Source organism: Harpia harpyja, chromosome 7 (assembly GCF_026419915.1).
Source record: "Harpia harpyja isolate bHarHar1 chromosome 7, bHarHar1 primary haplotype, whole genome shotgun sequence".
Classification (NCBI taxonomy): Eukaryota; Metazoa; Chordata; class Aves; order Accipitriformes; family Accipitridae; genus Harpia; species Harpia harpyja.
This window is the reverse complement of record NC_068946.1, coordinates 40,684,516-40,738,079: the sequence shown is the minus strand read 5'-3', so window position 1 is coordinate 40,738,079 and position 53,564 is coordinate 40,684,516. Positions and strand designations below refer to the sequence as shown.

At 43.6% G+C, this 53,564-nt stretch overlaps 2 protein-coding genes across 2 annotated transcripts; both read left to right on the top strand.

Moving 5' to 3' along the window:
• Window positions 1-3,051: 3,051 nt before the first annotated feature.
• On the top strand, window positions 3,052-44,458 carry SMARCAL1 (SWI/SNF related, matrix associated, actin dependent regulator of chromatin, subfamily a like 1). The gene is given in 20 exon segments (XM_052791454.1): window positions 3,052-3,149; window positions 4,122-5,082; window positions 5,773-5,823; window positions 8,561-8,821; window positions 10,033-10,083; window positions 13,949-14,129; window positions 15,101-15,251; window positions 18,060-18,218; window positions 20,007-20,072; window positions 28,615-28,755; window positions 34,350-34,568; window positions 35,384-35,454; window positions 37,617-37,719; window positions 38,852-39,034; window positions 39,544-39,644; window positions 42,844-42,940; window positions 43,331-43,489; window positions 43,666-43,711; window positions 43,714-43,886; window positions 43,888-44,458. Coding segments are annotated over 19 exon segments (3,114 nt in total). The 5' UTR covers window positions 3,052-3,149; window positions 4,122-4,211; the 3' UTR covers window positions 43,918-44,458.
• Window positions 44,459-48,367: 3,909 nt separating this feature from the next.
• Window positions 48,368-51,983, top strand: RPL37A (ribosomal protein L37a). The gene is made up of 4 exons (XM_052791455.1): window positions 48,368-48,473; window positions 49,169-49,297; window positions 50,503-50,585; window positions 51,835-51,983. The coding sequence occupies exons 1-4, from the start codon at window positions 48,471-48,473 to the stop codon at window positions 51,896-51,898; spliced, it is 279 nt and encodes a 92-aa protein (XP_052647415.1). The 5' UTR covers window positions 48,368-48,470; the 3' UTR covers window positions 51,899-51,983.
• The last annotated feature ends 1,581 nt before the right edge of the window (window positions 51,984-53,564 follow it).

Sequence of the window (53,564 nt, the reverse complement as noted above, 5' to 3'; positions counted from 1 at the left end):
CACACAGCAGCTCTGCGTGCAGTTCAGCCCCAGCACAGAGTGCAGGCTGGCACACATCCAGGATGAAGGCAGACAGCTCTGTCCATGTGGAGAACCACCAAGGTGTCTTGGCAAGGTGGTGGAGTGGGGCAAATACATTCAACATGACAGCAGTAGGACCTCCTAGGAGCAGCTCAAAGGACAATCCATGAGATTCCAGAACAGCTCTGGGGTCTTGGGTCACTTGTATTTTGGGTATTAGCTCCTGCTTATACAAGATGTACAATGCAGGCAGTTCTGTCCTCATTTGGGAGCCAGCAGTCGGGACCAGCCAGGCCAACCCAACCCATGAGAGGATGTTCAGAGCACGATCCAAGTGATGGAAAGATCCTGGCAAGAACAGCACTGAGAACTCCATTTCCTTACATTTTTTCACCGATGGGAGCGTTTCTTTGGAAGTGGGTGAACCATTTCCTCCACAGCAGAGCTGGGGCATGCTAACCCTCCCAGAATTTTCATACTGCATCTCTGCTCCCTGACCCAGTATGTGGAGGGTGAGTCCAAGCCACTGCTGGAAGCATGTTCTGACTGAAAGGACACCTGGAGTGCTACCAGCAAACTGCTCGCAAACAGCCTCTCATTTTGTAGGTCTGCTCTCTGCATGGCTGGGCTGTTCCTTGTGCCTCGCTGAAGTTGTGCCATATGGAGCAAATGCTTCAACGTCTGTCTGTGTGTCTGCCTGACCGTGCAACCCAAGAGCTCTCTGCAAACGATGCTCTGCTCTCATCATTTTCATGAGTTGGGGACAGTCCCAATAGGGGCTTTTCTCCACTTTTCCCAAGTTTATTTTTTTTTCCCCAGATCTCCCAAAGCATAAGGAGCCATCACCAGAGGCCTGGAACTAGATAGCTGCTGGGGGGAAGAAGGTGGCTGGAAACAGTTGCAGGGTTATTCCCTGCATGTTCTCTCTCTCTCTCCCATATGTGACACTGGGATCTGGTTTAGCTTTGGGCAGTTAGAAGTGTGACAAGAAGGAGAAAAAAAAGGTCTCTCATCCGTTCCTTTCTCTCTCTGCTGCGTAGCCAGCTGGAGTCTGCTGGCTTGCAGGGGAAGAAAGGGCAATGGCAGAGGATCTGAACAGAGACCAAGGGGTCTTTCCTAGCAAACCTGCTCTGCAGTGAGGGGACCTGGAATCTGGAAAAAGATTAGACTTTTACTCTTAAAAGAAGCTGAGACAAAACCCCGGACCGAGACCTCTCCTCAGCCCTGTGGCCGTCTTTAAAAGTGGTGTGTTTGTGAGCGCTTGTGTGCACGTGGCATGCTCATGTCTGTGTGTGTGCAATTCCTAGGTGAGTAACAGCACTCCCAGGGTTGTGCTGTGTGTTGAGTCGCACCTCGTTCTTGCTGCCTGCCTTGTTTTTCTCAGGCTGATGAGCTCCTGACTAATGGCAGTCACTGCTGCTTAATCAGGAAGCAATTTAAGGATAACCTTTTCTAATTAACCAGCAGAGAGAAGAATGAATAAACTGTGAAACAGCCAGCTGGCTTCAGTGTCCCTAGCCAAAGGGTCTGTCAGGTGGGAGAAAATGGCATCTGGGGACAGGGATGGCAGCTCCAGACCTGCCACTGGGCAGGGTGGTGAAAGTCAGAGATGGGAGGGGATTATGGTGCTCCACAGGGCCTTTTCTCTGCTTTCTCCCCAGGTATCACTCTGGTCACACACACGGGGATCACGACTGTCCAGGAAGGGTGGCTTGATGTGTATAATCAAGACCCATGTATAATTAAAACCCTGGGAGACCCTTTTATTTGGAACTTTGATGCAAATATGAGTAATTACCTTATTATGAAGGTGTTCACAGAATCATAGAACAGCCCAGGTTGGAAGGGACCTTGAAAGATCAGCTGGTCCAACCTTTTGTGGGAAAGAGAGCCTAGAGGAGATTATTTAGCACCCTGACAAATTGCATCTTGAAAACCTCCAGTGATGGGGACCCCACCATATCCCTGGGGAGGTTGTTCCAGTGATTAATTGTTCTCAATGTAAAAAAATTTCTTTCTTACATCAAGATGAAACCTCTTCCAGTGCAACTTGTTGAACAGCATGGGGCCCAGTATCGATCCCTGAGGGATCCCACTTGTGACAGGCTGCCAGCCTGAGTAAAACCCATTGATCACCACCTTCTGCATGTGGCCTGTAAGCCAATTTCCTACCCATCTCACAGACCACCCCTCCAGTCTGTATCTGGCCAGTTCATCCAGGAGGTGGCTGTGGGAAACAGGATTGAACTCTTTGCTTAAGTCCAGGTAAACAACATCCACTGCTCTCCCCACGTAAACAGAAAATGTTATTTTGTTGTAGAAGGTGACCAGGTTAGTCTGGCATGATTTGCCTTTGGTAAATCTGTGCTGGCTTTTCCCAATCACCTGCTTCATTTGGTTTGTGATCTTTTCTAGGAAGACTCGCTCTGCTACTTTCCCAGGGACTGGAGTAAGACTAATGGGCCTGCAGTTTCCTGGGTCCTCTTTCGGGCCCTTCTTGTGGATAGCTCTGATATTTGCCTCTTCCAGTCGCCAGGGTCATCCCCTCATCCCCACCACTTTTCAAAGATTACAGCCAGCTGCCTTGCACAAATGTCAGCCACTGCTCTTAACACCTTGGGGCGGATTCCCTCCTCACTGCTGACAACAGTGTTTTCACCCTTTCTCATGCATTACCTCCATTTTTTATTCCCCACTTATAGTCACCCATTTAAAAGCCACATGCCTTGGTGTTCCATGCCCCACACACCAGACGCAGCAAGTGAGGGAGCTCTGCTCCAGCCACGCAGCACTGGGTGCTGTCTGGGGCAAAGCCTCAGCCCGTGGCCAGCAGCAGAGTCCCCGCACCCCGTATGTGGGCCTGAGCCGAACGCTAGCGACGGGGCGGCAGGGACCGGCCTCCAGCCCCCCGACTTCTACAGCGAGACCGCGCACCTCTCAGCGCCCCTAAAATGGCGCCCTGAGGGGCAGACTACATTTCCCAGCGTGCCGAGCGCCCCGCGCGCCGTTTTTTAGTTCCCGGCATGCTACGTGCTGCCGGCCGCTCAGTGCCGCCGGGCGGACGAGCCGCTCTGCTGGGAGTTGTAGTCTGCGCGCCCTTTGGCGGCGTACCTGGCCTCTGCCAGCCGGTGGGTGTGCGGGCCTGGGGCGGGGGGGAAGCGGCTGGGCCGGGGCTGAGCCCAGGGCGGGCTGTAGTGGAGCCCCCGGGGCGCGGGGAGGGACCGCGGCCTGCGGCCTGGCCCCTGAGCCCCAGTGGGGTGCGGTAGTGCTGGGCCCCTGTGGGGTGGCGGGTGGTCCTTGAGGACGGCGGGGAACCCCAGCCTGCGGGGTGGGGGCCGGGACCTCAGTGGAGTTTGGGACGGGGCAGCCTGGTGCCTGGGAGAGGAGCGGGGCAAGGAGTGAACTTTTTACAGGGTGGTGAGGCAAGAAGGTCTCTGAGTGCTGCGTGAGGCAGGGCGTAGGTGGAGTGAGGCCAGCTCCTGGGAGATGTGGTGGGAGCCAGGTCCTCGCTTTTATCAGAAGGTCCTTGACCTGTGAGTGGACCTTTCTGAAAGCAGGAACTGTACTCGGCCCTTTGGGGTTCAGTATGTATCTGCTACATGCTATGAGATGCCCCAAAACAGGAAGGTCATCAGGAAAGATGGGGTGTTATCCCATCTTTGCTGTTAGGTACCAGAAGTATGAAACTCTTCCATACAAGACTGCAGAAATGTGTTGCTTTGCCTGCATTTGCCTTTGCAGGGCTGACTCTGCAGTGCAGGGTGTCCTTGTGCTTGGCTATTTTATCAGTTTTGCTGGGATTTGCAGAGAAGAGTGCTTAGAACTGTAGCGGAATAGGGGTTTTCTCCTTTTTCCTTATGTTTTATCTATGTGGGACTGGCATGCACAGCTCCAGCAGTGGTTGTCAGCATCTGCTTGCTGATAATGGCTCAGCATTAGTCTGACAGCTTTGCTCTACTACTAGGTTTTTGTGTAGGATCAGTTACAGTAATATTGAGTCACTAATAATACTGAGTTATCAATACCATAAGTATTTTTAGAGGGAACAGAGCTGAAACTTCCGGTCTTTTTTTGCTGTTTGGTTTTGGGTTTTTTTGTAGACTGGCTTCCATTCCTGTAAAGAAGCAAGTGCCTCCGTGTTTAATTCCCAATGCAGTTTTGATTCAGATTTATTGTTTGAATTGCTGAAGATGTCATCAGGCCTTACAGAGGAACAAAAGAGAAGAATTGAAGAGAACCGCCAGAAGGCTTTGGCTAGGAGAGCAGAGAGACTAGCAGCCCAGAGAGGTGGGCAAGTGGAGAGCGCTGGCCTTCAGGTGAAAGAACAGAGTCCAGGCCATCGGGGAGACTTGAAGGAAGAAAACAATCATGTCAGGTTCATTAGCCAGCAGCAGCGGAATCCAAACAGTCCTGTGGAGCAGAAGAGCTATCTTCAGAAAGATTATAATCATTACACTGCAAACCAACAGATGGTTGGTTCACATGGAGAGCAACAAAAGAATTGTTCAGAGGACTCTGGACAAGCAAGTGGCATTAAGCCGTTCCCTAGAACGATCCCAAATTCTCTGAGTTATTCCCATAAACATTACTTGGATGCTGCTGGTCAGAAACACGGACAACAAGCTTTAATTAATCTTGGTACATTCCAGCAGCCCAAATGCTACCCAGCTTTCAAAAACCCTACAGAACCATCTCATCCTACATTAATTGATAATGGGCGCCCTGATGGTAGTAAAGGTTTACAAAGTCAGAACAAATCTGCCATAAAATATGTTTCACCACTGAGCAGTGCCACCCCGAGTGATTCAGAAATGCTGATAAACATAAGCAGACCAACAGAAAGAGAAGGGGGAGGTGGTGCCTCTCAGGCCAGTGGTAGGATGCAGAAGCTGACCAGCTCTGCTGGTGCAGGCTCTGCCTTTGAAGCTGCTTCTTGCAAGAAAGCAAATAGTGTTACAAAAGGAAAATGCGTGAAATATGGGGAAGACCGATTCCAGGTCGAAACAGGGTATAATGCTGAACTCATTGCTGTGTTTAAGAAGATACCAAGCAAAAGCTATGGTAAGAATGGATTGTTTGCTGTTATCTCTGTTTTATGTTGGATTGAAGTTTCAGCATCTGCTGGAACTGTAGTTGCTATATGCTCTTAGCAGTGCAGCTATTGCTGGGGTGGAATATGTGGTATTAATGGGGGACTGGAAAAGTAAAGACAGCTGAAATTGGAAAGAAATTCTGGGCATAAATAGCTTAAGCTTGGATTTAGCCAAGAAATCAGAAGCCTTGCTTTATGAACAGTGCTCTAAGAAGTTTAGTGACAGCAGCTGGTCAGAGTCTTTTGGGAGTGAGGAAGAGAAGTTATTCATAAATTGGTATGGGAAAATGGGTCACTTCAGCTGTAGTTTGGAGTTGATGAGCTGATTCTGTTAACTGGGTTACTGAGAGCAGTGGAGCCTCCACCTTTTTGGCTTGCTTCTGATCTGTTCTCCCTGCCTTTATTTGTTATATTCTACTCTTTTTTTCCCCCCTATGTGTTGCTGCTCCCTGTGAATGGCTGCTGCATTCTTCTTGTCTTAGCATTGATATGCCCTATGGCTTTTTTGGTGTCATGTAGCTGTAAACTTGGGCATACTGTTTTTCAGATGTGTGTCAAAAAGTTTGCATTAGTAGATTGAATTTTCTCTTACCTCGCGTTAACATTTCACAGCACCACTTTTTTAAACCCCAAATGATTCATATTCTGTCCTATTTTAGATCCCGCTATTAAAAAATGGAATTTCAGTCTGGACGATTACAGCAGTTTCAGTAAGTAAATGGGTTGTTGAATGATAAAAAAGAATCCAAATCTTGACCCCCTTCCCCTGCCTTCCGTAATTATTATTTAGCTTTGTTATTGTCTGGAGTAATAAGATTAATGCTGCTCAAACATAACGCGCATCTTTTAGGCATCTAGCTCATAACTTTTTCCTGACACTTTGTAGTTGATTAGAAATAACTTAATTTTTCACATAATCTAAATACCAAGCATAGGTTTAACTTTTTCTGCCATTGCTGAATTTTTCAGCAACCAACAAGCCTGATCATAGGAAAAATACCTGCTGTGCAGGTACTTCATATGAATCTGAATTGACAACTGAGTGTGTTCCACTGGCTAATGCTTAATTTCTAGGTCCGTTCATGTATTTTCTTTTTAAACAGCTCTTTGTTTGTTTGTTTGTTTGTTTTTCCTTACATTTATTTCCTGTTAATTTTGCATGTCAGAAAAGGAAAAAGGTTAATTCTCTAGGGCTTTGAGTGAGACTGAAAATGGAATTGCCTTTTTTTGGCATAACAAGGGTGGTTTTATCTTTTTTTTTTTTTTTTTTCTCTCCTGTCATTTTGTTCTGGAAAGATTGAGAGATGATAGAGGCAAACATTTCAGGTAAGCTTTTCAAAAGCTCATTGTATTGAAGCAAGTGATAAATCACTATTGATTTCAGTGGGAACAGAATTAGGCCTGTGTTGAGCACTTTGAAAAACCCACAGTTGAGTGCTGGTATTTTAGCTTCCCATGTGGGTTGCCACACATTTATAATTTAAATGCTGCTGGTTTGCTTGAAGTGTATCAAGTACAGATGAGAGCAGAGTCTCTGCACCAAGGAGCTTGCAAATGAAGAAGACGGTTTTTAGAAATCAGGCTTTTTTCCTTAAAGCTTTCAAATATGTGAGTTCTTTGTGGAAAGTTCCTGTTGACAGGTGAAGACAATATGTGATCAACATTGGGCAATGATATCAAGGGAAAAAAATACCCTGAGAGAAGAGAACTGACTTAAAAGGGCCTTGGTTTGAAGTCTTGTAAGTGTAAAAACAACTATTTTAGAAATTCCCAGTGTTAATTTTGTTCGGATTAATGTTGTCCTGTATTACATTTTTCTCTTTGTACTATAAATGAAACATGCAGTCAAGCACAGAAACAGATGTTGAAATAAGAGTAAAATATGGGTTTTGTCCAATTTCTTTCAGTATTAGTTGTAGAGGTGAGATCTAACTATGCAACACTAAACAGTAGCATCTAAAATCTTGTGCTTGGTGCATTGGGAGAAGAAAGTCTAAATTGGTCATATTCTAGTCCTCTACATTAAAAATTACTTCCACTTGATGCTTTTAAACTTTTTCTTTGGAGTAGAAATCTCAAATGATTGGGTTTATTCTGGAAATCACTTATTTTAAAATAAAGTTGGATGAAATCCAAATGGGTTTGTTTATTAACTGGTTAGGAAGAAAATGTCTGAATTTCTTTCTCCCTTTTCTTCCCTTTTCAAATCTTAACTACTGAACTTAAATTTTGTACATTTTTGTTGCATCTCAGTAAGTTGGACTATTTAAAAAGAAGCAGAGTGGATCATGATGTTCAGCTCAACGCTCAAAGGACTGGAATCACCCACATTTACTCTAAACAGCTACTGGATAGGGGAGGTCGCCTCTCTCTACAAATACATGGAGGCAGGATGTGCTTAGTGGTCCCCTGCTCTTGAGCCTAATGGGCTCTGGAGATATTCATGAATCTTTGTGTTACTGTAGTACCTACGAGTTGGAGTCTTGGGGATGAACTTCACTATTTTGGTGTTCTAAAAATGCAAGAAAAAATGATTCTTGTTCCTTAACCATCACAGTTCAGCTATAATAATAAAGAGAACATATGGGTATAGATTGGCAGAGAGACACAGGGAAAAGTGGAACATTTATTAGTGTAGATAGCTGTGGTCTCAGGCTAACAGCTGTAAAATGCTGTGTCCCTTCTCTCCCCATGCCCTGGCATCATGACAGAGGTGGTTGCTAGTGATTAGTAAGATAGGAGTGCAGATGGCTGGTAGGAAATAGGAGACTAACTGTAAGATGCAGTAGAATAAAGGGTGATAGACTTAAATTGTAACAAAGGAGATTAAGGGGTTTGGACTAGATTGCTTCCTGATATCCTTCCTACCGTATTGTGAATATACAGCATTCCTCCTAGATGAGATTGCATATCAGACATTGACATGAGGCGGGAGGCAGATATTTTCAGATCCTTCTCCTTTGCTGTTTGCAGAAGCACCTTCCCATCTTTTCAGGCACATACTACTGATCACATGCCCCTGTCCCTGCAACTTTGTAAGTGAAAGTGCTGTGTGGCTGTGTGCAATTTACTGCTGAATGTGGTTCTGGAGATTGCTTGCCCTGGCCTAGTGAGCCACGTTTGGGGATTGCTAACAGAGAGGGAGCCTAATGCAGTGACACTGCTGGATAGTCCCTTGTTCACCTACTGTCACATGTTCCCTCTGCCCCTGCTGTATTCTCTGTGGGAAATCCCACCAACCTGCTCCTCCAGGCTATCACGCTCTCTATTCTTTGTCCCTGTGAGTGAAAGCAGTGAGAGGATCATAATTCCTTTTAAACTTGAAGGTGCATGGCTTGTTTGTCATCCTCTTGTCCCTTCTTTTCCCAAAGTATCCTGTGCATCTTTAGTTTATCTGTGTTCTTTGTTATTAATTCTTTTCTCTGTATCTTATGCTTTTCTCTCTAGTGGAAGCAGCAAGTCAACTTCCATCAGTAATTCTGGCACCACTGGAAGGAGAAAATGCAGTTGGCTTGGCATCAGGCTCTCATTTCGTTGGCAGTAGGGTTGATGTGAAATCCCTCTTGATGATGTGTAAGAACTGGAAGAAACCTTCAGCCCTTGTCAAAGGGAAGTGCGTGCTGATCTCTCGCTTGCGGTTTGAGGTTGATATTGGGTATTCTGCGGAAGTGATTGGAGTGTTCAAACAGATGGATTCCAGAAATTATGGTGAGTCTCTGGCTGTTTCTGCTTTATTCTAATGACATTTTTGGGGCTGCTGTTGGAGTGCTGTGAATGCTTCAGAGGAGAGAGATTGTGCGAGTACACCCCTCTGAAAGAGCATGAGAGGTTGTGGTTTGTTGAAGATCTTGAGAGCTCCTGTAGTTCTGGTATAGTACTGTATCTGTGTCCTGCACTTTATGCCAGAACATGTCCTATTCTGGGCCTGCTAGCCAAGGTGGTGTTTTAGGACTCAGCATGATTACATTTACTGTTGAGGTGGGTTGTGCTGATAATTTGCCAGCAGTACAGAGATCATGCATAAGTTCTTGTCTTTATTATCAAATGTAGTTGGACATTCTCATACTTCTCCTGCTTTACTGTGGTGTATAATAGCTGCAACTGCCTAAGCAGATTGAGTTTACCAGCAACTTTACTGATGTTTTGGAGGCAAGTGGAACTGTAGAGCACTGTTTATGCTGGCATTCAGATTTCAATGGTAACTATCAGTTTTTCCCACTTGTAATGTGGGAAATGAGGCACAGAGCGATGAGGTGACCTGCGCAGTGTCAGAGCAGGTCAGTGACAGCATGGGGAACAAATCCTGGAGCTCTTGTTCTTTGGGCAGGGCCCACCTGGCTCATTGTGTCTTCAGCTGACTCTGAATTCACTCTGTCTTCCCTGGAAGTTGTAGGCAGGTGCTACCCAGGGATAAACCTGCCAGACAAGTGTGGCATTCATGTTACATTTTGGGTATTGATGAATTGGTGAATTTCCTCTGTACTGGCCTGAGCACATCGTCTGTAGGGTATAGAGGTACAATTGAAAGTGATTGTGTTACTGACTGAAATCAGAGTTTGTTGGTTAACAAAGAGGAACCTTCACATATATTCTTCATCCCTTCTTGCAGTGAAGAGAAAGGGGTTGCCAAAATCCTTGGGCAGGTGGGTTCATTACAGTGGTTCATTAGGGGAGCTGACCTTGGCTTGCTTCAGTGATACCACTACTTCTAGATATGTGCTCATACTTTTAAGTTGTCTTCAAACTATTTGCTTAATGTGAAAGCACACAGAGGAGAATTGATTGTTGGACAAGGTAAGAATTCTTTTAAAGCAGTTCTGAAATGTGAAGGATATGGATGGATAGCCATGTTCTTATGCACAGAGAATTCAGTCTTTTAAAAAAGAGACTTATGATAGTGTTTGTTACAACAATTGCAGATATGAACACCAGAAAGTGGAATTTCCTGCTGGAGGACTATCCCAAACTAAGTAAGTAGCTGCATTTTCCTGGCTAGGGCTATTTTCTGGGTAGACGAATGAATCACAGCTTCATTTCTTGGGCTAAGCCTTTTCACTATGGGGAGATATGTTGCTAACGAACTGTGAAGCAGGTGTCTTCCTGTTTTGTCAGACATTTACACTGTTTGCCCAGACTCAAAACTTTATAAATGTGTGTTATTCATGGCAGCCCTTTAGGGGCCCGCTGGGAGAGTGGCTCTGTTTTGTCAGATTCTGCACTGGATTTCTGTGCCGTTTGTTAGAGCACATGGATGTATTTACTATCACAAAGTTATTTTTATTGCTTATAATGTACAGCAGCTCTACTTGAACTAAGGAGTTGCAGGAGAATGGATTCCTCTGTTTCCACTTGCCAAATTTGAAGAGGTTGGCATGGTGGTTGCCCAGCCTTCCTGTCCTTACAGAAATTCTGTCATACTGACTCTTTTTAGCTGTGCTACCCTTATCCTCAGTGCCAGCCTGCCTTGCTCCCTCTTGTGTGTAAATCAATTCATAAACTGGCACAGACCCCCCTTGCTTAGAAAACAAACAAGTATCAGGCTGTTTTACTTCCAGTTCTTTAAGTAGTGTGCATGGTGTTGTGCTATTTCATTTCACACCCAGCAAACTTTGTTTTTCAGCTCAGAGCACTAGGTTTTCAAGTCAACTGATGATTTCTGTAACAACCATCTTCCACAGTTACAGTCTGGGTGGTGTCTAGCTGACTTTGTTCAGCCTTGTATGTCACTACTGGTAATAATGGCTTTGCAGGCAGCACACAGCTGTTAAGTTTTCAATTGATGTACGAGGCAGGTTAGAATTCAGGTTGCTTCCATAGCTGAGTTGATTTTGAGGCAAAGAAGAAGAGCTGCTTGTTTCTCTTGCAGAAGTGTGCAGATCTGCTTGAAGCAGAGTCATTCTTCTTGAAGCAGAATTTCATACTCTTACTAAAATCCTTTCGTGCTGGCTGATGGATGCTTAAAAGAAAGCTTAGCAAAAAAATCTTCGTAAGAGAACATCGTATTTCCCCTTGCAAGTGGAATCTAAGGGCATAGTGTGCTACAGTGTTCATTTCTTGGTAGAAGTTAACCGGTAGACTCCTACCTTTAGGCATCTGTGTAATGCTGGTGAAACTCTGACTCACTGAACTGAAATGTAGAACTGTGGTTTGTTGTGGTTTGTTGTTTTTTTTTTTTTTTTTTTTTAAATGGATGCCACTTTGCAGAATAATCCAGTCTCAGCAGCATGCTCCTAGCACATCTGCTTCTTGGTTTTTTATGTTTACTTAAGTTTATAGAGTACTTTGAGATGAATAGCATTACACAAGTCCTAAATATTACTATTTATCATCCCAGTCAGCCTGCTGTGTTTGCCTTGGTACTTGTGTGAGGGTATGTGGCTGTGGAATTTGATTGGGGTAAGCTTCAGAAAGATAAGCCAGGTGCTCTAGACACGTCCTTAGAAAGTGTGAATGAGTGTTTCAGAACTGAAATGCTGTTGCTTAGAGTAGTTTTTCTCCGGCATGGGCTCCTGCTTCCATGGGATACCAAAGCACATTTGAGTATCTGCAAATTGAGTATCTGCATGTTCCTATGATGCATGTCTTAATAACATTAGTAATAGTTGTAGGGCTGAAAGCCATGTGGTGGGGCCTTGTAGGAATGCCTGATCTTGAAAACAAGTGAGTGTATCTTGGTGGAGACTTATGAAACTCGAGGATTGGGATGTTGACAGGCCCTGATTTCAGTAAGAGCTGGTGATCTCTCACAATTTGCTAAAAGGGCCTTTTGTACATGCAAAGGGCCTGATCCTGTAGGACGTGCTGGGCAGTCTGAGCAACACATCATCTCCCAGTCTGTTGCGCTCTCAGCCATGCTGACTGGCAGTTGTATACATTGCATGAAGTATTCAGAATTCCACAGGTTTGAGGAAAGCAAAAAAAATTTCCATAAATCTTCTTGCAGAGTGTAATTTGTGAGGGCATTTGAGGCTTCTAGCACGTGCCTTTTTTGAGGAACAGCATTTGCTTTGTGCCTGTTCATTTACCTATGTCAAAATAAAAAAAAAAGAAAAGAATTTTAAAAGGCTGGTTGCCATTTCCAGCAGAGTTATCTGTTAGCCGGGAACTGTTTGTAGAGGTTAATGTCTCTTTGCCTAGTTGCTCAGTCATCTTTATATAAAGGTCACTTCAGTAAAAAATGTCTGTTGGATGAATCATGCTGGTGGCAGATATATCTTAATCACTCTCCCAGCTCATGTACAGAACAATAGCAACAGAATTATCAGTGAGCAAATTGTAGCAATTATGCTAACACATAGCTCAGTCTGTGAGTGTAATAACAAGCTTGTGCTGTACTTTGGGTGGAGAGGGTTCCTGCTATTGAAGAAGTATGAATTAAACTGGAGAGTTTAAAAAGTTTGGTCATTGCCCAACCACAAATGGAAATCTTTTCATATGTATATTACTTGGAATTGTTTTCCCCCCTCATATGGCAGGGGTCCATCCTGCTGCTTTCCTCTTGGAGATAATTGAAATAAAAATACCTTACTGAATTCTGGAGGTGCATTTACTGCTGGTATGGTGAGTTCTTACTTTTGCAAACAGAGTTGTTTTATGTCTTCCTGACTTCATATACAAAGCAACCACTAAATAAAAAAAAAAAGTTGCTTCTGGCAATAAAGGATCTGTGCACATGCATTTGTGTTCCTTGTGTAGAGGTGTCTTTTTTGTTTCTCAGTCAGTGGTCAAAGATTGATTATTAAACATGTTTTCCTGGTCCCAACTCACCGCATGTTTTAAACTGGTATTTGTTTGTATAGAAATTTACTGTTGGATTAAAAAGAAATACCTTTATCTTTTTGGGATGGAATAGAGAGGCTGCTGGAGGGGACTGAAATAAGGTTGTCTAGGAGGAGGATTGCCCTGACACTTTGCTTGTTGTGATGCATGGGTTGAAAAGATGAAGGCCCTGAGGTCTTTGCATAATGGAGGCTGAGGATCCCTTTAGTTCGACTGGAAAGGTTTTATGCTGCAGGTAAAGTTCAGAGGCTTCATGGGTGAAACAACAATAGTGGTGAGGGACTCACGTGGCTGCCTGTGGGCTGGTTCTGGCCTGCAAGCTACTTCTGTCCAGGGGAACAGCAGTGGACACCAGCTGAGCAGGGAGTTGCTGTTGGTACCATGTCCTCGAAGGATAGCTGTCAGAGTGCTGCTGATGGTAGTACAGGAGCAGTTTCTCTGAGTCTTGAGGTGCTTCCTGTTTTCTTATCCAAACATGGTAAATGAGGGGTGATAAAGTGGAGACAGAGCCAAACCTGTGTGAATTTGGGGAACAAGAGGAGAAGAGTTTTCAAAGCCGAAGATGTATGATATTCTTTAGGTAACTGTGTCTCAGGTTACTCCTGATCCCTCAGGGATGGTGGAGACCTCAGAGGTGTTTAATGCAGAATCCCAAGGTCAAGATAAAGGTGCCCCTGCCTTCTAGGCTTCAGGAGCTCTTTTGTTCAAATCCATACTTTTATTTCTGAGTAAAGTGTGCCCTAAGCTGCCCTCAGTGTGAATAATCCAGCTCCAGCTGTATTAGTAGCAATCATCTCTGAATGATGGCATCAGACTTTCAGTTTTTTATAACCAAGTCTAAATATGAGGGGAGGAGATGTGATTCATCATGTGGTTCTGAAATAGACTTCAGGGAAGAGGCCAGGCTAACACCTGTGCATGATGCAGTGCTTTCTTGAGCTGTTTCAGGATATGAAATAACATTGTTGATGAGGTCAAGGGTTGTGCCCTGACATCCATAATGTAAGTTGTGTGTATGTTGCCCCTACTGATAATAAACTGCTCTGGTCTTTGCAGTGGAAGTGTTACAGAGCCTTGTGTCAGTAGAAGTGGAGCCACTGCCTGAGGCAGTAATACAAACCTTTGCTGCTCAAATACAGAGATCTACATCACAGACAGACGTTCCTGATGCTGACCTTTCAGTAGTGGACTCCAAAATTGTGACGAGCCTCATGCCCTTTCAGCGGGAAGGTGTGAAGTATGTCCTTTTTGCATACTGTTAAGAGCTAGTCCTTGCCTAGAATTGTGTACTTTATATTGGTGCCCAGGCTGCATTCTCTTCCATGGAGGGTTCCATGTTTCTCCAGAGTCTTGGGCTGTTACACTCTGGGCTCTTGGTTGTTTGGTATGGTATGGTTTGTTTTGTTGGGGTTTTTTTTGTGGATTTTTTTTTTGCTTTGAGTGACACATCTATTCTGTTTCTAGCTAGAATTCTTCATCATGAGTCAGGAGGAAAGTAGCATTTTGCTAGTCTCATAAGATTGTTCAAATGATACATCTCTGATCTCCCTCTTGTGATTCAGTATGTGCCTAATTGTCATATGATTTTTTTATTTCATAAGGTCATCTTTTTTCTTTTTTTTTTTTTTTTTTTCCCCCAAGTGCATTTCTTTTGTTGTTGTTTTTTAAATATTAACTACACATGGGAAAGTGCCAGGAAATGGGACCCGGTCCCTGAAAGACTTAAAATGACTAATTGTATGTAGAGATAAACTTTTAAATGTCCCTGTTCCCATTATATGGTCATTAGTTGTTGACTTCAAGATGCGATCCAGGAAAGTTTGTACTTACTGGTATTAAAGTGCCATTGTTATATAATATTTTCTTATCTCAGCCAGGATGAACTCTGGGACTGAATGTGAGTAATATCGTGGAAAGAATGTGCTTTAAATAATTGTAAGGTCTTGAGACTACTCCTCATGACATCAAGGTCTCTAAGGACTGGGCTGAACCACTCTGTTCAGGAGCTTCCAAGCTTTGAGAGATTTGTGAGAGTTGCTCACTTGTGTTGAGACTAAGGGAGAAGATGCAGGTTTACTGAAGAACCCAGATCACTTCCAGGTCATCCACATTATAGGTTTGGTGATGAGTTGTGCTAATCTTGGCTGCCAGGGCAGATAGTAACCCATTTCTTCACTCTGACTTATTTCCCCTCTCTAACTTCTCCAGTTTCGCAATTTTAAGAAATGGACGTTTACTTCTTGCGGATGACATGGGCTTGGGCAAGACCATCCAGGCGATCTGCATTGCTGCATATTACCGAAAGGAATGGCCCTTGCTGGTGGTGACTCCTTCTTCCGTGAGGTTTACATGGGCAGAGGTACTGTGAGCTTGAGTGTGTGCAGGTGGCCAGTAGAGGGCATGTGTGATGGTTATGCTGTGTTGCACTCTGTACAAGTTAAAATTTTAAAAAATATGTATATTAAGGAGAAGCTGCTAAAACTTGTACTCATTTAGAAAGTTGAGGGGGGAAAATTGCTTGGCACCGACTGTATTGTATATGCCTATTTTCTTTTATTGGCCGATTTTGTGGTCCTGCTGATCTATTGGAAAGAGGGAGATCAAGAGAAAGTGTCTCCTCTGACCCTCTGTTAACTTTGTGCAAGTCAGCTGGCTCCAAGGGAGCGTTTTACTCATCAGTGTCAAAGACAATAGTTGCATTCAAGCAGTTGCCTGTTGTTTTCAAGCCCTTCATAGCAGTATTTGCCAGTCCCTTGGCTGGAATAAAAGCCCAGATGCTGGGATTCTCTGGTCTGTTCAAGAGGCCCCATTATCATCATCATTAAGTGTCTGTTGTAATATGTCTTTTGGCCTGTCCACTGTATGCTGCTGGCTCCTCAGAGTCCTTTATTAATGTTGATCAGAAGCCCAAGAAAGCTTATATGGTTGGGAGAAATGTATCTTGAAATAAATGACTGTCATGGCTTGTACACTGAGGCTGTTGGGTTGCCATAGGCTAGTGAAATGTTCACTGTGGGAGAAAAAAGTGAGCCAGAGGTTTTAGGTCAGTAATTTCATGCCTGAGCAGGAGCAGGTGGGAGTTTAGTTTTCCCTGGAATGTTGCATTGACAAGAAGTGTATTGACTGGGATTTGCTGGTTTTGTGCTGTAACCGGGTTGTTAGAGCATCTTGGCTTGTGTTTTCACGTCCAGTAGTGCAACAAAATGTTGGGTGACAAGAAAAGAAAGTTGTTTACTGAACAGGGGAGTGATGCTCATCGTGTTTGATATTTCAAAGGCCTGTAGACCTCTGGGTCAACACCTAACCTGAATCTGTGGCTTCTGAGGGATACCTACTGGGAACAATTTGGGGCCTGGTTTCCTGAAGTACTGGGCACCTGCAGCTAAACTCCTACATCCTGCTTCAAGAGATTTAAGCAATATGAGGTGTTTTGTGGTTTTTCTTTTTTTTCCTTTGACTGCTTGATTTCCTCTTCCTTCCCCTTCTCCTGACTCCCCAGGAGGCTGTTGTGGGAGATGTTTTGTTAGGACATTTGCTTAAGAATGATCTGTGTTGCTTTGTGGGTATGTGAAGGATGCAGGTCTAAGAAAAATGTGTCACACAATGTAGAAGAAGGCGGAGTTCATTATGATCCGTAATCTACTCGGTTCATTCTTGTACAGATGTGTTTTACTGTATTGATAGAAGCTTTTGTGGTGTCTCTGGAGCTGAATTGCCAGAAGTTGTCTTCATCTCAGAATTGTCAGTGTTTTAGTTTGACTTTCTGGGCTGAGGCCACAGAGTGCCTTCATATTCAAGATGCTATAGGAAGCTAGTGGGAAGATGTGAGGTACTCTTGGGTGAGAAGTACTGCAGCCATGTGCATTTGGAGTTCAGCATTAAAACTTAAATAATTAACGGTCAGGGCAATTTCAAAGCACTTCTTGTGGACAAAGGTCAGCATCAAGTGAGAAATACAGGATGACTTTTATGGTGTGAATTAGTCATGTGCCCTTTATAAAAGGAGAGGGCAGTACAGCTAGGAGCTTCCAGATACTTTCTCATTGCTGCCACCTTTGTCTAAGTTTTGGCTTACCATCAGCCCCATATTTTTTGGTTGGGATCTAACCTTGCCTGCATGTTGGCCCATTTTGGTTGTGGTGCTTACCGTAAGTGGTGAAGGATAGTTAATTGTTAGTTTCTCACATACTGAGAAATGTGAGAAACTCACAGTTAACTCCTCTGGCTGCTGCATGTGGTTGCTGAACAGAGGAGAGGAATGATGCTTGAGGGATTTCCACAAGTGAAGGGCCTAGAGACAGAGGTGCCATTTCTCCTCACCACTTGGATACATTTCTCTAGGGACCAGATCCTGATTGCTAAAGCCCCAGCCAGCTCTCTGCAGAGCAACATCAGCAGAACTCATATGTTGCAGAGAGGTTGCTGTCATTGGGGACACAATCATAAGGGAAATGGTGGGTGCTCAGTAGCTAACAGATGGGTTTGGGGGAGGATATCTTGCTCTGGTGTGTGGAGCATTTCAAGAGGTTGATTTGAATGACTATCACCATGTGTGTTTCAGCTGCTGTCATAGAGCAGCTGGTGTGTTGTCAACTTGATCTTTTTATTTTGTTTGTTTGGGGTTTTTTTGGTAGACTTTTTAAGAGGTAATGGAAGAGTTCTTGTTGATCTGGATGAGTTGTACTTCATTCTCACTGTGGAGTAAACATTGCTGTAGTGAGAGATGTTTACTGCTTAGAAGTCTGTAGTTCACAGCCTGGGGTTTCCTGTTGAGTGAGAAAACTAAATTTCCCTGTCAGTAGTGGTCACTGTGTTGTCTGGCTCTGAGCATAGCAGGTAACATTGTCAGGAGGTTATGTGCTTTTCTACTACAGATCAGATTTTTGTTTTTTTCAGTAAGAGGCAAGAATAGAGCATGTTTCAGCCTTCCTAGCTGTGGAAGGTAGATTTGGCCTTATAGCCTGAGTTCTGTTCTTGATCTTCCCATTACTAGGGTTGTTGCCTTGGGAAGGCTGCTTGCCCTTACTGTGCTCCTAGCTGATGTCTAATGGCGGGTGGGGTGATTCCATGTTCTAAGCATTCATGAGGATGCTCTGTGAAGTGCTTTGGAATCCTGACAGAGGACATAAGCACCAGAATGCAATTCATTGCTTTCCTCTTCCTCCAGGCGTTTCACAGGTGGCTTCCATCCTTGAGTCCAGGTAGCACCAATGTCATAGTGACTGGCAAAGACAACCTAACAGCAAGCTTGATCAACATCATCAGCTTTGACCTCCTCAGCAAGATGGACAAGCAACTTAAGAGCACTTTCAAAGTAGTTATTATTGTAAGTGGTACACTAAAATTTTGAAGTTAATTGTATGCTGCAAATGGGGTAACCTTTGTGTTGTACAGCAGACAAGTGTGAAGAGGGCCTTACTTAGGACTGAAACTATCTTGTAATTCTGGCTGTGATCAAAGCTCTCCGTGAGTAGAAGAAGGAGATTTCTCTGATACCTTCTTAGGTAACTAGTAGAGTTTAATTCCTTTTTGGTTCCTGAGTCTGTGTTTTCTCTTTTACTGGTTATGGTGCCTCTGATTTCATTGTGGTTGGGCATGTCCTCTGCTGGAGAGAAAGGTGTTTAATGTGGTGTGTCAATACAATAGTCTTGGAATTGTATCTTTTTAAGCAGATTGGACTTCAGGGTGATGCTAGTGTTTATCCAGTACACCAGTTAACCTCTCAACATCAAGTATGTGGGTAAAGCCTCCAAAAATCTCCCTTTGCTTGTGTTACACTGGCAATCTGCATTAAGCTTTCTTTGATCACTTGTATCATTTCTTTTGTAAATTACTTCAAAACCATTTTTTAACCTTTTACAGAGCCATGGTAGAAGGCATTTTTCTAGATTTCAGTCATTCAAAACATCTAGTGTTTCAAATCCAGCTTGGATCAAAAGAGACCAAAAGTGTATACGTAGCTTAATATGAGTGTTTGATGTTGTCAGTCTAGTTTTCAGCACACATATGCACCCGTCCCTAAGACCATGACAATTGGAACATAATAATCCTTTTGTTTCTCAGCATGAGATGGGAATGTGGGAATAGATGGAGTTCTTTGGAGACCAAACTACCCATGGGGGAATTTTTTTTTTTTTTAATTTTTATTTTTTTCCTTTGCCGGTTCTCTGACAAGACATTCTGTCAGGGTGTAAATGCAGATTGTTACTTTTGTATGCTGGTGCTTGGAGTAAAGGGACTTGGGCTCTAGGGCTACTGCCCTGGAACCTTTTACCAGCCCTGAGCTGGCAGATGTTCTTTCTGTGTGTTTATATGTTCAAATTTGGATCCTGTATACGTTTTTACAGATGAGAGTAGTCCTACTGAGTGCTGAGCTTCCCTGCTTTTTCTTCCAATCTTCTTTTGATGGCAGGGAACATTAATGTAGCTTATTTGTTAATCAGGAGAGAGAAGGCTGTGCCTGAGAGGCTAAGCAGTTGTATTCTCTTTGCATGCATGGTTGCTTGCTCATCCACACGTGGAAAGATGAGAATGTACCCTTGGAGGGCGCCAATTACTTATTGTGTCTAAGTTCTGACTTGCTGCAGCAGTAGACATGAAGCCTGTTTGGGGGTGATGTCTCAAGTAGGAGGCTATTATGCACCTGGTGAGCCCTATCAGCAGAACAGTTGGATCCTAATTAGATTTCTTTTTTTCCTTATTATTTTCATTAACCCCTTATTTAGGGAAGTGGCAGTGTATAGGCCTCCTATGTTTGCTGCATTTAAAGGACACATGGGGGCAAATGAATGTCAGTGGTGGAAATAATGTTCCTCTTTCTCCTTCCCTCTCCAGCTCCCTCTGCTCCCTTGTTTGTGGTCATTTGAGATTCATGGCTTTAAGGTTTGATTTCTGTTCCATTTGCTTGCAGCTGCCAGTTTGAATATAGGCAGCCTGCTACTCTCCGTGCTGTCTTTTCGTTTAGAAATTGATGTGACTATCCCAGTGCTTGAAATATCCCTGGGATGATATGCTTATAATATTAGATAGCTGCAAATACTGGGAATTTGTTCTGTAGCCTGCAGTTGGACTATGGATCAGAACTGTCTTCACTTTCATGCTTGTTTTGTTTCAGGATGAATCTCACTTCCTGAAGAACGTAAAAACTGCACGATGCCGAGCTGCCATGCCTCTGCTCAAGGTGCGTATGCTGGGTGCCAAACCTCCAGCAGCTAAGGTCAGGCTTCCAAAGCAGCGTTGCTCCGTTTACCAGGTTTAGGAGCCAGCAGCTGAATTCTGTTGCTGTGCAAGTGGAAATCCAGGTAATGTAGATCCAAGAGCAAAATTTGTCTCTGGCTAAGCCACTTGTTCCCATACAAATGTTAGATGGTAAGACCTAACAAAAGAACTTCAGAAGCTGCCTTAATCTAATTGTGGTACTGTCACTGATGAGTTTTATGGTGATGGGAAAAATGGAATGTCAAAACTTACTGAGTGCATTCAGGGAGAGTAGAAAGAATATAGTAGTGTCAACATAGCTCGTTTAATGGAAATAATCATTATCAGTTACTTCTTGGCACAAAACCACTGCTGTATATCAAAATGACATTACCTAGGTCCCTTCCTTGGCTTTGGTTTTGGGCTCTGCTGTGTTACTGCGAACTTCCAATGTATTTGTGTGGCTGGGGTTTGGGAGCACTCCTGCTGGTTAAATGTACAGAACTAGTAGGAGATGGCAGAATGTAGGGTTAGCAAGACAAGTGGCCCACAGGAGGGAGGCAATATTCAATTATGCAATAACAGGAGAAATGTAAATTTTAATGTCTGCCTGTTGTCCTGGGATCAAAGAGTCAAACTCTCCCTGGTAGCCTGTAGCAGATTAAAGTTATTAGTAGTTTCTAGACACTGCAGAGTCTGTACATTAGAACAAGGTAAATGCAGTTCCTCTTCAGCAATTATCAGCAAGTGTGTATAAAGAGAAGATTCGATCTGTGATGGCTTTATAGCAACGAACTTTTATATGCAAGATTCTTAATGGCAAGCCGAAGGTGGTTGTCCTTGAATAACTTCATTGTTCTCGTTAAAGGCCTGATTCTTGTCTTCTCTTGGCTTTCAAATCACTTCAGGCTTTTAATGTTTGGAAACTAAGTAGGAGGTCCAATTTTATGAGCAGTTTGAAGTACAGTAATTAGGGTGTATGTCTGAAAATGGTGGAAAATAACAGATTTACCTCATTGCAAAATGCTCAAAAAATTGTCTCATCCTTTCCTACTTGTAGCTTTGTAAGGATCAGCTTGTCAAAATTATTTGCAGGCTACAAGATATGAGAGTGAAAGATGGTAGCTGTTAAGTGGAGGTTAATTGCCTGTATGCACTTACTGAGAATTTACAGTTTTATGCTGTCACATCACTGGTCTTAGAGAATTGAGAACTGGTGCTTCTGAAACTGAATTTCAGTCTTCTGAAAGCATTAAGAGTCTCATGTTCCTATCATGTGTTGTCTCACCTGCAAGCAGCATACAATACTGGATGTTTTGTGTTAGATGTTCAGGTGAACTATTCTGCTTGCCGATGATAACTTCTGAAGTGAGTATTTGCTGTAATAGCCACTCTCTGCCCTCCTTGCTTTCCAACACAGGTGTTTTGCTCTAAAACTAGTTCCTTTGGCAGCTTTGTCTTCAACTACTAGGGAGTGATGCTGTGTTCACTACTGGTAAAGCACATCACAGCAACGCTTTCATATTTGAAAAAACTGCCGAAATAAGAGTTTTCATCACTTGAATACTGGATTTAACAACTCTACTTTGTCATCTTTATAGTAAATAGTGAATGGCGTAAAAATGGGACTATTTTAAGTATTTTATGTGATACTTTGAGATTATTGAATAAGAGGCATTGATAAACATGCTGCTAAGGATAATATTCTTGCTGTTGCCTTCTTTATGTTAAAAGGATTAGAGCAGTACTGGGGCTCTTAGAAGAGACCAAAAAAAGGTGTTTCTATAGGCAAGCCCTTGACAGGTACACTGCTTCTAGCACCTCAGTCCCTACCTTAAGGTCACAGTGTGAAGCCATGCCAGTGCTGTAACCAGACCCCCTGGAGCCAGCTCATGCCTTGTCCATCTTCTAAGCATTGCCACTTCTAACTGTTGTTAGCATTATGCTACTTTTAAACTTTCTGAAATTGCCATAGTTGCTTTTATTTCCTACAACGTTCCCAACATCCTAAAGCATGAAAGCTTAGCCTTGAACTGGCTTCTGGGGACAGAAAAGAAAAAAAAAAAAAAAAAAATCTAAGAAATGTGATCTTTGGTTCTTACATGCTACAAAGATTTATGAGTCCATAATGATACCGGACAGACCTAAGTTAAAGTTTCTGAGCCTGAAATATTTCTGTCACTTCCATCTGTACTTAATGGATTCTTTTTATCTTGATAGAATCTGCTCCTGTGACTTCTCCATTTGAATAATAAGTAAAATATAAAAATTGTTGTGTTTAGACAGAACTGCACAATAATCAGATTAAATCAATACATTCATAGTAAAGATGGTTTACCTTGGATATTAATTTTGAATCTGCCTTGTTAGACAGCCAAGATGAATTTCTGCCTCTGAAATATTTAACCCATGATCACAGCATTTAAAGCCTCAGTTTAGTTTTAATATCTGACATTGACTGGTTTTCAAAATGAAGTGGTATTTTTAGCCACTCAGTAATAATGCATCTTTTCCTGCTCTCTTGTATATATTGCGCAGCAAGCGTGGTAGGGAATTGTCAAGCAGAACCATATGTTAAACATGTGGCCTAAGTTTGTCAGTTGGGAACTTCTAGACATTTTTTAATATTAAAAAAAAAAACCCATAAACTGTGTGTGTGTGCAGTCTTCGGTGTGTGTAGTACTCGGTATCTTTTGTGACATACTTAGCTGCTACCCTGACAGAGATTTAGGAAAGGTTTGCTTGGGACAGTGGGAAGTGTGACCAGAAAAGACTTTTTAGTGCACTTTTACAATGGCTGGATGTGTGCAATGATCATGCTTGCTACCTGGTAGATTGCCGCAGGTTGTCATTAGTTTAAAGTAAGTATATAGACATGTTGTGCCCATTTTATTGTTATAGGACAAAACTTTGAGAGGAACTTATAATTACACAAACGGTAAAATAGGGTGAGCTGAAATAGCAGCTGCAAAATATTTAGGCCAGATTTCTTATTCCCTTCACGTTGCCAGTGAATGTGCAAACCTGTGGGTGTGCAGACTTGTACATGGGGAGAATGCTTCATCTGCCTACATGGAACCAGGTGGCAGTTTGTACACAGTCTCTGTGCATCCCTGCAAAATTATGGAGGCGGATGGATTGAAAGCCGTAGTAGAAAACAGTCCTCTGATGTTTTGGCATGTGGCAAAAATCCTGCTTTCAAGCTCAGCCAGCTTTCACACTGGCCAGTCTGTGCCAGCAGCTGTGTGAGATCTGTCTCCAGCTTCAGCATCTCTCATGGTACTCAAGAGGGCTAGAAGTTCCTGTGTTCAAAGTGGTCCTTTTGTCTTGTTTCCACACATCAAAGTGAGAATAGCCTCACACTGTTAGGCTTTGGTTGAGTCACTGAAAGGCCTGGTCAAGCCTGGCTTGTCCCTGCTCCTAATCCAGAGCTGTGGCAATCAATAATAGGACCTATTTGTCACCTTTCTGTTTTCTTTAGTCTCGTGATTGGGACTAAGTTCTCCTGGGCGTACTGACAATACTGGTTGTTCCCTTTGTCTCTGCCCTGTATCTGCCTCCCTTGAAGGCAGAAAGTGTCATGGTGTTACACCTTTTGTAAGCATTTTGTTTTTACCTCCCGGGATGTCCTGGTTTCAGCTGGGATGGAGTTAATTGTCTTCCTAGTAGCTAGTACAGTGCTATGTTTTTGAGTCAGGTATGAGAAGAATGTTGATAACACAGACGTTTTCAGTTGTTGCTAAGTAATGTTTAGACTAAAGTCAAGGATTTTTCAGCTTCTGATGCCCAGCCAGTGAGAAAGCTGGAGGGGCACAAGATGTTGGCACAGGACACAGCCAGGGCAGCTGACCCAAACTGGCCAAAGGGGTCTTCCATACCATGTGACCTCACGTCTAGTATAGAAACTGGGGGTAGTGGGGGTGGGGGGATCATCGATCGTTGGGTGGTGAGCAATTGCATTGTGCATCACTTGTATATTCTAATCCTTTTATTATTACTATTGTAATTTTATTAGTGTTGTTATTCATTATTAGTTTCTCCTTTTCTGTTCTATTAAACTGTTCTTATCTCAACCCACGAATTTTACTTCTTTTCCTGATTTTCTCCCCCATCCCACTGGGTGGGGGGGGGAAGTGAGTGAGCAGCTACGTGGTGCTTAGTTGCCAACTGGGGTTAAACCATGACACAAGATTGGACTGACCCAGAGACATGAACATAGGAGAGGGAGTATACATGCTACCGATATCCATAAAACAGCAAAGCCCCAGGGGTGTAGATGAAGAAGAAACAGCAAACCAGAAGTTTTTCACTGATCAGTAGTGGGATCTCTTTGGGACCAGAGTGAAAAGGATTCTATATTCTTTGACCAGCCAAAATGCTTCATGGTCTTTGTTCTTCTGTAATTGCATGGAGTACTGCAAGACAATGGAAACTGGGGAAGGTCCCAATGGAACATGGATGAGATTTTTGGAAGCACAACAGTAAGTTTTTAGTGAAGATCTGTGTTAGAAACTGAGAAATAAAAAATAGTATCAAATGACAGATTCCAGTGGTATAAAATGGTCTTATTCCTGTTGTGCTCCCTATGGGCTTTTTTCCACAATATTTGGATAATATTGCTAATGTGATTGTTCCTATTGAGCTGCTGTTCATGTTAATAGCATGATGCACATCCTGATGTTTGCAGGGTTAAAGGTCTTTGTTTCTATTATGGAAGTCCAAATACATTGTGTGGCTGGAATCTAATACTCTTTGTGCTTGTTTTAATAAAGAGATGCTTAAAAATAATGAAGGGAAATAGGTCAGTGCTGAAGGTGGAAGGTGAGGAGGAAACACAAAAATCTCCCTTTCCAGTGCAAAATAAGTAGCAGCTGTCTTTAAGCATTACAGATCCATATGGATTGGATAAATAAACCTTTGCTTGTTGTCACCTGCTGAGAGAAGGAACTTCATCTTGAAATTGGAGAAGCTGTGGGCCCTCAAGGCTGCATCTTCATATCTGCTTGTACCTGCCAATTTCCCTTCCTTCTCAAAATAGGGAGGTAGTTTAATTTGCTTCAGTCATAGCTGATCATTGCCATGTGACACACATTATCTGTCTAGATGTCACTTAAGAATAGGGAAAGGCATTTATATTTTTTGGAATAACCACTGTAGGATCATCTTATGAAATGCAGAGCCCTATCCGTCTTACCCAAGTACAGAAACAGACTCTTCAAAACAGCTGCAACCCTTTCCCTTTATCAAATCTTCTATTTCATCAGGTGATTATCTCTATTATATTATGGCGGCTCTCAGATTTTTTGTTTCACAGGATAAGGTATTCTTATGCTAAGCAGTTCAAAATGACAGAGTAAGCAAAAACTGGGGACACAAGTAATTGTACAGCCAGGACCTGCCACACTTATTTAAAAAAGTCTGTTGGTCTGTTAGCATATGGCAGAGCTCATGCTGTGAAATTCATTTAACAGAGACAGTCATTGTATGTTAATGAGGCTCTTTGCATGTTCAATTATTTCTTTGTGGCATAACACCCCCCCCCTACTTCCGTTCAAATTAGTTGGGTGCTGGGTTTTGACCTCTAAAGTAAGTGTGATTGGGGTTACCATTATATAAATTATTCTTTGACTTTCAAAAGTGACTTTTGTAAATGTCGTCACAGCTGTGGAATTAATTCTTGCTGGTGTATTGTGTGTGCAAGTGTAATGCTACAAAGCCACAATTGTCTTATGTTACTGAAACCAGGACGCTTAGTAAGTGAAGGCTGCAGACCAGCTCTCCACTAGTCAAGTCACCGTCAGAGTTCCCTTAAGCAATCTCACAAGAAAGGAGCTGTAAGAACGGTCACAAGGACACATGAGAGAGAGGAGTGCTTCTAGCGAAGGTTAAACTTCATGCCTAAATGCTAATGAGCAGCTAATGTTACTACTTCTATGTGGAAATATGTATCAATTGATTACAGATCTGGTTTTGATAGAAAGTCCTTGCTGGTCCCTGCAATCTTATTTTCTGTGCTGTTGTTCCATATTATTCTTACAGACCTTGGAAGAAAGAGGGTAAGCTCCCACTCTTGACAGCACAGAAGGTTCAGCAGGAAACAAGAATTAAGCAGTGATCAGCAGAGACTTCTCTGCAGGAGCAAATCTTTATTGGCATCTATTCAAAAAGAGTTGCCACTAGAAAAAGAAATGTGAATCAAAGCCATTTCTTTCATCCAGAATTTAAGTGAGCCTTCAACACTTGAAACTTGTCTTCCTAGGATTATTTTTTTTCTTCTCTTCTTTCTTGGGCTCCTTCTGTCATGGATTTTAAAACTGAAAGGCATCCTTGGGGTAATGCGTTAGACCACCTATGTTCCACACAATTTTCTGGAATTAATTTCTTCAAGTTCTTTACAGCTCTTGTAGAGCTAGTGTCTTTTGGGGTTTTTGTTGGTTTTGTTTTGTTCTGGTTTTTGTTTTTTACTTCTTGATTTGTTTAAAATGGTTAATTATAGAAGATGTATCGCAGCCCTTGGTAAGTGCTTGCAGTGGTTAGATACCCTATCTATTCAGAAATAAGTTGCGCACAGCAAAGCAGCAGCTGTACAAGTTTAGAATTCAAATAACATGTAACTTCATCATTCTCTCTTTTGATACCTATTCAGGGATTGGGGAAGGAGCCTGACTAATTGTTTTGACTACTGGGGAATTAGTGTTCCAACCTCGTCTCATGTAGCTCCTGGGGAACATCCTCCAAAGAGGAGGAGCCTTGAGAATGGCATAAGCCCTTTCAACACCATTGGGTTTGTTGCATTTAATATGTCCCTGGTCTGTTTTGAGTGATCTTTTCTTGCTTTAGCTTGATCCAGAGTTATTTGAAATGAGCTGTCTGTAATTGCACGACCTCCATCTTGTCTTTTTCCTAGCAGTGGCCTTCTGTTAGTCCGGGAGGAAAAAGTTTAATTTGGATGTTTCTTGCACATGTGGGACTGGCTTGTGTGTTTCAGCAGATTTCTCAGGGTGGTGTCAGTTTACTCCTCACAGGCTTCTGCAACGCATCAGATATTGTCTAGGTTCTGCTCAGTTGTCCTCCACTGTTACCTCAATTTTAAAAACTGACCTAATTCCTGCTTTATCCCTTTTTTCCCTCATGGGATCCGATATCTTTGGTCTCTGTGACTCCTCCCTCTTTAGAGTAGTATAGGCACCTCTGTCTTGTGCAAACTGACTCTTAACCTTGCGACATGTCCAAAGGTTTGACCTCTTCTTTTATTTAGTTCACTAAATATCCAGCTTTTTTAAACGGTTATGGGAATTGTCTGAGCCTGGTAGTGATCACATTTCCTTCTGATCCATTTAATAAAGATGGCAGGAGAAGGCATGTCCCACCTTGATTACAACCTATATATAAATATCTGATAGAGTCCTGAAATTAATTTCCGGTAGCTGATCTGTGAACTCTTTCCACCAGATGGATGAAGTTGGCAAGTGGATGAATCAGCTGAATAGATTTGGGTGACTGGTAGATCTCAGTAAAATGATAAAAGAATTTCATTTTCTTTTTCATTTAAATGTGAATGAGCTGTTGGTACAGATGTCACTCAAGAATCTCTTTGTTATTTTAATGAACCTGCATTAAACCATGCAGAAAATTACAAGGCATGTGTTATTTAACTACTATATGTGAATTTACAGCAGTAGAAATTCATAGCTCTCATCTAATAATAGAATTAGATAATAATGGAGATATGAGAGTAGAAAGGCATCTTGGAGGCTTTTATGTCTACAGTGTAATTTTTTTTCCCCACTTTTTGGGAGCACCTACTTTAGATACAGGTTTCCCAGCCCCTTCTTGTCTCCCCTGCAACACGTTTTACAATCTTCTTACATGATTCGTATTTATTAACTCATGTTCTAGCATCCAGCCAGCTGTGCCTAGACTCACCATGGCTGTCAGATGGGCATCTTCTGGTCCTGCTTCAGGCAGCTTCATCTTTCTTTTCTTGCTAGTAGAATTCCAAAAGAAAAAAAAAATGAATAAAAAATAAGAAAAAAATCCTACTTCTCTGGATCTCTTCTGCTTTTGTGAGGAAGACAGTCTTGTTTATGGCTTGCTGTGGCAAGTTTATTACAAGACAATTTATTTTGGAGGTGAGGATGTACCTGAGAGGGTGTGTCATTTTCCTGTGACATCTGATGCCAAATGAAATGTTGAGCCAGCCGTAAAGATATTAACGTGTCTAGTGGGTAAATGCCAATTCAGAAAATACTCTTATAAAAGTTGATGTACCCTTCCCTTATAGCATGTGGATGATGAATAAAAACCAATATGGTTTATCCTGTTTCCTAGAAGTTTTAAGCACTGTCCTGGAGTGTCTTCAGGCAGTGAAGGCTGAAAGTATCTGTGGAAAGTGAAGTACTCTTCCATTTAGGGTGCTTGGACAATGGCTCTGGGATTTTCTTTTGGAACTGGGAATGACTACTTAGCAGGTTCTGCTTATATTGTAAGCTGTATGATAACGATGATCTGTTTTGCTTTCCCAGGCTGCCAGGAGAGTGATCTTGCTTTCGGGAACCCCTGCCATGTCGCGGCCTGCGGAGCTCTACACGCAGATCATGGCTGTCCAGCCAGCCTTCTTCTCACAGTTCCACTCCTTTGGGCTACGCTACTGCGATGCCAGGAAGGTACTTCAGTGGGGAAGTTGCAGACTGGGGCGCTGCAAACAGCATTTTACTTTTTATATTTTTGTTTCAAAATGTGGAGGCTTTTTCTTTCCTTTCTTCTATCTGTTGCTACATCTTTTTTGAGAAAGTCTCACTGCAGAGTAACATTTTGAAAGCTCTCAACCTGAGAAGTTCCAGGTGCTGCAGTGGTGGGCCTGAGACATGGAGGCAGTAATGCTTCCTGTCAAAATCTGCCCTGAAAGCCAAGGAATTTAAAAAAAAAAAAAAAATTGTCCATAGCTGGGGAAAGGAGCCTATTCTAATAAGAACTTGCCCCCAGAGTGTTTTAAATGGGCAGAGTAACTATGGGGCCTTTAGGCAGCTGCAGGTTTGGGCTAATTGATTAAATAACCAAACAAACAAAAAAACCAAACCCAAACCATTTACTAGTCTGCTTTAGTGACTGTTTAACAAAGTAAGGCCTGTGTTGCTTGGGATTTTGGATTTTATACCTCCAGGTAAGTAAAAAATGAAGACTTATACTCTGCCTTTGTATTCCACCTTCTTCCAATTCAGGAAATGGATGTGATCCTCAGCATACCTTGGAAATAAGTTAACCTCTGTTATCTCTGCCAGCTGCTCAGCAGTGGTTTCAGCAGAGTCACTGAGTCCAACCAGTGCAAGATCTTGTCTCTGCAGGAAGCCAGCGTTTGCAGCCATGATGGCAGGTGTCTGTCTTGCTCTCAACGTATGGGCAACTCAGCTGTGCTTGGATTTGCCATCTCTAGGACTGCTGTGTGTTCTGGAACACAGACTGCTAAGAGAAGAGCTCTTGCTGCTGCCTGTTGTACAAGGAGGCTCTAGGATCTTCTGTGCTGGTTGCATAGACACAAAAAGGGGAACCAAAGTTCCCCTGAGTTCTGATTTGGAGCAAGAGCCCTCTAATCTGGCTTGCCCTCCAGTTCCTCCAGGACAAGCATGTAGCAGTTAGCATGTGGCACAGAATGTCTTGTCAGTGTAAGCATGGACCTGTAGTGCATGAACTTGCTTACTCTGCTTTGTTCTTGAGTAATCCATTTAACTTCTTGTGCCTAAGACTGGTCAATAACTTTCAGCAGAGTGGTTGGAAACACCAAATGACCATTTCGATGCTCAAAAATATTTACAGAAGAACTGAACATCATCAGTGTATGCCATAAAAATAGGTATAGCTATTAGTAGGGCTTTTGTGTTTGTTTTCTTTTCTCTGTTTGGGGTAGCTAACATATGCCAAGTTTCTACCAAGAAGATTCATATTGCAGTCTCGTATAAAGTTCTCAAGTCCCCTTTTTCCTAGATATGAATGCCCACTTTTACTTTCATAGCTAGTGTAGTGCTGTTCTGCATATGTCCAAATGTGCAAGCTAGATGAGCAATTCATTTGCTTTGGTAGTCATATGCTGATGCCATTGATTAAAGTAAGGCCATTAGCACACAGAATCACAGATACAAAGCTTGAGTTCTGGAAGATGACAGCATTCATGTTAGCAAAGCACTGCTTTCCTGGCAGAGGATAAACTTACTGTTTCTTCATCCATAGTAGGAATCTTATAGAGAGAGAGGGCCACGTCCTCTGCTGAGCTTCGTTATCTTTGTTGAAAGATTCTTGTCTGAGTATTGTCCAGAATGCTTCTTAGACGGAAATTAAGAGGTGCAGTTAAATCTTGTTGGTTTTCTGCAGTAAAAAGGAAAGCTGAATTGCAGCGTGTGAGTCTGAATAGGTTTGGAGTTTCATAAACCCTTTGAGGGTAAAGTTCTGCATGACTAGCTGTTGCTTCAATTACAAGGCATATGGACCTCAGGTAAGATGTGGAATTGGATAAAAGAAATAAAATTGTTTTACACAATCCAGGTTGTAATTCTGTGTAAATCTGTGTATTCTGTGTAAATGAGTTTTCAGCCTACAATGAAACTCAGCATGGAGGTCACAGTCTGTATCCGCTTCCCTTTAAAACCTCTGCAGGGTTTCTAGTACAATTTTGTTTCTCTGTTTGACCTGCCTCTGCTAGACAGTTGAACATTGCTGGTCTTCTCACTGCTTGCCTGGGACATTTTGCTACAGTTAATGTCAGTAAATGATAGAGTGAACCTAGAAAGAACTTGGTTATTGAAAGAAGTGGGGCTGCAGGAAATTAAGAGATGTGGATAGTATTAGAGGAAAAAATGAGACTGCTGAATATTGGATTGCCATAGATCTACACAGCAATGAGTAAATTAAAAGGTGTTTTGATGATTCTGGTTGTTCCCTCATGACTGTAGTATGTCCCTCAAGTTCCTTTTTGCAGCTCTAACCTGAGATTATGTTAGGAGTTACATCCTGTCTGAAGAACTATTGTGTACTTTTACTGTCATTACTTAAATAGGTTCTTCTTTCTGTCCTGAAAGTGGCAGCATTATGAGTGGGGATGGAATTGCACAGAACCAGAGAGGTTTTGCAAGGCTTTTGGAGATCTGTCAGGATGAGAGGTGCTATTTAAAAATGTTTTAGTATTAATAATAAATCTGATTGCATTGTAAGATTAAAGAAAAATTGACAGACCTGAACCATTCAATTTAAAACTAAAACCTGACTAGTTTCCGTTTGAAGAGAATAGATTTTATGACAGAAAATTGCAAATATCTGGCAGATGTGATGAGAAAAGATATAAAATAAAAGTTTATCATTTTGTAATGCAACCTCCCAGCATCTGTACTCTTAAAAATGCAGCAAGTGAAATGTCACCTGCTTATTTACAAAATATCTCAAGTCTGTGTCCCAAAATACATGCTGTGAATTCATTTTTCAAACTGGGTGATGTTGGCAAATATTAAACCATTTCTATCAGAGCACATGCTCTGAATTTGTAAGAGTTTGGCAGCTTCTACTAACACTGTGATAAGTTTACTGACTCATGTAAGATGCTGTAACACTTTGGTAAGAAAATCATAGTTGGAAGCATTTGTTCTGAAACGTTACGGATCAAAGCCAGATGTGTATTTTGGCAAAATACATGTCCCTCTTTTTTCTCTCTCTTCTTTTCCACAATAGGATATACTAAACTATATTTTAATAATTTCCCAAATAATCATATTTTTTATTGCTAGCTAGGTGCAGCACGGAACTAGCATGTTTCCTTGTTTGCAAATTGTTCCAGCAACAGTCACCATAAAAGAAATATATTAATCTGAACATACTGTAGGGATTCTGCCTGTATATGCTTTTTAATATGACAGTAGATAGTATATTGGCTCTGTTTGTGCCTTGTTCTTTCAGTTGTGATGATGTTACTCTTCTGAAATGAATTGTGCTAGGTGGACACAAAACATATGTATTACTTGCTTGTTATGGAAGTGGAAAGTGGAAAAACATGGGCTGCATGAGTAGAATGAGGTAGCCTGAGGAGAGTGTCCAGGCCCTGTAGCAGGTCTTGCTCAGCAGCCTAGTCAGTGTTGATCCCTGCTAATTAGCTACCAGTACCTTGAGCAGTGTGGGCAGAGGGCTTACGAGGCTGGGTACAGCACCAGGTGGGTTCTTCCTGGTTCTGTACATCTGCTCTGCTGGGTCCACAGAGTCTGAAGAAATGCAGAAAGGGGGCACAAAGACTGGGGCTCAGCACTGTCAGTTTTCATGCAGCATGCCTAAAGCTAATAAACCCAGCTAGACTTGAGCCAGGTTTTTATGAACCTGAGGGATGTATCTGCATTGCACTCCTGGTTTCAGGGAAGCAGAGCGGTAATACCCATGTTGGCTTTTTGAGGGCTTGGCTTAGATCCAGGTGGGCTTATTACCTCTAGCTGTATACCACTGTGCTGTTGTCAGAGCCAAAGTTTTAACTCTACAGGATCCAAACTGGCTTTGTGTCTAGGGTTTGAATTGTTTCCTGCTTTAATGAACCAACTATAGATAATCAGATGGTACCATAATTATGTAGGAATAGATTAAGTCAAATGAGTTTTAGTGGTGACCATAAGTGCCAGAATCCGAAGTCAGTTAATGGTTTACATCAGTACAACATGGCAATAGAATTGCAGATTGTCCTGTTATTTCTCAGCCTGAAGTAGGAATGTTCACTTCCAGATACCAGAGAGGTCTTAATTGCCTGTAAGCTGTTTGCTTCCTCCTCTTTCTGTTTCATGGCATGTTCCCATCCCTGTTCCATCAAAGCACCATCCCTTAATACAGTCAGTAATGTGACTAATCTCATGGCTGGTATGATTTATTTTGTCTCATGCATTCTACAGGAGGATGGAGGGTGCAGTGAATACTTTGGAACTTTTTCCTATTTTACTTCCATTTCTGGTTACAGCTGGTTTCTCTTGGGGAAGGCAAATGAAAGATAGAGATTTTTAATGTTAAATCTATTTTAGCAATTAATGCGGCACGATGAGAGTGGAGCAGCAGATCAAAAGGGTTGGTGCCGAGGCTCCTTACATCTCCGTTGTATGCATTTCGGGAGGGTATATGTATACATATGTAGAGGGTTACTTTGGGTTGTTTTTCCAAGACCAGAGGTTGTATTTTTGCCCTTTTTGGTGACACTGCCAGTAAGACTTGGATTTAGAGCTGTGAGGAGGATTTTGTCTCCCCCTGCTTTGATTTTCAGTATTACTGTAGCAGTATTTCATATACTTATTTGTGAAACTTCAGCAGAAAGGTATCTCTTTATCCTTTACTTCAGCATAAAAACCTTATTGGTCTTCTCTCCAAAACAAAATTTTTTAAAGACGTTTCTTTTGGGGAATGTACCAATTTTGATGCCACTGTTTGTCAGCTTAGTTGTTCTTTCCTGGAGAACAAATGATAGGCTGTGGGGTTACTAGTAGAAGTGATGAGCTGAGATTAATTGAACAGATATATATTGTCTGCACACAGGATCCTGGAGGATAGGGCAGGTTCAGAGGCGAGTGCTTCAAGGAGGAGTAAATGAAGGGTTTGCTCAGAGGAGCTTTGAAGTGATGACGCTTTGAAGAGACAATGGTTGGAGTGATGTATTGTGGGCCACAATTTATTTATGGTTTGCTTGAGTCTGAGCCAAACATGGTAATGGCAGAAACAGAGTATGTCAGGAAGCGGATCAAGAGACAGGTCACAGTGGGAAGCAAGCAATTTTGACCTAGCATTTACTAGGCATGTCAGACAAGTGTAACATCTCTGTGAAGGCATTTGGGTTAAGGATGTTTGTCCTCATGCTGTTAGAGAAGATTTTTGTGTATCTGCTTAAAACTGAAGTAAATGTGTGCACAGAATTGCAGTGAGTTCTGTCAGTCTGCCCAAAGCTGTAAGTGGAGAGCAGAAACACCTTGCTGTGTGAGGATGAATACCAGGGCACACAGTGTCTGTGATAGGGATCTCCACCTTTCTGTGTAGTCCCTGAGCACCTGTAGATAGGAAAAAGGGAAATTTAAGTAACCTTCTCATGTTGGGTGGATTAGTTTGTACACTTCTATCTTATTGCCATTTTTGTCAAATCTCTCTCCCTACTGATCATAAATTTCTTGCTTTGTCCAGTTTCCCTGGAAGTTTATTCTACTCTTGGATTGTCTGCAGACCAGTCTCTTTTAAGTTTGACATTGATAACTGCTTTGATCTTTCCCAGATGCCGTGGGGTTGGGACTACTCTGGATCATCCAACTTAACTGAACTGAAAATTTTGCTGGAAGAGTCCATCATGATCCGACGTCTGAAATCGGATGTGCTTTCCCAGCTTCCAGCAAAGCAACGCAAAATGGTTGTGGTGGCTCCTGAAGGCATTAGTGCAAAGACCAAAGCTGTCTTGGCAGCTGAAGCAAAGAAGATGGCCAAAGGATATGAAAGTGTAAGTCAGAAACTATTTTTGTGATGAGCCATTGGTATTTCAGATACCTTTATTTAAAAACATCAGTGGAAAAACAGTACCCTGAGTTCCAAGGAAGGTCAGAGCCACACCTCATGTGAAGGTGCAGTGGAAGGCTGTTGAAGGCACAGTTTTAAATGAATGTACAACACAATCAAAACAGCTCAGCTTTTTTTCCTTTTGATTTAAGTAGTTTACTTTGTCTCTTTGTGTGAAATACTGTTTCTTCTCTCTTTTTTTTTTCCTCTCTCATTAGTCCTAATTGTCTTTCGTACCTCCTGCCTCTGTACTTACTCTTCTGTCTTGCCTTGTAATCCCATCCACCCTACAAACACAGCCTTGTTGAAGCTGCATTATTAACGCAGCAGTAGCCAAAAATGTGAAGAGTGTATTTTTGCTTTTTTTTGTTTGTTTTTTCTTGTATGGATGGCAAATGCATGTTCCAGGCTCCTAGGTTGCTAATACAGTTCTGTAAGAACTTAGGAGTTTTTTCCTTGCCATTTTAGTTGGGAAACGCTTTCTCAACTAAAACTACATTTGTAATATGCTTGTCATCCGACTTGTAGGAGTTGAGTAGGAGGTGGGAAGGGAGGTGTCAGAAATAGGAGTGTGTGAGTATCTGCCATGCCCAGTGGCAAGTAGGAGATTTCACCCTCCAGTCCCCTTTTGTTGTGCATTTTTAGGCTGATTTTTTCCTAGCAAAGTGTTTATTGGCAGCAGCAGACATCCCAGATATGTAAGGAAGAAGGAGAAAGGGCATTTCTGAGACTCACATTTATTTATCTTTCTCTCTGCAGAAACAACAGGAGAAGGAAGCTCTTCTCCTCTTCTACAACAGAACGGCAGAAGCTAAAATCCACTCAGTTGTGTAAGCTGCATGTCATTGCTTCGTTCTTGCGTAGTAAAATGTGTTTTTCCACTGAGAACAGGAAAACGGTGCAGGGACGTGAAGCATAGCCTCAAGCCAGCTTAGAAAAAATTGATTTTAATTACAATGCACTAAACACTTTCTCCTCTCAGAGTTCCTAGGCTGAACAAGTCTTCTGATTTCATTCCAGATATGGATCTAAACTGTCTTTTGAGCCATCTAAAATTACTTGGTGTTTGGGACTTGGATCAACTTCCCTGGTCCAGACCCTATTTCAGTTTAGGGAGGAGGGAAGTAATGAAACTAAAAGTATCAACAGAATTTGACAAAACAAACGCTGCAGTCCTGCTGCAGCAGGAACCGTGAGCCAAAAAGCTTATGAGATGGACTGAGCTTTAGTTGTAGCGTGCTTTAAGGATGTTACAGCCCCTACTGAAGTTCTTGGCTCTTCCACAGAGCTCACATGGGACCTCAGTAGCAAAAGTTTTCTATCATAAGTGTGCTTTTAAGTCTGTCTTCCCTAGGAATAATTTCCTTCTGTGACTTTCTGTGCCCTTGCATCCTTAGCCTTTCTGCTGGGACTGCAAAGGAGTTGGTTTAGGTCATATAGGATGACTTTTTAATAAGTAGTATGCTAATAACATGAAAACAGTTTACTTTTCTGCAGTGCTGTGAATGTAAGGACCTGCTGATGTGCACTGCATGATTTCACAGTCTCAGACCTTGCTGCAGAATTTGCCTGTTTGGCACAGAACTGCACTTCAGAGTCCCAGCACTCATTTCTGTAGAAGAGTTTCTTCCTTTTATGTTAGTGAACAGTTAGAAGACTTTCTTCATTTTATTTCAGTTGCAAGTGTGAACTGAATATAAAATCATGAAGTGCTGTTTACTTGACTCTCTGGTAGGAACTAGTCCATCTTTTTCTGGGGTTTAGTAGCATTTAAAATACCACTGCCAACTAATGGTACTGTCCTATGATCATCAGCACCTCCCATGTCTTGCCCTTGATGACAGTCTTCCATTGCTTCCATTTGTTAAATGGAATATGGGAATGAGATGTAAAATAATTGTAATATGTTGGCATCTGCTTGTTATACTGAATGTTTTCTTTGATACTTCTTTTGAAACCCAGCAATCCCACTTCTTTCCCGGATTTCTGCGTTAAATGATATTGTCACATAATTGAGGTCTGAACTTCACGAACCCTGGGAACTGTCTGCAAAGCACTGATACATCTTAATACAGCGCTGGGAATCCTGCTTGGTGTTTTCTGACAGTTGCTGCTGTCCTAAGCTGTGTTGTATTTAGCAAAGAACTTGGTTTCCTGATCTTTGCAACAACTTTCTTATTCCAAAGAAAAGATGACATTTGTATCATCTGTTCTGATGGCTGTTGCTATAGTTAGTTAAAATTTTAGGCTTATAGGTGTTTTTCAGGCTCTAGTTGACCTGATTGTAACAGAAGTTACTACACAGGAATGGATTCTGTAGCTCTGCAATTAGTCCATGGCAAAAGCCAGATGTTTTCATTTAATTAACACTGTTTATCTGCATTTAAAAGGACTCTTGTTACCTTTCATTGGTCATTAGCCTATATGGATAATTCCTAGAAATAGCTGATGTATTTAGATTGTCGAGCTGTAGTAAATTGTCAATGTGAACCCTTGCAAGAAAAGCTACTTTTAGAATACTCTGATTCATGCATTGAGACCTTTTCTTCTAAAATAAAAACAATCCTGAGTAAACATAGGAAGGATAATTGTATACAGATTATCTTAGTGTATTGTGATTGTGCAAAAGTTAGAAATACAGAAGGGCGAATGAGATCGTCAAATAAGTATAGATGACTTCCAGTTGATTGGTCTGGGATGTCATGTTTCAAGTAGGATGTAATAAATTGATTCTCAGTGATACTCAAGTATAAATGTAGGCAGCTGTCCAGCTGTGGTGAAGAAAAATGAGTGGATTTTCCTGCAATGTCTTTTTTAATCTCTAGGAGACTTGACTTGCTACTTGCATTTTACTGCAACTTTTTTATGCTAGCCTATTTCCTAGTTTCTGTATATAGATGAGCAATATCTTTAAAATTTGTTGTGAGCAAAGCCTGTATTCTCTCAGCACATAATTTTATAGAGTTTGGGGTTTTTCTCCGTTTTCATGTAGAGAATACATCCTGGAGTTACTGGAAAGTGGGAATGATAAATTCCTGGTGTTTGCTCATCACAAGATAATGCTGGATGCAATAGTTACAGAGCTGGAGAAGAAAGTAAGTAATTGACTGAGTTGTCTTAACTTTATCATTATTCCAGCTTCAAAGCTGTTTAAGAGCTCCCCAGAGTTACGGCTGGTCAGATAGTTTATGAAAGTTAGTGGCAGAGATAATTTCTACTTGCTGTGCCTCTGAATGTACCCTTCACTGAGGGAGCTGAGCTGTCAGGGTGAATGCCTCACAGGATGCACTTTGTATTAGCTGAATGGCTTTTGTTGTATTTAATGTTCTTTAATCTCCATTGTCAGCCCTGGAGCTTGTGTAATTCTTGGAGGAGTGTTACCCTGTGTGGCTATCTCCGCTTTGTCCTCCAACCTTTCCTCAGAGAGGGAGAATGTAACAACCCAAGTCCAGCTATGGCTGCCTGCCTTTATCTCTGTGGTGCTCTTACATTTTTGAACTGGAATACTGTAGGGAGACTTGATAGACCTGCCAGTCATCTCTCTGACTTCACAAGTGTTTGTCTAATTATTCATGTGAGACTTCTGTGGATGCCCCTAAGGAGTTCTGGGTCATGCTGGGGCAGTGTGAAGGATGGTTTAAGTTAATATTCCAAACTATAAACCACAGTGGCAGTGGTGACTTTGCTGCTTCTGTGGCAGCAACCTCCAGTAGAGCAAGGAGGTTGGACACTGAAGAGTTATGGCCCTGCATCACCCAAGCTTGTCATGGCTCTCCTGAGCCTACCACAGAGCAACTGAGATGTGTAGGATCCCATCTCCTCCCATCACAAACAGGGGAAGACTTAGGGAGGTTGGGGAGGTTGTAGCAGCTGTAACATCAGCACACAGACAGTGTTCAGCTTTGTATTAAGCCAGTTGCCTTTCCACTGTACTTGAGTTGCCAGCTTGTTGCTGTCACTTGAGTTGCAGGAAGTTGCACAGGACTGGTGGGAGAACAATGGATATAAGAGCAAGTCATGCATTGTGAACAAAGGTGAGGTATATTATATGCTGAGGTACAGTGCCTCTGCCTTAAAGATGAGGAAAGGTCTTAAAAATACAACTGTTGCCTTTTTACTTTCCTGGTTCTGCCATGGGGAAGGGAAACAGAATCCACTAAAACATGGAAGGAGGATATGGAAAAGGGGATACAAGGCCTCTAGAAAGTATCTTCTGCCTTTTCACAGCATGTTGAATACATTCGCATTGATGGCTCCACACCTTCAGCCGAGCGGCAGTTTCTGTGCCAGAAGTTCCAGTTCTCAGAGAAGCAGGTTGTGGCCGTCCTGTCCCTTACTGCCGCAAACATGGGCTTGACGTTGTCTGCTGCGGACCTGGTGGTGTTTGCAGAGCTCTTCTGGAACCCCGGGGTATGCGTCCTGGAGGGACAAGGGTTGGATGCTCCCTGGAGAGCAGAAACATTGGTGCTTAGGAGGAGATGTAATGGGCAGGGGACTTTATCTAGGGTTTTTCTCTTTCTTTCTCTGATGGCTACTTGTCTGTGCACCCCCAGGTGCCTGAGCTTCAACCAGTGAGGCTGATTGCACAGCTTGCTGGCTGGAGAAGACTGTGAAAGGGAAACATGCTCTTGTTTCTTAATTTGACAGAGCTCTCAACCGCTTGCCCAGCCAAGACCTGAAAGAGTCCATCATCAATGCTGACCCTTTACTTATGAAAATGCTCATTGCCTTTTGGGAACATCATGCACCAGATTACTTCTTGGCTTAATCTGTGTTTGAGCATGCAGTTGTTAACAGGATCCAGATGAAAAAGAGTTGCTAAGCACAAGAAATGAGATCTCCCTGCTCTCTGGTGCTTATGCTGTTTCTTAGATGTTGCAGTTCTCACCTTATTTTCTTTGTCATGTTTTTACATAAAGGTTTTGATCCAAGCAGAAGATCGGGCACATCGAATTGGACAGACCAGCTCTGTTAATATTCACTACCTGGTGGCTAAAGGCACAGCAGATGACTATTTATGGTAGGAAGTGGGAAAGATACTTTGGTTCTCCTGCCACCTGTTTTCACTGTTTGTCACACATGTGATGTAAGGTGCTTAATGTTAGTGCTGATTTCCACAGCCTGTGAGAGGAGGAGCAACAACTGCCAATCAGGGCTGCTGTGAGCTGGTGACATGGCCTGGCCACAGTGGACATAACTAAGTAGATGACAAGCAGGAGGAATAAAAGTAGTTATCTGACAAAGAAAGGGCTGTTGAGAGAAATTCTGGGAGAGTTGATGCATCTAAAAACTTCACAGCCTCTGTGTAAGAAGAAGGAATTGTCTTAGATACAGCCCAGAACATTTGTGTGCTGGGGTACTGTAAAGTGCTGAGTACTTTCAAGCAAATTCAACAGACACTAGAGATGGTTCCCTGTATTGTGGATCAGGTCTGAGGAGCAATCTGGCTGCTGAGTGCTTGGGCAGGGAGCTGTGGAGGAGGACTGCACTGTTGCTTTCCTCTTGCTTTTCAGTGAGCCCTTCGGATAAATTAAAAAAGTGCTACTGACCCACCTCTGGAGAGTTGTGGTCTGAGCCTTTTTGGCTGCAGTGAGAGCTATGGGTGGACACTGGTCCTTAGGGCTGGGGAATCTGACATTCTGGGGAAGGGGAGGATCTAAGGAATCCTTAGGGCTGCAAGGGAACTGACCTGCAAATGATGAAAAAACATTATCCACCAGCTGGTTCATTTAAAGTTCAAAATTGCATCTTTATTACCTTGTTTAAAGGAACGAATGAACTAAGTGAACTTGTGCAGTTCCCAGAATATCATGATGGCAAATAATTATAACCCTACAATGCAGGGATCTGGAAACTGATGCATCGCCCACGTTTCATGGAAAGTTAATGACAGTAATTCTGCCTTTATTTGTGAAATGCTGTCCATGCAGTCATTAATGCTTAATGGGAAGGAAATATGGCTCTTCAAAGAAGGACAGTGGCATCCTTTTTAAAGGCGAGAAAAAGAACAAGACGACAAGGCTATTTGGTAAATGCATTAATTGTGCTGTGGCCTTTGCTTCTTGAAAAGTATCCAGTCTGCAGATGTGGTTGGGACCTCTCGGCCTCTTGAGCCAGTGATAGATTCTTCTTCCTGCCATACATCGGGATATACCCTAGAAATGCTGATGTGTCTGTTGATGGGGATTACCATTGCTTACCTTGGAGACTGAAAACACAGGCTATTGGGACTCCCTTTAGCTACATCTTCTTGTTCTGACTTCATACCATTGGTGTTGCCTCAGTCAACTAGTTTCCCTGTTGGATATGTGTGTTCTCCAAATATTTATAGCCTGAAATCCTCTTCTTGTTACTTACTTAAATTGGATTATGTGGTGGGTTGACCCTGGCTGGACGCCAGGTGCCCACCAAAGCCGCTCTATCACTCCCCCTCCTCAACTGGACAGGGAGAGAAAACAGAACAAAAGGCTTGTGGGTCGAGATAAGGACAGGGAGAGATCACTCAGCAATTACCATCACAGGCAAAACAGACTCAACTTGGGGAAATTAGTTTAATTTATTACTAATCAAATCTGAGTAGGATAATGAGAAGTAAAACCAAATCTTAAAACACGTTCCCCCAGCCCCTCCCTTTTCCCTGGGCTTAACGTTACTCCCAATTTTCTCTGTCTCCTCCCCCTGAGCGGCACACAGGGACAGGGAATGGTGGTTGCGGTCAGTTCATAGAATCATTGAATGGTTTGGGTTGGAAGGGAGTTTAAAGATAATCTAGTTCCAACCCCCCTGCCTTGGGCAGGGATGCCTTCCACTAGACCAGGTTGGTCAAAGCCCCATCCAACCTGGTCCTGAACACTTCCAGACATGGGGCATCCACAGCCTCTCTGGGCAACCTCTTCCAGTGCCTTACCACCCTCACAGTGAAGAACTTCCTTACATCTAATCTAAGTCTACCCTCTTTCATTTTAAAGCCATTACCCCTTGTCCTTTCACTATGTGCCCTTGTAAAAAGTCCCTCTCCAGCTTTCTTGTAGGACTCCCTTTAGGTACTGGAAGGATGCTATAAGGTCTCCCCAGAGCCTTCTCTTGTCCAAGCTGAACAACCCCAACTTGCTCAGCCTCTTTTCACGGAGGGGTGCTCCAGCCCTCTGATCATCTTTGTGGCCCTCCTCTGGACTTGGTCCAATAGGTCCATGTCCTCCTTATGTTGGGGGCCCCAGAGCTGAACGCAGTACTCCAGGTGGGGTCTCACGAGAGTGGAGTAGTTCATCACATGTTTCTGCCGCTCCTTCCTCCTCAGGGGGAGGACTCCTCACACTCTTCCCCTGCTCCAGCATGGGGTCCCTCCCACAGGAGACCATTCTCCACAAACTTCTCCAACATGAGTCCTTCCCACGGGCTACGGTTCTTCATGAACTGCTCCAGTGTGGGTCCCTTCCATGGGTTCACAAGTCCTGCCAGCAAACCTGCTCCAGCGTGGGCTCCTCTCTCCACGGGGCCACAGGTCCTGCCAGGAGCCTGTTCCAGCGTGGTCTTCCCATGGGGTCACAGTCTCCTTTGGGCATCCACCTGCTCCAGCGTGGGGTCCTCCCCAGGCTGCAGGTGGATATCTGCTCCACCGTGGACCTCCCTGGGCAGCAGGGGGACAGCCTGCCTCACCATGGTCTTCCCCACGGGCTGCAGGGGAATCTCTGCTCTGGCGCCTGGAGCATCTCCTCCCCCTCCTCCTTTACTGACCTTGGTGTCTGCAGAGTTTCTCTCACATATTCTCCCTCTCCAGCTGCAGTTTCTGTTGCGCAGCTGGGTTTTTTTTCCCCTTCTTAAATCTGTTACCCCAGAGGCACTACCACTGTCGCTGATGGGCTTGGCCTTGGCCAGCAGCAGGTCCGTCTTGGAGCCGGCTGGCATTGGCTCTGTCAGACGCAGGGGAAGCTTCTAGCAGCTTCTCACAGAAGCCACCGCTGTAGCCCCCCTGCTACCAAAACCTTGTCACACAGACCCAATACAGATTGATACTTATTTATGTTGGATTGATTGATATCCCAAAGCAGCATACAGTCATCACAAACAAGAGCAGGACAGGTTAAGGACCTAACGAGCTTTGGTAGAAAAGCCATCTTTATACCCCTGTTATATCTTTTTTTCATCTACACATAGTAAATGACTCAGTGTCCTTGCATGGTATTTTCTTCCTTTCAGTACTATCTGTTTATCTCTCCTAGGCCAATGATTCAAGAGAAAATCAAAGTGCTGGGGGAAGCTGGTCTTTCAGAAACCAATTTCTCTAAAACAGCTGAATCCACTAATTACTGCCCTAAGGTAATTGACCTGAAAGAATATCGATGGTCCCTGGGAGAGGCTGAATAGGCTTTGGCTTGTGTACATCTAGATTGGTAGGTGGTTGGCAGGCTGACCTTATGTCTGTTCTGCCTTTAATACCACAGACCAGATTCTCCAGCTCCTCCCAGGAGCCATGCTTTGACTTGGACTCTCCACAGAGTTCCCAAACCTGCTGCATGCAAGGAGACATGATAGCCTCTATAGCATATATATGTCTCTGAGATATATGTATGTATGATATATATATATATATCATATGATATATGTACACACATGCGCACTGTCCCAGGGGAGTGCCCCCTTACTATTGCTCACTTTTTTTTTTATATGACAATGTATATGCAGATTCTGTCTGTTCTAATTTCTCAGCCAGATCCAAAGCAGAAGACCATCTACGACCTTTTCCAGAGGACCTTCTCTGAGAGCAGAGGTGACACTGATGAACTTTTGCTTTTGGAGGCAGCTGATGCTTGCTGCGAGTTTGACTCTGGCAGTGCCTTGCAAGATACAGAAGGAGAGACATGTTCAGTGAGTCCCCCCAAAAAGCGGCGTATTGAGGAGTTTTTTAAAGTGTAATGGTGACAGCAAAAGAGATGGTGGCTAAGAGATTTTTTTTTTTTAATTAAAATGGGAAAACAAAAGCAATCAAGTATTATTTTTTGAGTTTTCAAAAATAAAAGACTTTAAGTTTCCTGTATCTCTAGTGCATTTCATCTCAAAGGATGAGAAGGCAGTCTGACAGTGTGACAGATGAGCAGCGCACACCTGGCAGTCTGCAGGTTTTGCAGTCCTGGTTTTGCTGATGACTGAATGGCCATGGGCAAGTAGCATGCTGCTTTGTTTCAGCATGTCAGCCTCCACAGTTGTTTTGTTTAAAAAGCAGATAATGGTTGTCTGTCCACAAGGTAGAACTGTTGTGAAAACTTAACTTCTCAGCAGCTGCAGAGTGCTTTTAACAATCAGTTTTCCAAGAATTTTAGTCTGGATTTATAGGAGTTGGTTCACTGGCAAAATTTGGCCCTTGGCTCATTCACAAACTGGTTCTCTGGTAGTCATTTTGGCAGGGAGGAGAAAAGATCCAGACAGATCTTGAGGTTTTGTGAGGTGGGGGAGAAGAGAAAGAGCCCCAGATTTTTGTCTGTGCAGAGCAGTCAGTACCTTGAAACTGAGTATAACTGTCTGCCAGGACGTGTGTATTGCCTGTTAGGCACATGTCTGCCTGAACACACTGATCTCTGGCCTAATCTACTAAATCTTAGGACCTGCTCCAGGGCATGTGCTTCTTGTGTCAGTGGAGAGTGAAGCTTGTGCTGACTGCCAGGGATTAAGCCTGGCTGCTCAGGAAGGGGGTGCGTGTGTTTTGTTCAAGGCTCGAGACTGATTTCCACAGTTGAGTGAGGAGAAGGGGACACGTGGACTTTTGCCCTTGTTTTGTAAGAAACCGACTCTGGACTGAGCTGTTTAAATAAAAAGTCATTTTAAGTCGTGGTTCCCAAACTTTTGGTACTTTTTTTATTTTAGAATTTCATCTCCAGTTGGACCTTCAGCTTGAGAAATATGTGATGCAGTGGAAATACCAGTGGGTTGTGTTTTTTTTTTTTTTAATATTTACAGTGGCTGAAAGATAGGTCTTTTTGGGGATGCTTCCTCTTGTGCTTTCTGAAATGCATCAACTTTCAAAAGGGAAACTCCCATGATACTTTGCTTGTAGATGAATCAACAGCTACTTTCATAAGGTATTTAGGCTGGTACCCTAGCACCTGTTATTTGCTCCCATTACAGCTCTGTGCAGGTTACACTGAGAATGCCAAAAGCAGCACTGTTGCTTGATGCAGTGATTAAAATGCCTGTTTTCAATTTGTGATAGTCTCTGTCATGCTCTCAGCCCTGTGAACTGGGAGACCTGAACTCCCAGCCCCAGTGCTGCCTGAGCAAACCTGCTCTTTGGTTCCTTTCAGGAGCTTGTGACACAGTCGCTTTCCCTTGGGCATGGCCTGATTCCACTTCATGGTGGTGATGCCTCTGCAAAAACTATAGGCCACTGTTGATGTGGGCTTGATATAAAGGCAGGTGGCTGTCTTTATCACGGCTGGTCTCTTCAGGCATCTCTGCATGGTCATCTTTAATTTTTTGTGTATTATTGCCAGTGCAGTGTAGCATGATCCCAAATTATTGTCTTTCATGCTTCCAGTCTTAGTACTAAAATATACTTGGAAACAGGATGGTTTAAGCAAATGTAACCAGGGAGTACAGGAGAAGATATAATTTCACAGGGGTACCACTTAGCTATGTTTTACAGCCATAATCTGTAGAGAAGGGTGGGGGAAAAGCAAACTGAAAGCTTACATTTAGCTTCTGGAGGCCAGGAGGCGCGCTTGGCTGTGTGCAGACACTGACAAAAAAGACCTCTCTTCCACAGTCAAGGAGGAAAAAGTATGTGCTACAAGATCAACCTGATAATAACTAGGATATTTTTTCCTGCATCCAAGGGTTTGATTATCCCATTTTCAGCAAGTGTCGTCATGGAAATGCCCTACAGGCTGTGTATGCAATTGTGCTGAGTGGAGACTTGCTTTTCATTCATGACTGCAGAAGGTGCTTTGGTGTGTGTGCAAGTGAAGAGGAGTAGGACTGAGGATTGTGTGACTGGCCAACTGGAGGAAATGCTTTATCTCTGGATTTGAGACTGAGAACTAAACATTTCTCTTGCTCCAGCTGCTGGCCAGGAGATAAATACACACTTTTTGACATTTTTAAAAGTCTCTTTTTCTTGAACACAGAGTATTTAATCTGTTTCTAAGACACGTGATCTTTCTACTTGCAGAGAGGGTTGTTCTGAATAAGGGGTGAGAAATGTTGCTGTCTGCCTACTGAAAAAAATATGGCAGATATTATTTGTATACCTATATTGTGGTCTCCTATGGGAGTAATTCTCTTCCTCCTTGTAAAGCTACAGCTACTTCAAAACAGTATTTTTCTGAAATCTGCTGAAAGTACCCTTGGAGAATTTTGCTTCTCATAAACTCAATTTATCTTATCCATATATTGATAAATCCCAGCCCTGTTAGAGGAATGCTAGGTGTACTCTTTCTTTGTTTGGACCCATAAAATCTCAGCTGGTTTGCTGCAGAATTACAAAGGCTCTTCAAGTACACTTGAGGTTCACTTTATCCTTACTAGATGAAAAGGGGAGAAGAATCTTGCAGGAAAGTGCTTTTAGTCATTACATCAAGGGATTGGAAAGACTGTGCAGGCCTTAGCCCAATTACACTATGAGTCTGTCATTCATATGATGAGAAGGTGGCTGGGAAGCTGCCAGCAGGCTCAGACAAGATCTCCAAGGCTTGCTGATGAGAATTTGTACAAGGTAATGCGCAGGTTGCCAGTGAGACCCTCAGGCAGGCTCAGGAACATGCAGTGCTCTTGGGGACTCTTACACCTGCGCATTGAAGATGGCATAGCTGTAACTTTTTGGCGTTATCTAAAGCCCAGTGAAGGGAAGGACCCATCTTACTGGATCTTGGAGCATCTTACTGTGACTGCATGCCTGCTTGTACACCTGTGTCTGTGCTGTCACCCATGTTACGGAAGGCATGTTTTCACGAAGGATGCCAAACCAGGAAAAACAGGGAAAAATACCTGAACAGTAAAACAGAGAAGTTCAAACTACATCTTCAGCGCCTGAAGCTGGCCAGCCTGGGACATGCAGAAGAGTTCAAGGTGATGGACTGCTGAGGCAAGGCTTTTGGAGCTCTGCTGGCCTGTCTGCATCCATCTGTCTTCTCAGTCACTTGGAAATGTATGTTTATTTTGGCAGTGCTGGGAATGGCTGTCATCTAAGGGGGTTGGGTTTGGTTGTTGGCAGAGCTGTCTGTAATACTGGTAGATGAAGGATATGACCACACACTGTACTGTCACAGCAAACTTAAACTCTGTAGAGACAGACTGGAGAATAGCAGTAGATCCTCTGTCCTGGATGTGTTGGCTGACAATTTTTTTTTTTTTTTTAAAACCAAATAGTCACAAAGGAGCCAAAGGAACTTTTTTTTTTTTTTTTTTTAATACATAAAGATGTATCCTGTGAGTCATCATTATGATGAGGATCTGAAAAGGGCAAATATATTCCCAGGAGATATCAAATGAGATTTTGACTCAACCGAGGAAGATATAAATACTGTTGCCTAAACCCCTGCTGAGCCCTAATCTGGAACAGGGCTCTGGCCTACCAGCCCCTGGGAGGACCTGCTCAGACAGGAGGAGAGCTTCCAGGGATGACTGGGGAACAGGGAGCATGGCACGACAGAGGGAATTAAAAATGTGAGTGTTCAAACCCTCAGATCAAGAGCCAAGAGGGCATGTCCATGAGCATCTCCAGAAGTACGGACACCGGACAGGGAAAGGCTAACATAGTGGCAGGGTATGCTCTAGTCGTTAATTTCCTATTAATTAAATAGGCTGCAAAGGAAGAGGAGGGCTGTTGTGGGTTGAGGCAGCTGTGGTGGGTATGGGGCTGTCACAGGAGGAAAAGCACCTCACAAAGAACGTGGGGACAGCTTCTCCAGGTGGGCTGGGCAGCCCCAGCTCCCTGCAGGCGGGAGGGGATGAGGTTCAGCCAGCCCCGCGCATTAAATGGCTAACCAGATTAAGTTTCTTAATGGAGGTTAATGGGTTGTTAATCCCATTACAAGCGTTGCAGCTCGAGCAGCATCGGTGCACGTTTTGCTCGCCCAGGCTGGGTCCGAGTGGCGCGGGAGCCCGGCCAGGTCCCAACCCCACGCTTTGGTGGTGGAGGTGGCTTGGGTGCCCCGGGCATCCGGGGCATCGTCTGGGTGCCGGGAGTCCACCTTGGTGGCGGCACACAGAGGCTTTTATGGCTGGTTGTTTCAACGCTGGGTGACTCCAAGGAAATCGGGTAGATGACATGGTTGCACCTGGTCAGGTTATCTTGAAACCTCTGGGTTTAGGGCTGGTATGTTTTAAGATTAAATCGTTGAGGATGAATTCTCTATATAGAGCCCTTCTGCAGCTCCAGCCTGGGTTGCTGTTCCTTTTTTAATTCTGACACCTATCTACTACTTATTCTCTTTAAAAATGAGGTAAGTGAATGTAACTGCTCCATCTTCTTTCCTGGTGCGACTTCCTTGGATGGAAATCCAGGAATCTGAGCTCTCATGCTGCATCTCCCATCAGCGCTGCCGAGGCTGACGTACTGCTTGGGTTTCATATTGATACAGGGTGTTTTCTGAGCGATGCGTCTTCCAACATCAAGCTGCAACTGCGTTCCGGTTTGTGTGCTTTAGGCTTTAGATAACCCAATCGTCATGGGAGAAATGTACAGAATACAGAGCGCGACCATAGAGCTACGGACCGCCACGGTGCAGACAGACCTACTCCGAGTCCCATCCGCCACACGCTCGGTCGCCTCTCCCCCTGGCTTCCGGCGGCGACGGCTCATACTGCGCCTGCGCAGAGGGGGTTTCCTCTCTCGGTGCCGGTGCCGGGCAGCAAGATGGTGAGTGGGGCTGAAGCGCCGCGGCCCATCCGCCGCCATCCGCCCCGGGGCCGCCGCGCTGGGGCTGCGGGGCACGGTGCGGGGCAGTGCGGAGTCCGCTGCGGGCGGGGCACGGACCAGGAGCGCCTGCGGGCCGGGCCGGGCCGGGGCCCTGTGTGGGCTCTTCCCCCGAGCAGGCCCCGTCCCCGCGCTGGGCTGCGAGAGGGGCTCGCTGCCGCCTGGGTGGCCCGTGGGAGATGGCCCGAGTGAGGGGGGGTGGTAGGCCGGGGGTGGTGGTGGGGGTGGTGGGGAGCCGCTGGAAGACTGGATAGGCGTCGCAGGAGGAGGCCGGGCCCGGGCTTACAGCGGACTGCGCGGTAAGGGGGTGGCGGTACGCGGTGGGCGGCTCTGCCGGCTGCGGCGTTCGATGTGAGGGCGGCTGGCCCGGAGGAAGGACGCGGCTTTGCTCGTGCTTGGCTGCCAGGCTGCGGCCCTCTGCCCCAGGTGCCCCAGCAGAAGCTGGGAGGCTGCGGCAGTGTGAGCCTCTCGCCGTTTCATAACTAATACTCTATTTACAACGTCAGGGGGAGGCGTTGGTCGGCTGCAGCGTCGCTTTTGAGTGCTGAGCGCTTTGCTGTCGTGTCAGGAGAGGGGAGCAGCTGAGGAGATGGCGATCTCAGTAAAGTTGAAGCTTATTCTGGTTTGCCTCCCAACAGGCTAAGCGCACCAAGAAGGTTGGGATTGTGGGTAAATATGGTACCCGTTACGGTGCGTCCCTTAGGAAAATGGTGAAGAAGATTGAAATTAGCCAGCATGCCAAGTACACCTGCTCCTTCTGTGGCAAGGTGAGAGACCTCCTTCCCTAAAAAAGTCTTCAGAAATAACTTTATTACTGATGCTGGAAATGCAGTGTGATGCTTTGGTCATTTTTCTGCTGAAGAGAGAATTCGACTAGTTTTGAGACAGTGATTAGTTTATTGTGAGCTTTAGGCTACTATCGGAATCCTTTATAAAATAAAACAGTGAGTAGACATTTCACATGCACACTTAGTGGTAGCTAAAACAAACATAAATTATATTTCATTACAAAAAATAGTGAGAAATGTTGCCATACTATACGTTTTAGGTATCTAATAAAGAGACCTGACAGGATTAAAACAACATGCTTGTTATCCTGATAATTAAGGCATGACTTGGGCTCTTTTTTTTTTTCTTCAGAAACTTTATGGCTTACGTGGAGGAAGAAGAGAGCTTGCTTTTCCCACTTAAAACTTTTGATTGCAGTTGCTTACTTATATTTGCTTTATAACTCTGGATGGGGAAGAATTTCTGATAAGAAGTAATCTTATTTGCTTATGTACCTGATGAAAATTCACTCTCAAATCTGGTTTTTGACAGTTTGAGAGGCCCATCAGCTTGTGCTTTGCCCAGATATTTTTTTTATTGATATCTGTAAAGTAGTTAGTTTTAAGTGGCTGGAAATTTAAAAAGACTTCCGTCTGTTTCTTATATTCAGTGTCTTTCTCATGTGAAGTGAGAATGCTGATAACCTGATTTGCAGAGCTGCCTAAATCCAGTGTAGGTCTAGGCAAACCCATTGTCATCTTTGCAAGGTGATGGAGACTTGCCTGGGTGAAAGGAGTTCAGTACCCACCACTCACTCTTTAGATGCTATCCAAAGGGGGTCCGCTTTAGAGCAATCATGGGATGTCCAGGGAGCACTCATAAAAGCGGTGTGACATTGGTCATCAAACCAGGTGAGAATATCAGTACTATGACCAATGTAACTTACTATTTTTCTCCTTCAGAGTTGAATTTTGATGATGTGTTTAGAAATGACCCACTTTATATCTGAATGAAAAAGCTTTTCAGAAGGACTTTCCCTGTTCTGAAGAATCTGAATAAAAACATTCCCCGATCCTTGCCTGTCTTAACTAGGCTTATAGGTAATGCTGTGGTGTGATGCTGAAGTCTTCGCCTGAAGTTTGTTGTTTGGCTTTTTCAGCTGATGGAGAGAGCTTTTTTTTTTTTTTTTTTTCTTTTATTACAGACCAAAATGAAGAGGAAGGCTGTGGGTATCTGGCACTGTGGATCCTGCATGAAGACAGTTGCTGGTGGTGCCTGGACTTACAAGTAAGGAAATTAAGAAGCTCCTATCAGCATTTATTCTCACATAGCTGAGGCATAATACAGCTTTCTATTTATTTTTTTTAATTTAATCTACTAACCATTAAGTAGATCAGTCTCAAGTTAGTGATATGTGGGGGTTTTTTTGCCTGCATTGTTAAAATTTGATTCGAATGGATCAAATTGGATTTGATTGCTATTCTTTCCACTATCTGTTGTGCAGCTTCTGAGAATATTGCATTTTATCCATCATATTACTGCTGCTGGTTTTGGTGGGTCCCTCCAAAATTTCTTTATCTCTCTGGGCTTTACCAAAGCAGTTGTTTTATTCTTCAAAAATGCAAGCTCTGCATCTTTTCCCAAACTTCAAATAATAAAATTGAAACATCTACAAATGCTGAAACAAGTAATTTTATTTAGGTAGTCTCTTCTGTGGCTTGGCTGTAGTAGCATTTCTTATTGGAGATGTGACTACAGTTGTTGCTTGTACGAGGTATTATACTTGGGCCAGTTTTTTGCTGATGTTGGAAGAAAAGGAGCAGAGAGAATGGCTGGTTCATCTGGCCATCTCAGGGTGGAATCATCTGCATGGATGACACCTGACAGATGTCCCTCTGACCTGTTCTAAAAAGAGCTTCAACAGCTTCTAGTAAATTATGCCTCTGACCTGGGGATTATTTTTTCCTCCTTGATTCTGTTGACTGTATAAAAATCTTAATTATGTAAGGGAACTCCTACCTCTTCTTTCAAAGTCTAAGCAGTGGTTTTTTTGTGGTTACTACCCCACCCTTTTCAGTTCAGAGACACAAATACCACAGGCAAACCCAGGTTTACTCCAAAATAAAGTATTTCCATGGTTTGCTTTTGTTTTAAAAGGATTGAATCATTATAATTGTTATTGTGATGGTGCCCTTGCTTACTCCCCTTCTTTGCTCTCCTCCCCCCCTGCCCCCCTTCTGGTAGAAGACACTGTTGCCCCACATGTAAGAGTCGCTAGGAATCTGAGCCCACGTGCTTGTGCATGTAGTCGATGTGTGACTGGATAATTTGGGTTGAGATGTAGCTTGTGAAGTTGTCTGTGCTTCTGTAGACAAAGGCCTACGCCTTGTTGTCATGAAAATCAAAGTGGAATTAGTCCCCTGTTGACAATGCAATCAGACTATGACTATTTGAAATGATTAGTAGTTTCTCAAAAAATAATACTGGCTCGGGTTGTTCTAGTGCCATGTGCAAATCACTCTGCTGCTTCTTCCAGTACCACCTCTGCAGTGACAGTCAAATCTGCAATCAGAAGACTGAAGGAATTGAAAGACCAATAGAAGCTACTTCCTGTTCTCCTTGTGAAACCTCCTTTTTTTCCACTGTCAAGATCTGTCCTTTTAACAATAAAAAGGTGATAATGGAGTGGAATCATGTTCGTCTTTTTGCAAAAAGTCCTGCTTGTCTTCCTGTCTGTGGTGGGTCGACCCTGGCTGGATGCCAGCTGCTCACCAAAGCCGCTCTTATCACTCCCCCTCCTCAGCTGGACACGGGAGAGAAAATAGAACAAAAGGCTTGTGGGTCAAGATAAGGACAGGGAGAGATCACTCGGCAATTACTGTCGTGGGCAAAACAGACCTGACTTGGGGAAAATTAACTTTATTTATTACCAATTGACCAGAGTAAGGTAATGAGAAATAAAACCAAATCTTAAAACACCTTCCCCCCACCCCTCTATTCTTCCTGGGCACAACTTCACTCCCGATTTTCTCTGCCTCCTTGCTCTGAGCGGTGCAGCGGTGTGGGGAGCTGTGGTTGTGGTCAGTTCATCACACGTTGTCTCTGCTGCTCCTTCCTCCTCAGGGGCAGGACTCCTCACACTCTTCCCCTGCTCCAGCGTGTGGTCCTTCCCACAGGAGACAGTCCTTCATGAACTTCTCCAACATGGGTCCTTCCCACAGGCTGCGGTTCTTCACAAACTGCTCCAGCGCGGGTCCCTTCCACGGGCTGCAGTCCTTCAGGCACAGACTGCTCCAGCGTGGGACCCCTGTGGGGTCACAAGTCCTGCCAGCAAACCTGCTCCAGCGTGGGCTCCTCTCTCCATGGGTCCACAGGTCCTGCCAGGAACCTGCTCCAGCATGGGCTTCCCACAGGGTTACAGCCTCCTTTGGGCATCCACCTGCTCCAGCGTGGGGTCCTCCTCGGGCTGCAGGTGGATATCTGCTCCACCGTGGACCTCCCTGGGCAGCAGGGGGACAGCCTGCCTCACCATGGTCTTCCCCACGGGCTGCAGGGGAATCTCTGCTCCGGCGCCTGGAGCATCTCCTCCCCCTCCTTCTTCACTGACCTTGGTGTCTGCAGGGTTGTTTCTCTCACATATTCTCCCTCTCCAGCTGCAGTTTCTGTTGCGCAGCTGGGTTTTTTTCCCCTTCTTAAATCTGTTACCCCAGAGGCACTACCACCGTCGCTGATGGGCTTGGCCTTGGCCAGCAGCAGGTCCATCTTGGAGCCGGCTGGCATTGGCTCTGTCAGACACAGGGGAAGCTTCTAGCAGCTTCTCACAGAAGCCACCGCTGTAGCCCCCCTGCTACCAAAACCTTGTCACACAGATCCAATACACTGTACTGTATTTATAGGTATAACTGGAGACGTTAGTAGTGCTATCCAGTAGTTGAGTGGCTCTTGTTACTGGTGAAGTCATTAAAAACCACTTTTCAGTTAATTGCATACTTTGTTGCTTGAATGCACTGAGGTGAATCTGAGGAAAGCTTAAACAGCTTGAAGAAGCCTGGCTCATCTTGATATGTCCTTCATGTCTGTGCCTTGAGGAATAGCATAGAGCTCCGTGGGTGGAGGAATGGACAGATGTAAGGGAGGAGAGAACATGGAAAACATCACTCTGCCTCTTCCCGTTTGCCTTTGAGGAGGGCTCAGGGGAGTAGGGCATGTGCTGCAAGATGGAGAGAAAAAGAGCATCATGACTGGGTTGGGGGCAGAGACTGGAAT

Bases quoted from the DNA above. Each gene is read 5' to 3' on its own strand.
- RPL37A (XM_052791455.1), top strand. The intron at 49,298-50,502 runs GTGAGAGACCTC...CTTTTATTACAG, and splicing joins CCTGCTCCTTCTGTGGCAAG to ACCAAAATGAAGAGGAAGGC. The intron at 50,586-51,834 runs GTAAGGAAATTA...TGCTTCTTCCAG, and splicing joins GGTGGTGCCTGGACTTACAA to TACCACCTCTGCAGTGACAG.